The sequence below is a fragment of the Pseudopipra pipra genome, chromosome Z (genome assembly GCF_036250125.1).
Source record: "Pseudopipra pipra isolate bDixPip1 chromosome Z, bDixPip1.hap1, whole genome shotgun sequence".
NCBI classification, from domain to species: Eukaryota; Metazoa; Chordata; class Aves; order Passeriformes; family Pipridae; genus Pseudopipra; species Pseudopipra pipra.
Genome location: NC_087581.1, coordinates 15,675,148 through 15,747,236, shown reverse-complemented (window position 1 = coordinate 15,747,236; position 72,089 = coordinate 15,675,148). Strand labels below are relative to the sequence as shown.

General features: G+C 40.9%; 1 protein-coding gene across 1 annotated transcript; it reads left to right on the top strand.

Moving 5' to 3' along the window:
- Positions 1–13,093: 13,093 nt before the first annotated feature.
- Positions 13,094–66,760, top strand: ANKRD55 (ankyrin repeat domain 55). The gene is given in 17 exon segments (XM_064641036.1): positions 13,094–13,608; positions 20,653–20,747; positions 20,749–20,776; positions 22,599–22,691; positions 22,694–22,728; positions 24,793–24,902; positions 28,209–28,269; positions 31,892–32,020; positions 51,702–51,883; positions 53,552–53,611; positions 53,613–53,659; positions 53,662–53,697; positions 55,004–55,513; positions 55,516–55,683; positions 61,091–61,192; positions 65,997–66,074; positions 66,077–66,760. Coding segments are annotated over 17 exon segments (1,947 nt in total). The 5' UTR covers positions 13,094–13,568; the 3' UTR covers positions 66,250–66,760.
- Positions 66,761–72,089: the final 5,329 nt, after the last annotated feature.

Genomic DNA, 72,089 nt, shown 5'->3' with positions numbered 1-72,089 from the left:
AGGGAAGTTAGAGCCCTTTTAGTAGAACAAGACAGCTCTAGTGAGGAAAATGAAGGGGTGCACTCCACACGAGAATTATACCCACTTAGAGAAGTGCCCTTGCGAGGAGTACAAGGGGGAATTGAGTTTGTAAATGCTCCCTTAAGCTCAAGTGAAGTTCGGGCATTTAAGAAAGAGATGGGGAGATTATTAGAAGACCCCTTAGGGGTAGCTGAACAACTAGATCAATTCCTAGGACAAAACACATTTACTTGGGGAGAAATGCAATCCATTCTGGGAATACTGTTCAACCCAGAAGAGAGACAGATGATACACTCATTGTAATTTTTTTAACTGCAGTCTGCCCACATCATCTATCCAAATTCAATAAATACGTTTGAACAGCAATTGAATAGCAGTTGAACAGACATTATTACTCCTATAGAAGTATGTCTGTCATGCATTTTTCCTACTAGTATCTTTTAATAGACTGGTTTAAAAAGCACTTCTATGCTAACACTCATGTTTGCACTGTCATATATCCTGCACTATCCTGCCTCTGATCTTGGTCTCACACAGTCACTTGTCCTCCAAAGTATTCTGTTTCATGAACCTACATGCTGTTCAGAAAAAGTCTAGTAGACAACCACCCTAATTAACAAGTGCTATGTAATTAATCTTATTATAGAGCATAATCCTGACTAAAACATCCAGGTGATGAATATTTAATGGGATGAGTAAAAACATGGATCCAAAGAAAATCTTCATTTTCAATTGTCCTCAAATAATAAAATACTGTGTTCTACTTCTGAAAGCTTTTTACCAATAGGATTACCTAAAAAGAAACAGGAGACTCCACAATAATTTTGAGGGAACGGCACCATCATAGCATTCCAAATAAGCATATCACAACAAACATCAATTGTACATATATATTGGGCCACTATATATATGTGTGTAAATGTCTACAGGGATGGGGGTATATACATATATTCAAAAATACATATATGTACACTGGTTGCTGTGTTTATGGGACATTTAGCATCCAATAGAGAGAAATACAGATATGAAGACCAAATCAGTTGCATCTTTTGTATAAGTAGAAGAACCAAAGAGTGGAATGCCGAATCCCACAAAACAACTGCTATACCCTGTCCCCTTCTCCTCCTGTCACTCTTACTTTTTTTGGCATTCTGAACATACACTTTCTACTGCACAGTGTATGGCCCAGAGACTCCTGGAGCCACCTCTGATAACAGCTCTGTGAAATACTGTCTTCCCTGCTCAAAGTAAACCACAGCAGCAGACTGCAATAGAGATGGCCTTACTATAAGCCAGGTTTGCCAGTGTTTGCTAAGCACTTTTAAGCTTTCTAGTCTCTTTACAGTCTAAGAACATTATTGTCTCTCCTCTCTTGAGTACCCTACTACTAGAAGAAAAGCAAACCTGCTGTAAGATACTTCAGAAGCCTTTCTGGCATCATGACAAATACTACTGGCAGGTATTTTGTACTATAACCTCTGTCTGCTATATTTAATCTGGTTTAGTAATTACTGGTCTGAATTCACTGTTGCTGGAACTCCTAGAGAAATTTATCCTCCAAGTTTAAGTGGCTGCTGTACGTGCTCTGGATCAGCTCTATATTGACAATGTTGTCCTTAGAAAATGACCACAGAAATATCTGCATCCTATTAGCTCTGATACATGGGCATTTGTTCCAGGAAAGTTTTTCATAATTTCATTCCGTTTATTTCATTTCATGGTGCTCAGCTGCAAAAATCTGAGCAAGTAAATGCATTTTTTTCCTACTGGAAGAAATCGCCATTTTGCTGGTCTTCACCATAGCAGATATCCACCAAACGCAAAATATCTGCACTACTTACTGGCTTAAGCAACATCTGCATAAAAGGAACTAGACCTAGAACCTCAGAGAAATGTAGATCCCTATGCACCACTGATAGAGTTCCTACACTTGAAAGCACCTGCTGCTCATGGTTTTTGCAGAAGACACTTGAGCAGATGCCTACTCATCTCATAAACATTAGAGATCCTGTAGTATCTTTGAAGATAAAGGTCCACAGTGCCTTTGGTATCATGTAACTTCGTTGTAGAATTTTGATGGAGTCATTCCACATGGCCCCACCTCGGGTGAGTTATAAATCTGCCATGGATTATACAGAGCTCACTACAGCCGGGAGGTGGATTGGACAGGCTGCACAGCTGCTCCCCATGCATGTGACATGAAATATATGCCTCTAGGAGGAGCAGGGACAGTCTCCTGACCCCTTCCCACCATCCATTAGCAAATCCCCTCCTGGATTAAGCAAGTTCAGTAAAAGGTTGTCTGTTATCTGGTTTTATTTTGTACAGATTTCCTTTTTTTTTCCCCTATGTCTGAGCCCTCTGCAATATCTTTTTGGTGAATTTCTATAACCTCTTTCAGCTTCCAGCTAAAGACTGGTAAAGGCCCTAGAGTATGTTTGTGTGAAAATACAATGTGTTGTGAGTGTCTGTGTCTGCATGTGTATGGTTTTGCAAATCTCAGTAGGCAAATGACTGTAAACTGTTTAGTGTTCTTTTCGTTCGAATGGTCATCTATGAGTATTATGTATAACATAATATCCTAAAATGGTTTCTGGAGATTATAAAGCTCCAGCCTTGCTTGCATAGATTTAAATCCCTGCAGTGTCAGAATTGTCCTAAAAGATTTATGCATACTTATCACTTTTGGGGGGAAAACAAAAACATAAAACCCTCAGAAGAGTAGCTAATGACTGATATTTTATAAAAGCAGAATAACAAAAGCCAGATAAAATTTCTCACTCATCTATAGAGAGAGTCATGACATCTTCATAATTTGCAGACACAACAATTTCATATTCATGCAGCTGCCCAGACAGTTGTGGATTATAACCTCACAAGTCACCAGTTATGAAATAGAAAAAATAATTGCAAAGGACTTTCTTTACTATTAAGTCAACTTGAATGTTAGCACAAACAACTCAGCATACATTTTCACATACTTAAAAATATCTTGGCCTATTCCATAAGACTCACATTTTCAAAAAATGAAAGTACTTTTTATATTTACTTGCATGCAGCCCTATCAACTCCTGATAATGTTATACTAAATAGCTTAGGACTTACAAACTGCCAAAGTGACTCCAGATACTTTGAAAAAGAAAGAACTATACAACAGGTGAAAGTGCTATAATTTCAAAATATTTCAAGAACAAAAATTTGCTCAAAGAACTTTAAAATGCTTCTTCCTTAACTCAGTCATACAGCAAATCACAAAACCATTTTTGGAGTCTCGCATGTTTTTTTCAATGTTATTCGAGTTGTTTTGCAAAGTGCCCAGAAGGGATGAAGGGATGGGTCTGCAGGCTGTTAATTTTAAATGCCAAGGTTAGTGGAAAAACAGCTGTCACCACCCCCGTGCACTTCCCACCACACATTGCCTTCCTGCTGCCAGGCACTGCAGGGCTGCCTGAAGGCTGTCTAGGTGAGTCCTGCCTGCACCAGCAGCTGCTCCAAGGAGGCAGGGCAGCATATGGTATGGAGCCCAGGGGCAGGATAGGGATGTGCTCTCGTCCCACCCACCAGCCACCGGCAAGTACAGCAAGCCTGAGGAGGAGTGAGTAAGGAACGAAATCAAAAGGCACACAGTCAGATAGTGAGAAAAAACAGAATTCATGAGGGCACGGGCAACTCTTGCTTCCCTGTGTATTCTCCCCTGCTGTCCTGAATCTGCTGTAGACACCTCATCTAGGCAAAAGAGCTTGGGCAGGCACAAAAACACAGCTGATTCTATGGCCCCATCACAAAAATCACACTTCAACACACCCCCAGGCTTACACTCAGGATGAGGGTAAGCCCAGAGGCATGGAAGCTTGCTGGGAGCTTGCTGGGAGACCTGGCCAACTAAGGAGCTATACGGGCCTCAGGGTGCTGCACAGCCATGCAGCTGCCACAGGCACAGACCCTCCCTGCCACCTGACAGCTGCCAGTCCACCTGCAGCCACTGGGGTGCCCAGGCCAGGCTGGACCTGCAAACATGGCATTGCCACAGCTTTCTGCCATGAAAGCTGTCTTCTAAACCAGCTGAGATGAAGCAAAGTCATTTCCCCACAAGCTATGTCTCCCAAGAAGATGTGCATGTTCCCTCAGCTAATGCCTGCTTTCACTATATTCTAGGATTTTATTTTTTTTTTACTGTAATCCTGACTAACCAGACTGAAAAACATTTCCCTCTCTATGAGAAACATCTGAAGTAGGACAATTTCACCAGGAAGAACTGCGCTCATTTAACCTTTGGGGAGATGCACTTAGAACGGGTTCCACAGATCAGGGACAAAGCCATGGGGTTTTGTGCCATGGAAAACCTGGCATGAGACATAGCTCTGCACTGCATTCCAGGCCATGTGTCACAACACCCTGTGTGAGTGCTGCATCCCTTTCAGCTGCAGCACCTCATCTCGTCCGCTCTCGTGTTTCTGTTCCGGCACCACATCTTCATGTGTAATCCATTAATCATTCATGACCAACATATCTGGAGGTTTCAGTTACATTTGTAGAGGAAGAGTTCCTCTTTGTACTTACTTCTCCCATGCATATATGTGGGATATATCGGACAGACAGATTAAGCACACACAGTTTTCAAGTGGTTCCAAAGAGCTTCCAGTTTCTCTTGCCAGTTAAAGTATACACATAATTTAAGGTCATGTTTTGACCCACTTGGATGGTTTTGTGATCTCAAGAAAGGTCCTGTGAAGTTCAAAAATTACTTCACATAAAAGCCACTACTCAGCAGCAAAATAGGTTTTCTAAATTTCTGTTGCACACTCATTCTAGAGATCACAGTGAGAAATGAGCAAACTTTACAACAGCCCTCCTGCAAACATCCACTCCAGTATTTAAAACTATATCAGTGCTGTGTATAAACCTTTTGTTTTCTATGAATAATATTTCTATGAATATTATTTTTTTTAGTAAACTGAAACAGCAGAGCCTGTGCGGGCAGACTGCAGCAGGACACACTTTTCCAATTTAGTATTTAATCAATAAGGCCATCCTTGCTCCAAAACTAGGGTATCAAGTGACCCAGCACTCACCTGCCATGGCCATTTGGAAGCTCTTTGGTAGTCCTAGAACTGCCAGCCAGGTGTGTGACCCTGCTATGGCATTCCAAGTGTTCTCTACAATGTACTTGACCTCAGTGACTTTTTCTAACCTTTTTATGTCTTCTCTAGGCAGACTGAAAAATCTTGGGACCTCAAATGAGTTTCAGGTTGGGTTTCAGTCCTGCATGACACCATGGGAGCACAGTGCCTGCTTAGCCCTCCCAATACCACCATAATTTCACCATAATTATAGTAGTAATTGTGCAGGTGAAGGAGGCATCCATAAATAGGTCTTCTAAGTCTGGGAACTATTCTGGCTACATGAAAGCAATGATATATGCCGCTGCAATCCAAAGACCTGATGGACTGCAAATCTGATGTGCCTTGGGCTGTCAGAGTAGTGTAAGTCTTCTAAAGGATCATGTTGTTTGGCTTTCTTCTGAACCTGCCCCTAGTACTATGGCCTACTCAGCTGCTTAACTTCAAATTCTGACAGTGAGTGCACTACATATGGTGAGATACCAGTTAAATGTTTGCGGTTTTGTTTGAGTTTCATTGGCACATGATTAAATTGCCACTTCTGTGTAAGTGTAACAATCCCAAACCACAGACTTATGTGCTCCATCACTACTAATGCACTTGTCACCTTGCAAACCTGAAGTAAAGCTCATAATCTTGGATAAGATATCAAGAGGGGTCCCTGGTATGCCAGGAATGCAGGATTAAATCCTTTGTGCCATAATTTATAGTTTGCATGTTACTGACACCTTTTTTGTTTGTTTCTCATATCTGGGACTTTGACATAGTTTGGCAATGAAATGTAAAATATTGCTAATCAAAGACTTTAATACCTTCAACTATCCCAAATACAAAAAAGAATTCATCAGCTCATTCACTCCATATTACACACCTCACTATAATCACACTAAAGAGAGTCAGAGGAGTAGTTTTTGATGCAATATTATGCAGCTACATTACTTATCTGTTTACATCTGGACTAATCTGGTCATTGCTGAAGCTGCACAAGTAACATTCTGTCACATGTCATTGCATTGTACTTACTTTTGCCTGCATGAGATGGAGTTAATATGCAGTCAAAAAATGGTCAGCAGTTGAAAAAGTAAACTGCTTCCAGGTTGTAGTTGTAAACAGAAAAATTACGTAAGTCAGTAACAAGAAATGAATGGAGGAAGCAAAAAGTTATTCTTCTGGCACTGTGTAAATTCTGATGGTCAACTTCATAATAACATCTGTCATTGCAATGTGACCATGCCAAAACGCTTTTGTTGATGTTACTACTTTTTCCAGCAACCACTTTTCTTATGTGTAAATCTGATTTGTCACCAACTGTAGCCATGCCTTGACCACTTCCTCACTGTGCCAGTCAGCTTCCCTACACCATGCTACCTCCCCAGCCAAGTGGTAAGTTGTCAGGATAAGGGCTGTAAGCTATGTTGGGATTTTTTACAGGTCAGACAGGAGGGGCCAGCAGCCCAAAGACATGCACTTACCCTGGTACAGAAACATCCATTATTATATGAAGATGAAATCATTAAAAAGAACACAACATAAAGACACAGGTGCGCAATTTAGTCTTGTTATTGTCCTCTGATTTCTGCATGAAGAGGCAGAGAAATAAATTCAGAGAAACAGGACTGGAAAGAAGGCATGTGGTTCCATGGCCTGCTACAGAAAAAAAATACAAAGTGTGGCTGACTGGTATCAGTATATTGTAAGCATTAATGAGGAACAGAGGAGATCTGTGTGATATAATAATCCTACAACACCATAAATAGATTCCTGTTGTTTCTACAACCCCAGCTAATTGGACTGGATGCTTCATATTTGGCTTTCATATAATATAAAAGTGCTCAGAAGCAGGTGACGAAGTAGGAATTTTTTTAAGCTGTTCCTCTAAGAATTTATTTCTCACTTAGATTTCCTGTTCCCTGTCTAGTTGTGCCTGTTTGGATTTGTTACACTGCCAGTGTCATCCACATGTCCCATTGTAGAGTCTGAACACAGCCATTGGTATGGCAGGTAGTGCTCCCAGAGCAGCTAATACTCCCTCACCAGCCAGTCTTGTGCATACTCTAGGAAAACTGGTACAGCAACCACACAAAAGCAGAATGGCGCAAATAGGCTTGCAAATACATTCGGACATCCACTGGGTTTTATTACTCTGGATCCAGTACAAAGATGAGTTGACTTTGCTGTCCCAGCAAGACCTCAGTTTCTGCTGCATCCTCATCCTCATCCACTGGGAACAAGCCCTTCTCCTGAGGCAATGCTGCAATGGATGATTTTCTCCCTTTGCCTTTTAACTTACACCAGTCACTCTGTTTTGTCTTTTTGATCCATTCTTCTCAATACTGTTTCCAATCCACCTGTAATTTGCTATCTATCTTTAAATTCCTAGCTTTCCTTGTTTAAGATAGAGCATTTGAGAGTCAAAGGGGTAAAAACATACATTAAGCTTTTCCTGTATTTTACCAGTGAAAACTACTATCACAAAGGTTTACATCAAGGCTCTCAGAGCTTACCATTCATAGATGATTAGTCATGCTCTGTACTGTTATTTGATATGTGGAATGGGACTTGATTAATTTTCAGGCATTCTTAATGCACTACATAATGTCAGAGATTACTGGTTCCCCACAGACAAACTTTTCTTCCAGTGCTTAAAAGGATTTAATGGAAAGCAATGTAAGTGCTCTCTACTCTGCTCAAGAGTTACTCCTGCTGGTTCATGGAGCCAAGTGCTGATCCTAGCCCACCACCTTCTGGAACCCAGCAGCATCACAGCACTGCCTTGGAGACCATTCTGCGGGAGTATTAAAAGGATTGGAGACCAGGGGAGTGCTCAGATGAAATGTCACTCACTGCACATAGGTCCTGTAGGTCACCAGACAGCTGCTGGTGAGTGCTATTCAGACACTCTGGTGACCAGGCCAGGTGAACCTTTGATCTGACCTGGAACAGATACTTGCTTTTTTTTTCATTATATTATCCTGTAGAACAATAACAGATTTTTTTAAAAATAAATTTTAAAATGAGGGTTTGCCCAGAAATTTCTCTTTAACAGTGTAACACCACAAAAGTGACATGCCCCATCTCTGGCTCCTTTGTGTCTCAGACAGAGTGTGTACCCAGGACAGACACACCTGCACCTTGACTGTCCTGACTCAGCAGTTCTCCACACCCACCCCATCTGCTCCACCACAGGGACATCTGGCTCACACACTGCGACAGGCTCATCAAACCAGCCTTACACCACGCCAGAGGCACTGAATGCAGTTTTAGACCTGGAATATCATAGGGAAGTTTTTGGAAGTTAACAAGAGAAAGCATGCTCAGGGTGATAAACTCAGTGAGAGACTCCCCACTCCTTCTGAAGTGGGCACAACAATCACACAGAAGAAAATTTAAGTTTAGGTTCGTTACTTACAAACAGATTATCATTTGGAAAAACAATACCCATAAACCCAGTAACTGTTTAACAGCCCTACTCTAGTTAGAGAACAGACTTTAAGGCATATTGACTTCTCACTAAATTTGTTTCACAGGTTTCTACTGATATCCCAATAAATCATACCATAAGTGATGCTCTGATCCCATTGAAGTCAAGAGCAAAAGGTTATACTGACTGAGCAGAGGATGTATTTGTTTTTATAAAGCAGGGAGCAAAGTAGAGTAGGTCCTCACTCTGTCTTATATTCCATGTGGGAATCTCTAACATGTGTTGTGACTTTATCCTCCTTTCTCCACTCACTGTTTATCTGCTGACATTTCAAGGGAGGTTTTGTTCATTTGGGTGGATTCCAAATCAGTCCCAACCAGTGAGCAGAGCTGACTCCTTCTGCCTGGCTAGTGGTCTGACTTCTTCACACGTCTGAGCTTGGTGCTAACATTCCAAACATTGCAGATGGAGCTCCAAATCCAATGAAGAGTTAGTTTATATATAGCACGGTACTTCAAATACTTTACAATCAAATTATTACTAATAAAATTCATTAGAAACTGGAAGTGAAGGCTGATGGTATCCCTCTGTTAATTATGGCTCCAATTCCCTAGACTGCATGCTTACCAAGGAATGCTGAGGGTGCGAACAGTCAGGCTTGTGAAGAAAGCAGGGAAGCGCTTCACTGCTGGAGCTGCTGCCTCTGCAATGGTGGCTGCTGGCAGTGCTCCTTACAGACGAGGGCACTGCTGCTCCAGGCACTGTGCAAGGGAAGAGGCTCATCCTTCCTCCAACGCACTGACTGCGTCATTGCATCGAATGAATGCAAAACCCTTGCCCACTTGCCAGTGTTCTCTGCAGGGGCAGCAGAAGAGAATATCTGTAAGCTGAGTCTCTGGTCGTGATGGCAATGTGGCACAGAGCAGGAGCTGTCAGCAGCAAGCACCAAAGAGCTCCCAGTCTCTGCATTGCCAGTCTTCAGCCCTGCTCTGCAGCCGAGTAAATAACATTTACATAGCATTTGAATTTATGTTTCACTCACTCCCCGTGAATGCAACTTTTGCATTCACCCGATGAACAGTAATTAGAAGGAGAAGGAGAGTTTACTACCCTGTATACAGTGAAATGCAGATACACTGATACACAGCAAATGTGGGCAAAAAAAAATTAAAAAAAAAAAAAACCAAAAAACAACTCTGTGTTTCTTCTACTCTCTCTTCTTCACTTTTCAGTACCAGGGCTTTCTTCCCCTCTCTCCCCCAAAATAAATCCCCCAAAAAAACAACTACTGCTGACAGTATAAAAAGTCAAGAACAATTTGCTTAAATTGAAGAATAATGTAAATTAACAATATTAAAGCTACCATCTTTATTTACTGCCTATACTAACTTCTAATACTTCTGTTGCTTTGTTGACCTTAGCCAGGGTTGCTTTCATAGCCACTGAGCCCAGGATGTCCTGAGGAATTTGGAGGTATTTCCTTCTTCTAAAGAAGCAATATAGGGAAGTCAGTGACTTAAGCCCAGCTCCCAAATCTCAGGTTTTCTGGCAGCCTCTGAGTTGTGGTATGTCTATCACAGCCGAGGCACAGAATTGTATTCACCTGGTGCTTGCATCTACATGGAAGAAGGTGTTTTGCTAAAGCATTGGCCTTACTTCTCTTCTGATGGATGTAGAGGAAAGAAGTTGCCAACTCTTAAACGTAAGTCTGTATCTGTGGGCTGTGGACACCTGTCTCAGAGGAGGTATGTGGCACTAAAGCTGCATTATATGGGAAAACTGTTGTTTAAACATGTCTTAAAATGGCTCTTTGTGGTCTCTTTGCAAACACATGTTTCTTCTTCCCAACACCCCCCACGACAAGTGTTATCTCAGGAACGTCCTGGGAAGGTGTCCTGAGGTGTTTCCCATTGGTCCTTGTTAACCCCTTCCTGTGACTGAGTGTTCCTGTAAGCCCCTTGAGACTTCTAATTGGTTAACCTGTGATTCTCCCTAACCCTATAAATGTAACAACCCCCAACAACAAACTCTCTCTTACCTCCTCTCCACGCAGGTGTGCTGTCTCTGTACCAGCCATGGGACCACGTGGGTGCTGGGGGGAGGGGAAGGCACCTCCCCCCTCCAGGCTCGGGGCCTGAGAAACCCCTGAAGAAACCCCTGGAGTTCCCTTTCCCCATCCCTCAAGACGTCAGAATGGTTCTTCAGATGGAGATGGAACTAGAACTGGGCTCCCCCACGTTGTGGGTGGGGAAAGGGATCCAGAGAGGTGCCTCACTTTCCTGTAGCTGAAGGCCATCTGAGCCCCTGGCAAACGTAAACAGTGCTGTAGCCAATGTTGTCCACATGTGGGATGCACAAGCCATCAGCTGCCAGGTGTTCCTCCCCAGTTTCCCTGGCTGCATACCTGCAATGCACCTCATCCCGAGGCTAATGCACTGCAAGAGTGAGTAGTATTCCCCAAGGTCCATTGCCTTCATTTCAGGAGCAGAATAAAAAGACAAGGACCCAGTAAGGGCAAATGGGCAGGTAAAACTGTGAGCATTTAATTGACTGGCTTAAGTAGAGGACAGTGGAACACCTGTGTAACCTGCACTGTAGCAGTGCCCAGGGTCAGAAATCCTGTGTACACAGGGCCTCTTGTCACATGCAGAAAGCAAAAGCCACTTTTGTGGTCTTTCAAAGAGTACCAGGGGTGATGAATCGCAGTTCAAAATTTCTGACCAGAGATACTGGTCAGAAGACACTGTTGTCTCCAGTGTCTCCTCCATGAAGTCAGCAGCCATGGCAGCTCTTTGAACAGAGTCAGGGTTTTAGACTGGACGGACTGGACTTCATCTGCCAGCACCACAGCCGGAGCCACCCTCCCGGCAAGTAGACGCCAGTTAGGAGCTGACAATCTGCATAACCAAGACTCTGCTCCCAGATGGCACAGACAGCACTTGCCACACAGTGGGTGCCTCCTCAATGTAAAAAAGTTTGCCTGAGCCAAGACAAACCACAAACCAGTCAGCAGTAGGGAAAAGAACAGCCAGTCTCTGGCTCCACAGTCCTGCCACATGCTTCTCCACAGTTAAAGACCTTTGAGTAGATCATACTGTCACATTTGAGAAAATTTCATCTCTGGTGTTCATTTCAAGCTGTTGAGGCTGTGTTGCTTCCTGGACCATACTATCTTTTCTCAAACATGTAGTTTGGATTTATGTTCAGGAACAGGTGCTTGGTTGTGAATGAGTTCCAGACACAACTCCTACAGTGTCCGCATGTATGTTGTCACTAGCATCTGCAGTAGTCACGGGAATTAGTCAAAACACCAGAACAGAATAAATACAATCAATAAAGTGTAGGGGCTTCCTAGGCTGACCAAACATAGGCATAGCTTTAGTGTAGGTCCTGCCTGCACTTTTGGGCCAAAAGTATATTGCCTTTCCTAATTTTCATATATTACTTTGCCTTATTTAGCAGTAATGATGTGTCTCTTTCAGTGCACCAGTGCTAAGTGAACTTGTTATATTCCTCCCATCCACCAGTCACTAGGCACTGCTGGTCATCTACTCCCCCAGGTAAATTCCAAGTTAGTCCATTTATTTTATTTCCACAGAAATAAACTAGCAAAAAGCAAAGCTCACCAGGGTGCCATCCCCTTTACAGTACAGAGTCTGAGTTCTCAACTTGGGAAGGCAGAAGCCCAGTCAAAAAAAAGCATAAGGACATGGATCTACTGTCAGTTTGGCAGACACTGGGTTTGAAGCATTCCCTGCTGTTTAACCCCAGCTGACAACTCAGCACCACGCAGCCACTCACTCACTCCCCCCCAGTGGGACAGGAGAGAGGATTGGAGGAGTAAGAGTGAGTGAACTCATGGGTTGAGATAGAAATAGTTTAATAGGGAAAGCAAAAGCTGTGTGCACAAGGAAAGTAAAAAAAGGGATTCTTTCACCACCTTCCCTGAGCAGGCAGGTGTTCAGCCATTCCTCTGGACAGTAGGACTCCATCACATGTAATGGTGACTTAGGAAGACAAACACAATCACTCTGAACATACCCACCTTCCTCCTTCTTCCCCCAGCTTTACATCCTGAGAATGTCACCATATGGGATGGGATATCCCTGTGGCTAGCTAGGATCAGATGTCTTGGCCGTGTCCCCTCCCAGTTACTTGTGCTCTCAAGCCTCCTCCCTGGTGGGCTGAGGTGAGGAGCAGAAAAGGCCCTGCCCTGTGTGAGCACTACTCAGTGATAGCTAAAACATGTCTGTGTTATCAACACTGTTTCCAGCAAACCCAAAACGCAGCCATACACGTACCAGCTGCTTTGAAGAAAATTAATGCTACTCCAGCTAAAACTAGCACAGCTGTGCACAGTTGTACATGTTGTCCTGTGCAGTTATATAGCTAAGACTGTTCACTCTAGCCACAGTAATATGCTGTTTGTTATTATCCCTTCATTGTACTTTAACTAACTCTAAATTTGCTAATTTGTGTTCTGTGTGAAGGTGCTAAATCGGGTGATGTCTGAAAGCATCATTTCAAAAACCATCCTCAGCCACATGCTGAGAGTGAGTGCAAGACAGGCCGCCCCAGGGCTGTCCATCCGTGGAGCACGTGGAGCCAGGAGAGATGTCTGCCCCCGACCTGCGCTGGAGCTCCGCACATGCTCTGTCTGCCAGCCCGGTCCCACTCACCCAGCCCTCGGCTGCTGGAGCTTGGGGAGCTGCAGCATCTCTCGGCTGCTCGTAGGCAGTGCCACTCGCTGAAGACCTGACATTTTTCAGAATCTCACTTAGGCTTCCAGGGACGTTCTTTTAGGAAGGTCTATGACAGCATACGGTGTTTCCATCAGACTCTTGCCTTGTCTACAACCTGCAGCCGTAAAAGTGAGTTTAATTCTCTGACAAGAAGACTGGCAACAGCTGTCGTTGCACCGTGTACTGTAATACATGAGATTCTTCCCACAAAACCCTGGAGATGGCATTTGTCTGGTCTGGTTGTAAATAATGAGATAGATCACAATGGATTTCAGTTCATCATCACTGTTTGATCAGCACAAAGGTAAGTCATCTGCTACTAATTTCAGAATCCTTTGGTCCTCCCATGTGTCCCATGCAAATGTACTAAGATTACTTGACAGAATGAATAACGTAAATTTTTGGAGAAGAGTTTTATTTTGTTTGCACATAAAGGAATTTTTCCATCAGTTTCAGACAGATATTTCAGTCTATTGCCTACAGTGTTTTTAAAAATAAAATTTTCAGCAGAATAGCAACAGCATCTAATTACTCTTATGCTTAGCATTGAGAGATGGATGTATATATTTTTATATTGTATATTAATCCTCTTATGGATATATATTAAAAGTTATTGCAGTACTTGCTAACAGCAGTTTAAAATGGAGTAAAAATTTAACAATAGCTGATATTCGTAAGTCTACACTAAAAGGATTAGGTGCTGACAAGTGATCGACTTTGTTTTGGCAAATCTAAGCTGTATAGGTGAGTATTACCATAATTGTGCATTTTGTATATCATTAAGCTCCCTAACGTGAAGATTTTCTACATTGTAAGGTTGCTATGGAAATACAGATGTATCTTTGTTGTCTGTTTTGAAGTTAAGTGTTGTGTCTATTTGCCAGTATAAGCTTTTGTGTTTTACAGCTTGATGTATTACAAGTGTAGTGGCATCCTTTTTATGTTCTTAAAGCATGAGACTGTCACTGTTTGATCATCCATGTTGCCACAAATTCTTTTTTAAGTCAACTTGCCAAATATTGTGTGTGTAGTGGGCACAGTTTCCAGTGCGCACCTGCAAAATGTCCAAGCTGACATGGCCACACTGGCCCCACAGTGAGGGTGCTGGCTGTGGAACAAAGATGCAGGGCAGGAGGAAGACAGACACTGTGGTGCCCTCTGGGCAGCCAGGTCCCACAGGTTGTACTTTTGTGCTTGCCTGCACTTCCTTTGAGAACCCAAAGTAAGTATAGCCCTTGGAAAGTGGTGGTTTTGTGGCTACCTTTCAGCCACAGCAGCACTTAAAGCCTGAGCAAATCTTGGGAGTACTGGTTTACACCAATCCAGCTGGGACCCACCCCCATGTAGTGGGGGGGAGGGTGGGAAGCAAAACTGAGTGACAAGAGATAACGTACTATCAGCAAGTATAAAGGAGACAGGGAAGTGCAGTGGTGGAAGGGCTACTGCAGGAATAGAGACAGGTGCTCCTAAGCTTATGAATGACATAAGGAGCATTTTCCCCAGCAGGACATAGGTGTGGAGCTGACTGAGCTTCTGCAGCTCCAAACAGCCATTCTCAACCTCTACTTGTGCAGCACTAGGAGTATTCCCTGTGCCACATGCTGACCCAGCAGGGCTCAGGCTGGGGAGGCAGAGAGGAAACCCTGCATGCTCAGTGCCATGGAGATGGCTGCCAGGGAGCTATGGAAGTCGTGCGAGGAATAAGGCTGGAATATCACCAGGCCTGGGGAAGGAGAAGTCAAGTCTCCAGATTGTTAGGGGGAAGAGAGCAATGCAGGAGACTACTGACCCTAACCAGCTTATCCAGATAGAAGTGAGAGAGCTGGAAGGCAACATCTACCTAGGCCTACTAGGCCTTTGGTCCTAGTCCTCAACCCCTCCTCCTGCCAGGCCACTCTCCACACTGACCCATTCTAATTCCTGTCCAGCATCATCCCCAGTCCATGTCACACTCTACTCATAGCAAATCCTCCAGATAAATTCACCATATCCCCTTCACCGCCACTGCAGGAATGCTGGCTCATTAGGTGATTGGTGGCTTACTGCTTGCCTTCCCAGCTAGCTGCATGGGAGGTGGATGGGGAGCAGGAGCATAAAACACACAGCAGTGGGACATTGAACTCATTGGTTATCATGCAAATAGTGTTCTGTTCAAAATTAACAGTGTATGGTGGATTTTATCTAAATACCATCTTAATTTTGTGGCACAATACTGATTTAAGCAGACATAATTTTTTTAGCAGGGGGAAGGGGAATGTCTTTCATTGGAGCAATTTATAACAATGGAATAATACAAACTAGCTTTCAAACAGACTAGATTGATATCTGTTGGTCCAAAAAAATAATTCAACCCTCCCCACAAACCTTTTTTTCTCCACCACGCACATCAGAAAAATCTCCTTGCTACAGTTTCAAAAAACCCCAGCATTCCAGGCTTGAAAATCATACTGTCTCTTTGCAACACATCCTATAGTACTGCTCATTAATATCTTATAATACTTAACAATAATAACAGCAACATGGGACTTACAGTAGGCAAGCAGTACCCAAACCAGAAACCCCTTCCCTCTTAATACTGCTCAGTGCATTTAAGTAAATGTGTGCTGTTCCTGGCTTCAAGTGTTTACCAGTTAAACAGAGAAGCTAGACAAAGGCCTGCACTGGTACATGCACAGCCAGGCACAGACAGGGATTATTACTTTGTTAAAAATTCCATAAATCCATAATATTAAAGAATGAGTTACAGTTTCCAAAAACTGCCCTCATCCACCCCCCAGTGACCCTTGGCACTGATGGCTGAAACCAAACAAACTGCCCAGTGTTGTGTCCTGACAACAAAGTGTAGGAAATCACATAAGGCTAGTGGTGGAGACAAGGGTTTATGAGAGAGAGAGGGGAGTAAATTACATGCATAAATATTTCTTCTTCACAAGGAACGTAAAATATCCTATTATCCCGTCTTTGGTTTTCTGTACTTTGTGTTTTAGAAAGTTCTAAATCAGCCATTGTCAAGCTCTGGCAAGTTTATTTAGACCTTAAAAATCCAATGCACCACAAAGCATGCACTTATATACATCTAACATGCACTTTGTAAAACAACACATCAGCTGACATCAGAAATTGTGTAACCCATGCCTTCTTCATAGGACAGTCAGAGAAGAATTAATATCACAAACAGCATAATTTCATTGTTCTGAATCCTGTGATCATTGTGTCTCTCTTTGTATACCCCCTTTTCTGATCAAAAGATAGCTGCTTTGTCTTGAAGAAATGACACACTTTTAAAACACTGCAGCTTATTTCAGATAGATTGGCTTTTAACTTTGATTCTTTCTCAGGATTTTAGCTACAAAAGATGCCACAACCCCATATGTCATTTGGTCTTTCCTTCCAGACCTTTCTACACTGCTGTTGTGTCAGCCTGCAGTTTCTCCCTTTCTCTATATCCAGGCTCTTAGTTGGACATTCTGCTTTCCTGAAGCTGACTGACAGCTCCTTTCACCAGTAGCACAGCAATTTTCCAAAATACAATGTAAAATGTATCTGAAATGGGACTGTCATTTATAGAATTGCAAGATAGTAATGGAGTAACTCTAGCATATTTGAAGATGGAGGATCAGGCATTTGGCGTTCACAGTCCCTTTATGCCACATGGTGCTGGTGCCCCAGCCACAGCCAAGCCCCCCGGCAGGGTAAGCTCACAGAGGGGGCGAGGGACGCAAGCACTCAGTACCTGACTGTTGCCTTCTGCAAAACACCCGCTTTCCGAACCACTCCTCTTCTGTCCAGGGAGATGTCTTCTAAAAGAAATGGCCCGTGAGCTTTGTGCCTATGTTCTTTCCTTCCTTGACAAGGTGAGCTGGAGGAAGGTGAAATGGTAGGTGTTGTGTCACCTGGAACCAAGTGCATCCAGCATAAATGACATTCAAGTCCTCCTGGCATTTTCCGCTCCCTATCATGTGAAGCATCAGAAGACTATATATGTCTTCCTCCTCACCCACCATGCAAAGCCATATGGGTCATGTTAAAGACACCCATTGAAAATTGTGGAATTAGTGAAATTAGGAATCAGTCTACTTTATATCAGATGCATAATATGGGCACTCATCAATTCCTCCTGGCCCAGGCTCCCTTGCCAGCAGGGTGGCAGCCTAGTCCACCTGACTCTCCTTGCTCTGACAGCTAGGACTTGGGGGGGAAATGTGAATCCTTGTGGCTTCATGCCCCCATCCCTTAACAGGAATGGAGCCTGTGTTCTGCAAGATCAGGCATGGGGAAAACTGTACTCATTCATTCATCCATCCATTCGTTTAGCGTTTTGCTTCCTCTCCTCATACAGAAGGATAATTGCTCTGGGGGAAACAGATTCAACCTAACATAAGCAAAGGCACAGGGGAGGTGTTTTTGGTTTTACCTAGATGATAAAGGGCAGAGGCAGTCAGAGACCCACGTGAAGGTGTGCATCCATGTCCTCATCTTCCTGCCATACCACCCTCCAGGTAAGCAACTGCTATGCTCAGGAGATAGAGATTTTCATTTTGTGGTTGGATTTCTCTGCTCCTGACACACAACAGGAAGATATAACAGTACTTACAAGGCAAAAAAAAGTACAAAATGTGTAATGCATCAAAGGAGGTGAGTGCCGCTTTGATTCACTGTCTCAGTACATCTGATGGTTTCTTTCCCAATGCCAGCAGCATCTTTTCTGTACCATACCCGGACAGTAACCATGCACAGCTGTACACGACATGCAACTGTGGGAGGGCCTGTGTTGGTGCTTATGGCTGGCACCCCCCGTGTACCTCCAGAGACTAGTCAAGAGGAACAACACAAGCAGTCAACCTCTGTCCTGTTTCCTTGCCTCCTGCCCAGCCCAAATTACACCTCTCTTCGAGTAAGGGACTAGTTCAGACCTGAGCTTGTTACTAACATGTTTTTGCTGAGTTTACCATTTGTGAGAGGTGTCTGCAGGTCTGATGTGATAAGGAAATATTAACTGGTCCTGTGGTAAAGTTACTTCTTTTTTTCATATACTGGTCACTGATGATGACTCTCCAGAGGCAATGACTCTTAGTCTCTCCTGATCTCCCAGGCACAAAGGACAAATCTTCTGAGCCAAATGAATGCTTCCTCAAGCAATAGACTCCTCAGTAGAATAAAAAAATCAAGTTAACATTTTTATTCACAAATTTTATGAAATCTGTAATTTAAAATTCCAGTTAGAAGAAAGAAAAGAATTAGGTTCTCTTTAGTTGAGGAGCAATGGAAAGGGAATCTGTGGCAAAGGCAGAATTAACATCAGCTTTCTAATTTTCCAAAGCCCACAACCAGAGCTCCAGCTTTGACAGACTAACCTATTCCAGAGTAAGAGCAGATTGTGTTTCCATGGCAGCCAAATTTTGAAGTCCAGAGTGCTGATTGCACCACAGGGAGAGAAGGTCACAAGTGGGAATTAAGCTGTAAATCCCAAAACAGATCTCATGCAGGTTCATCTGAGGCAACGTCTGATCACAATGTGACTAGTGTGGCTAATGCTTTACAATAATATTTAAAGATCACTCAAAAATATGTATGACAATGTTTAAAATATTATATCAATGCGTTAAGAATAATGTATTATTTGATTATGATAAAGACTTTATACAAACTTTTCAAATTCTGTTTAAACTGTCTCCATTTTTTCTGCACAGCTTACATAGTCATGCTATCTCCAGAAGATAGAACAGTACAGATAAGTCACCAGTCACTTTATCTGTCTTTCCTTTGATCAACTCTCTAGTGTGATTTAGGTGTCAGTTTTACTTTCTCCTGTTAACAAGGTAGTGCAGCGACTGGACAAATTATATGTTCTGTAGCTCTGACCCTGGCCTGGTTTCACCTGGGATAGAGTTAATTTTCTTCTTAAAAGCTGGTACAGTGCTGTATTTTGTTTTTAGTAAAAGAGTAATGTTGGTGACACAGCAACTTTAGTTGTTGCTCAGTACTGCTCATCCTAAATCAAGGACTTTTCAGTGTCAGCAAGCAGGAGTACAAGAGGTGGAGGGATCATGGCCAGGAGATCAGACCCAAACTGGCCAAAGGGATTTTCCATACCACAGGCCAACATGCCCAGTATATAAAGTGGGGGGATGGCTGGGCATCAGTCAGCAAGTGGTGAGCGGTTGTATTGTGCATCACTTGCCTTTCTTTGTTTTTATTATTCTTTCTTTGTTATTATTTCTCTCTCTCATTCTCTCTCTTCCTCCTTTTCATTACAATTACTTAATATTATTGTTGTTGTTGTCGTTAGTATATGTTACTTTATTTCAATTATTAAACTGTTCTTATCTCAACCCACCAATTTACCTTTTTCTGATTCTCCTTCCCACCCCAGCGGGGTCAGGGCAAGGACTGACTGAACAAGGGCTCCAGACAGAGTTCCTGTCTGAGGTTAAACCACAACAGACCCTCAGCCACTGTGAACAGCTGAGCTCGCTGCAGCTGTACTTCTTTTTGAAATAATAGAGATCAGAAACATGAGATTGTGTCTGACCTAGATATACATATCTAGAGCATTTTACCAGTATGTCTGATTTGATCCAGCACCAAAAAATTAAATCTTTTGACTCCTAGAGTTAACAGCTTAATAGTCCACTTGAAGCCAAAGGAGATGTAGGCATGTGGAACATAGGATGACCAGTCTGCAAGCAAAGAAGGAATTATCACATTAATTTCTCTAGAAAGAAAAATCTGAGGAGCGTTTGGGAACAGGTCCTGCAAGGCATTGGTTTAAATATTAACTCACAGTGTAGTTGCCAAACAAAATAAACTTATCCTGGGTTCCAAGCAATATTCCATTTTTCATTTTTGCAGAAATAATCAACACAAACTACTGTTGCCAGAAGTTCACTCTTCTAAGAAGAGGATTCCCTTGGACAGCACAGGGAAGTGAAAAGCCTTGGTCTTCTGACTGGTGCAAGGATAACATTGAAACTGAAAACACTTGGGTCCTGATTTCTTCCTCTGTCATAAGAGTGTAGCCAGCAACATTATAAGCTAGTTCAGTTACTACTTCGTTGTTTCTCACGTCCTGTTACATTAATGTTAGTATAATTTCTTATAAGAGGTGGAAACTTTCCAGAAGTTTTCTTAAGTCCTTTCAGTGTCCATGTCTGAAAGTTTTTGGAAGACATTATGGTGACAATCAAGTTCCAGATGACTAATAAAGTCCACAGTGATGTTTAGATACACTTTGTTCCACCCCAAGTTACATAGTCATTAAAACTCAGTGAGATGTGTCATTATTTTCACTGTTTATCATTTTTGTACTTGCTCTCTGCTTACTCATGGACATGCTCCTTTTCTGCAGCTGATGCAGCAGAAGAGGTTGACTTGACTGTGGTTTACCAAGCAGCAGCCAATGGTGATGTGAACACACTGACTGCAGTGATTCGGGAAGATCCTTTCTATCCTTGAGTGTTGTGACAGAGAGGGTAAATGAAGGCTGGGTTTGTTCTCAGGAGACTTGTTGCTTCAGCTTGCAATTAAATTTTCCAATTTTTCATCCTGATTTTTGTGTGCAGAAGATTATATTTAGTGGTAGAATAAATTTGAGTTATTCCACTGGAAATGCACAGTTTGGAGATTTCTTTCTGCATGTAATTGTAATTGCAATTTTTATATGGATACAAATAAGCTGTTTTGCTATAAATAGATGGTACCATTAGTTTATCTTATTTAGGGAGGTGCTGAGAAATTGTTGTCATTTCAGGGAAGGAAAAAAAATATTTTTATCAAAGCCAAAAGCCATACATTCTACACATTTCTGAAGTAGGAGATTACAGTCTTTGTACTTAAAAAGTATGTGTACAGTCACAGCTTGAATGATTTTGTCAAGTAATTTTTTGCCAAAGGGTTGGTTGTACAGTGTGCAATCATCTGCATAATCTGTTTTATCTGTGAGACTGGTCATTTTGTGTTCAGGTTACTATTTAATGCTTAGTTCTTGTACATTGGCTGAGGTTTATATGCATCTATTTCCCAAGTGAATTAGAGCCACAGATCCCTGGAAGCTGTTCTCAAGAAAGACTTTGTTTATCAAAAGTTTTTTTTAATTGCAGTCTCTTCTATATGAACACTGTCTATTCTAATCTCAAACAGTTTTTACTAAGCTACTGGTTTTTTTTACACTTTAAAGCAAACATTCTAACTGTTATCATTAAAACATTTACTGGTCAGTAGGGAAAAGCTTAATCAAGATAAAATACTCTGAGTCTGGATCTTTAAGGGGAGAGGGACTCGATCCAAAGGGTGGGTGGAGTGGGTGGAGATGGGCTGATCAGCAAATAGAAGTATTTCATCTCTAGAATTAACTTGTTTGCTACACTGAACATACAAATGTAACCAAAGACGAGTTGTGCAATACAAAACACACAGCTCATATCCTGCACGTCTGTCAGAGTCTGTGTGACCTCAGGTTGAGTAGCACATTTCCTCAGCAGTCTCATTGAATCCAGTAAGAATAATTATTCTTCAGTTGTGTCTGAAGTTTCTAATAGTCTTATAATTTCTAATTTTTATGTTAACTTCTATATTCCCAGCTTAGTAATTTTAAATTGGTTTGTTAGATTCTGCAGGAAAATTTCTTGCTGTTTTTCAGCAGTTAACAGACTGGAAGGAAGAGGAAGCAATTAAATGACATCATAATACTTTGTGATGAGAGTCAAGTATTGGGTTTGAATGTGGATTTCAGTTTTTTTACAGCATAGAAATTGTTTGCAGAATAATAAAAAAGTTCTTAAGAAAACAGAAAAGAAAATATCCTAGAACAAATCCAGTGTACAAATTAAGTTGTCTACATAAAGCACCAGCTGGCACACATATACCTTTGCAAGGGACAGGGCTTGGTTTCATAATTGTTTTGAATACACAGGGAAAGAACAAAGCTGGCATTTGAGAAGATTAGCCAAGCACCATATCTGGCTACTAGTCATTCTGAAGACTATCACCGTCCAAAATGGTGTACAAAACCAAAAGCTCATTTTGGGAACTTGTCAACAGAAAAGCGCTTTTTCCTCCAGAGGAAGAGTTAATGAGGCAAAGCTTTTGCTAATGAAGTCACACTCTTTTTAAACTTGGTGGTCAGTAAGTGGCATAGCAGTTACTTCCTGCTTACAAAAAGCTGAGTACAACTGTTGGACAGTTGCCAGAGGAAGAATTTGTTAATTTGCCAGTGTTAACATTAGCAAATAAGAAACTGTGCCTTATGGCTTTGACAAAATTAAAATTGTAAAAAAATTTGGCTTTCTTCCCCAGGTTGCACCCCTTTGATGCATGCTGTGTCAGGATGCCAGGTTGATACAGTGAAGCTTCTGTTGAAGATGGGAGCAAATATTAATAGTCAAGATGCCTAGGACGTATCAGTTTATCTCTGGCAACTTATCTGGTACCAAGACTTGGGGGAGAAGGATGGAGTGAAGAGAGTAAATATGCAGACCAAAAAGAGATTTCTGTTTATACTACAGAAGGAAAAAAAGTGCAAAACATTTGGTTCTAGACAACAGTGGAATTGGTTTTGAAACTTTACTATGATGCAAGGCTGGAGCAATGATTATAAGAAGAGGATCAGGACTCCTGTCAGAGTGTTCTTTCTCTTTCAGGCTGTAAAATCAGTGCGTGGTATGAGGATCTCAGTAGGATCCAGGGTCCTCTGTGTGGTTTCAAGAAAATCACTTATTTTCTGTGCACTGGAAAGTCCCCTCTTGTTCTTAATATGCAGATTAACTTCTTTCCCTCCCACAGTCAGCAGCAGATATTTATGCTCCAGTGAGGGCATTCCTGTCTCAAATTCTGGTGGTCAGCAGGCTGGTGTTCCTGCACACCACATAAGCCAGGGCATTGCTTCTTTTCACTGTAGTGCTGGACTTTGCATGGCCAGGCTGAGAACTGAAGTTCAAGCAAGTTCCAAATATTCAGATCATAAGCAATCCAATCCCCTGATCAGCCTACATGCAAGTGACAGTAGGGGCAGACACCTCACTGAGACATTTGAGAAGGGAGATGTGGCACACCTTTCTGAAGCAATAAGGATGGTCCTCTTCTCCTTGGTCTTTTACTCCTTGCAGAAGGTAATTCAGGTTTCAGAGAGAGAATGGGGACCAAGTTAGCTAAGCAGAGTGGGCTTTCATTATTATTTGGACAGGAAGAAGGAATTTTCACCCATGCTGCATAGTATGAGTTATGGCTGGATGACTGCCAACCCATTTAAGCAGGTCCTGTGGCAGCCTAATTAAATGACATCCCTTGCATCTAGTTTCTTCCTGAAAATTAAGGATAAAAACAATGCTTCTGCTTAGCTTTGCAATGCTTAGCCTGAAAATAAGCATAGAAAATAGCAAAACAGGCAGTCTCATCCAGTGCAAGGAGCATGCCACACTTACTTAAGAAAAAACATTTCCTCTGCAAGATATTTCTAAAAAATTCCATAATTAGTGTCATGCTCCTTTTTTCCTTCCTCCTTTCCTGGAGGAGAAAAAATATTCTTTGGAAAAAAAAGAAATTACTGGAATAGATTTAAACCACCCAGGCTTAGAAGTTTCCATTTCTGTTTCTGTGAGGGATATAACCAGAGATCTAGGGAGCATTTGGCTGTGATGTCTGTCCAGACTGACATGTCAGTCCAGAACTGAATTCAGCAGAGCTGCACAGTCACAATCACATGCAGGATTTGGTGGTCTTGTACTTCCACTAAGAGTTCCAACAGGCATGTACTGATTGCACCATTCCACACCTTTTCCATAAAAATGCTAGTAATGCTAATCCAATATAGCTCATATAGGAGGGAATGGTCTTTACCAACTGCCTGTGGAGATTTTAGCAAAACACTCCAACCGATGCTTGATTTCCCTGGGACTGAAAGATTTATGCAGTTACAACTTACAATCAGACTGTTTACTTGCTTTTATGCTAGGGTGATCAATAGAGGGTTTTAGTCCAAGAACTGATTCATCCCATCTGTTTTGGTGCTGCTTTCAGTCTAACATTGTCACAAATACAAACTTTTGCAACAACGTTCATAAGACCACACTCTGAGGTTTTTACTAGTGATTTGCCATCCCTGCTAAGATCTCACAAAAGAAATGAGATTAAATGTGCATGTTCCTGGTTTAATCTAGCATAATTGTATTCCCATGCAAGAATATGTGTAGCATTTACTAGTGATACAGGAATTAGCAGTGTTTTAATCACTGTTTAGGCAGTCAGTACTTGCCACAGCTGCAGAAAAAAACAAAGTACAGTGTAAATGAAACACCTCACCTTATCAGAGAAATGAATGACCAAGATAGTTTGAGACCTGGGCTCTAAAGGGAACCATTCTCAGTGCTGAGAAACCTCAACTGGGGGAAAAAAAGGCCAGTTCCTCTGCAGTCACACACAAATGCCAGCACCAACAAGAAAAGATTTGGCCCGATGCATTTCCCTTTCCTGTTTACATGCTCTTCCTTTTTAGGGCTGGCTGGAAGGCTGTGTCAGCTTGCTCAGGAACGGTGCTAAGCAGAACATACCTGACAAAAATGGGAGATTGCCACTACACGCTGCAACTGCAGAGCCTGACGTGAGGTATGTCCCAGGGTCTCACAGCTTTTGCTGGATGAATCTCAACAGGTAGTCAGCAACCTAAGGAGAGCCCATGCCAGGAGGAATAGCTGTGACAGCTAAACTTGTGTGTGACTTGCTGCTTTACTCACTGTTACCATGAAGAGGGTAGAGAGGAAGAAAAACATTGTACCACACTTGTGTACCAGAGATTGATGGCCAAGTAAAGTGAGGAGCCTGGTTTAAGATCACAAGAGCTGGAGGGGGGTAAAAATATTATAACAGAGGTTGAAACCCTGAGTTTCCCCTACCCAACTACCTTTCTGCTACCTCCTCATATGAAATAGAAGCTAATTCTCTGGACTTCTCCTCTGAGTAGAATGGCAAACATGAGAAAAATTTTCCACACCACAACTTCTTTGAGAGCCCCTTCTTATAAAGGGGAAGTTGAGGATTAGTGGTCTGGCTCATTTTTAACTACTTTTACTGAAAGTGGAGTAAAAACTATGAAGTGTCTTCACAAGAACTCTTAAAGATTCTCTTTGTCTCATTCCAGCCTGTGACAATAGGAAAGTTTAACAAATTTTGAGTTGTACATCTGAATAAATTCACTCAAAAAACTCTCCTAAGTAAAGAGGGATGGGAAGACATTAGAGACAGGTAAAATATTCAGTAGATGCAAAATGTTCATGTGACTTAATCACTGAGTCTGCAGTTTTGCTGCTGTCACCATATCATACCAGCCCAGACCCTGTGCATTTCTGCTGATCTGCTCTTCAGCCTTTTTTACTAGCTTTATTAATTTTCCACATTATCATTCCTTTTCATGCATCACTTGGAGAGAACAGTTTGAGATTTCTGCAAAAGTACAGATCACTATCATTAAACAAAGCCAACACAGAAAGAAGGCAATGTTTGTACAACATGGCCATGCTGCTACTTGAAAGGGAACAGTAATCTGCTTTCCCAGCAGCACACTGGATTCCTTGAATGTTTTTCACATTCTCCATGGGCACAGGAAGACCTTTCTTTGCTCTACACAGCAGTTTACCAGTTTATAAATTCCTTTTCCTCTGTATTCTCACTGGTTTGCCCCATGCCCAGAACACATACATGGAGCACCAAAGGGTAGGGCTTTTCCATTGTGGTCACTGTCACTCTCTTGAATCCTACATCATTGCCAAAAGGGAACATGCAGTGGTCAGCTATGAAATGCTTTTTCAGCCAAGTCTGAAAGCTGGCAGTCCACTACTACAACCTTATGTGCTGGAGGCAGCATGTGAACTACATGGAAAGATAGAGACAACTTATGTGTTGATTTGATAATTGATTTATGTGCTTCAGTGCATTCCACAGAGCCTAACAGGCAAGGTGGAAAGAGAATCTGTTCCTGATCTATGCCTTTAAGAGCAGATATCAGAGAAATCTCAGCTGCATAGTTGGGTGTCTGTATATTTAAATAGCAGCACTTCTGTTGCCATAATGGTTTTACAACGTAAATGAGCCAAAGTTTGTTGTTGATGAAGGTTCTACATTCGAAGAATTAGATTTCCTTCACATACAGTGGTTTCATTGATCATATCTGGGGTTGGACCATTGAGCCCTGTATCAGATTCTAAAACTATATGATAAATGGGTTTTACAAGCATATTATGGTTATCTCACTTTCTTTCTGCTCAGTAGTCCATTTTTACCAGGGCCTGTTTTCAGGCACTGAATTTCTGAGATTTTGAGTGATTGTGCTAAACAACCACAAAATCTCTCTTCCCTTTTACAAACATTTACCAAACTAATCACAGCAATCCTAAAGTGTTGTCCTTTTCAGAGTTCCTATAGTATGACTCCATTCAGAAAAGGAGGTGTAACATCTCTTTTCTACAAGTATTTGTATCCATATGCAGAAGTATTTGAAGTCAAAGCAAAATCCCTACACCGGGATCTACCCAACAATCACTCTTTAGGTATTTTCTGCATTAAAAAAGCCTGACTTTGGACTTTTGGCACCCAAAGAAGGTGTTAACAATGAAGAATCTTTTCAACTGCAGAATGGCAGCTTATTCTTTTGAATAATTTACATATCTAGTTCTTTCTTACTGGTAGGGGAGAACAAATTTGACGTGCAACATTCTCAACTTGATCTGATCCACGCACCTGAGCACAGTTCAATCCAGAAAATATACTGAAAGTTGTTGAAGATTGACCTGAGGAAAAGCAGCAAAGTTTTTCATTGTGTCTCCTATGCATGGGGATAAATGAAGGGTTGTATACATTAGTCTGCGTGTTCTCTGTACATTTATCAGACTTCTTTCCTTTACACCTCATCATCTTAATTTCCTTGCAAAAGAGCATGCCTTTTTAATGTCCATGTTTTGAAGATTTCTAGCAAATTCACAACCTCCAGATGAGCCACAGAATTGCACAATGATCCCCTAGGATATATCCTTCCTCTTGCTAGAATCATAAGAACTGTACACTCATGTTAGGATGTGTGCTATTTGGCTTTGTTACAGCCTGTAACAGTATGGTGTTTTCCATTTCCATGGTCCAACCATGTACATGACCCAAACACTTAGCCTCCTACTATAAAACACAACCATATTTGCCAAACTTATAATGGTTTCAGAACATCTTCACAGGATACCGAAAGGAAGAGAAAAGTAAAATCCATGAAGTGTTAAAAATATTATTGCACTTGAATAATATTTCATGTAAGTACTTTATTGTTACTGTTCCCTCCACCAGAGGGGAGTGTTTGTAGTTCGATATTCAGTAAAATGTGAGCCCATGCATTGCTCTGTTTTATACCATAATAATGGCCCTATTGCAGAGACATACTGTGAGGCCTTGTAAAATACTAGGGTTTGTGTGTGTAAATATACCATAAGCGTTGTATACACACACACATACATGCAAATGTGTACGCTACATCACATTACTTCAAGAGTTAAATAGAGTGAAAAAATCCTTGCAGAAGCTGGCATTTTTGTTAGTTTAAGACATTATAAAATAGGTTGACAGTAAATTGCTGAGCTACCAAAAACTGCACATGTGTATAGTATTACACACCCTGATTCTAGCCTGGCAATCAGCACAAGAATTATTCCTAGTGGATCTGCTTTTAATTCCCAGCACTAAACTTTCATTGTTACAGTAAGCTACACGGTCCTGTTTGTTTTTCTCACATGACAAAGCTTAGACCAAAGATTCTGACCTGTGCCCATCACTGATACTGATTTTTCACAAAATTGCACATTTTGTTTTTTAAAAATCTGTCAGTTTTTCAAGTTTAGTCAGGAGTACAGCACACTGACTGTGTCGTTGCTTCCACAGGCTTCTGAGCGTGCTTCTGCAGCAGTCAAATCTTAGTGAAATTAATCATCAGGCCAATGAGGTGAGTGAGTTTGTTCTACAAGTCACAGTCCCAGGCTCTGGGGGCTTAGAAGTCATTCTGTCCAGAAAGAGTCCACTGTACAATCACTTTAATGATGAGACTATGCACTAGTCAAAAATATCTATAATGCTTTTGCTGAACTATGCAAAATATTATCTGATTTTTCCTACTACACATCATGCACCTATAGACTAATAAACCATCTCCATATACAAGCAACTATGAAGTACCTTGAATCAGTGTCTTAAATCACTTATCAAGACAGTAATTGCCTTTGATTCTTCTGCAGTTAGACACTGGACTGAATCTCCAGCTTTACCAATCCTAAGTGTTCAAGGCCAGGTTGGATGGAGCTCTGAGTAATCTGTCTAGTGGAAGATGTCTCTGCTCGTGGCAGGGAGGTTGGAACAAGATACTCTCCAAACCATTCTGTGATTCTATGATTCCTTGATCCCATCATTCAACTACTGATCTCAGGAAAAGTATCAAAGAGCTGGTATTACACAGAACAGCCATGGAACTACAAAATGTATGCTGTTCTGTGATCCATACAGAATTATGTCCTGTGTGTATATCTGTAGGGTACATAGGAGACTATTAACTTCCCACGTATATTTTTCTCCAAAGAGAGAAGCCAAGACACAAGAGAGATTCTGAGTGTCTTTTCATGTTTCACTTCATTCTAACAATTGCTCAAGGACATGTCTCTTCTCCACAGTGCCAGAATGGCCAGAGGGCTGTTAGTATTTCCTCTTCCTTATCTACTGGAACGTTTGCACACCCTCCTCACAGCATCCTAAACCAGACATATGCTTTGTCTTGGTGTAGAATTATGTTGCTAATGAATTGCATGAAACAATGGGTCATAATTTCAAGCTGTAATGCTTTGCTGTAATGCATTGCTACATGCAATTTGGAACTTTTAGTCCATCTCACTGTCATTTGGCACTGACAATGTATTTGTTCAAGAGTCAGTACTAAGCCCTGAATACTCATGCTTTCTGAAAAATGTGGGTCCTCATAAAGGATTGCAACTAATAGAGCTGTTCTCTTGGCATAAATAAAACACTTACGTTTTCCTGTCTGACACTTGGAAAAGACACCCTGATGAATGCATGAACACATAAACAGTAAGAAATACATATGGAAGTTTCATAGTTTCCACAACTGTGGCTTTCTATGGGTTTACTTACGAAGCCTGTGAGATGACAATGTGAAGAAACATTCCTTGAAAAAGCCTTGAATCTGGGCAAATCTGTATTTCTCACTTGCCATTTCTTGGCTTTTGTCCTTTTATGTCCCCCATTGCTCCTTATTTTTTGCATCCTTATTGCATCCTTATGTTTGGCTGTCTCACCGTTAAGATTATATTATGCTGGACCTTCAACTTTCACAGTTTTGACATCACTTTCATGCTTCCTCTCACAGTGGTCTACCTACACATCCCACTCAAGGGTGGTAACACTATGCACAAATCTAATGGTGTGGGCTAGACAGCCAGACAGCTGTTGCCTACTGTAGAAGGCCCACTTCTGTGAGCTCCTGCTACAAACAGCTCAATGCACTTTGCTCAGTTGGGTGCTCCAAAAGGACAGAGTACTAGAAAGGATGTAGAGAACGAAACAGGAAGCTCTGTCTGAATCCTTGGTACTGCCACATGGCAAGTGTCAGATGCAAGAGTAGTTTGAAAAAGGATATACAACAAAAGGAACAAAAAAAGGACTACAAAGATGATAATAGTTATAGAGCAGCTTCCTTTCATGAGCAGGCTAACAACTAGAACAAACAAACTACAATAGGACTTTCAACCTGGTAACTGTGTCAAAGGGACAATATAAACCCATGGTAACATAAATTGCATAGAGAAGATGAAAAGAAATTCATTACTAAATGGAAGGTTTTTTCATATAGAATTACAGGAACGCCTACAGAAATTACCAGGTAGTAGTTTCAAAGAAAAATAAACACTTTTTCAGAAAATGCATGACCCTGTGGAGGTCTGTGGAGGTCTGAATGTCATAGGAAATCTTTAGCCTGATTACCAAATATTGGATGGCAGTATACTGTCAAGCCTTATTTCTTATATTTTTGCATCTGCTACTGATCTGTTTGAGCTGTGTCCCTGTACTAGGGAGATCTTTGCACCGTACCCACAGTTTTACACTCTTACGTTACAGCTGATTCTGGTGGTTACCACAGTAGAAACAGAAAGAAAGTTGATTTTTCAAGGATCTTCTTTGTCCATATCAAGAGAGAGAGAGAGAGGATGACAAAAAGCTGGCCTAGTACACTATAGCTTCTCCTTTTTCAGTGATTTTTCCTGCTCTCCAGGACCAGCAATGAGTACCAGTTTCCCACCTGGGAATCATTTAAGTGAAGCCTCATATCACTCATTCATATCATTCAAATACTGAGTGTCCGTCAACAGTACTAACTCCCTTGTGTCAACTACTGACATCATTGGTAGACCTCCCATTAATTTCAGTTAGAGCAGGAGTTTACCCTCAATTTTGGTTTTACAAAACCAAATTAACCCCCATAATTAAGCTTTGCAAACCATAAGGAAAACCAAAACTGCTCTTGTTCAACCGCTCAGTTTCATCATCACACAGACTTAACCACCTGGGGGCTTAGAAGATACCTGATGAATGAGAGAAATTAATGTTAAGGCATTCAAGCTTTTAGTCAGAAAATCACTGCAAACAACCCCCACTATTAGTGCACTGATAAGCTGTCTGTATCAGTGTGTTATAGTTCATAATTTACCTGAGTTATCAATTGGCTTTACAGGGTTCGGTTTCAAGTTTTAATTTCTTTTCCACTTTTTTCATTTTGGAAACCAAACAAGAGCCTTGAAATACATTTTGCCCACTAAGAGAGAGTAAACAATACCTGCCCAAAACAAAATGTAACCACACCTGAAAAACACTAGCAATTCTTAATAAACACAATAAGTGATTAAATTTATCTAGAAAATCTTAATTATTATGGATATAGAGTAAAATATAGGTTTATGTAACAATGCTCATGGTGCAAATACAGGCCAAGACTGACTGGATGCAGCTAAGATGGAATGAAGATGCAGGTGAATAGCTTATCATTCACTTTGTTTTCTCTCAAAACAGTAAATATAAGACATTTATATTGTGACTTTTTTGTTGACATCACTGTGTCAGTTCTTTATCTTGCTGACTAGTGCCAGCTACAGTACTAGCTTACAATGTTTATTTTGGATCAAAGATAAGACCAAACATAAATATCACACTGTATAATGTCAAAGCACCAGTCTAAAGCAGGCTTTTAACACAGGATCCAGGCTGAGCAGTGAGGAACTGTCTGCCAGCCATCGTGGTCCTGACCAAGCACTGTTTATAACATGATATAGTCACATACAGAGGAAGCATTTGTATTTGTATCTATTTTCTGTAATAACTCCAAAAAGCTCATTGCTTGGTTCCCCCTTAACCACTCCCCTAATTCAGAAGCTGCTGCTAATTATTTCAAATCAAGATGGAGAGGGAACCATCCTGGATGGTTTCACAACTGCCTGGCTTATCTATAGAGACTTGAAGGGTGCTCCTGTGAGCAACAGTAATTTCACCTCAGGGCTTGTGGCTTGCAGGGAATGACTTCACTCCACTGGGCTGCTTTCCACAACAGACCCCAGCACACCCAGACTCTGCTGCACAACGGAGCAGACCCAGCTCTGGTGGACAAGGACTTCAAAACAGCTCTGCACTGGGCGGTACAGGTGAGCCACTGGGATGTTTACTGAGCTGAGTTGGCTACTGTAGTGTCCCAAATACTCCTGAGAAAATTTTGGCTCTGAGATGAGGAAAATGGATGCTAGGAATGCCCACTAAGCCCCAGTATTTTGCAAGCGGTTACAAATCAAGGATCTAGCATCTTCTTTGGAGAGCAAGGCATACTTGATTAGGCTAAGCACTGTTGCCCTAAACAAAGTTATTATGTATCTCACTGGGACTATGTGTATGCTTCATGTTGAACGCATGCCTAATTTTTTAAACTAAACCAGGTTTGCAGAAATCATCAGCTTAAATAGTCTTGGCAAAGGCTGTTGGGAATAAAATAATGTAAGCACAAGTTAAAACATATTTGAACAACTACAGCTGTGGAATAATTAGCTGAAGGGCTGAGACCCTACTTCTCTGGGGAGTGGGGAAGACAAGGAGTTAAATGCATTTCCTACTGAGCTGTATGTTTCTATCTCAAGTGCAAAAAAAATTGTCAAATACTCAGGCCATCATTAGAGAAACAAACTGTAGGTTTAATCTGATATGAAACACTGTACTATGTAGTTGGTAGTAAGTGATCTAAAATACAGCGTAATTTGCTAAGTTTTGCCTAGTTTACCGCAGAAAACTTTCCAGATGAAATCGTATGTTTTTACTTGCTGACTTGACGTAGCAAGTTCTGATATCAATGTCCAAAATACCTGCACAACAGATAAGCAGAAATAGAACTTGCACAGAAATCCAGTAACATTTTCATACAGTGAATAAATATGCGTATCCTCACCTTGTGGTCTAAGTTTACTCTTCTTAAAAAAAGTGTCAACAAAGAAATTTAAAGGCTCTGAACTGCCACATGCTGTATTTGTAAAGGGATAAGGACATTTAGAACAAACCATCTGTTTCCTTCAACCACAGCCTCCTACAGATGGTTAACATGCAATAGGCTCAACTTCTGTTTTTCTGAAATAGATGTATATTTTGGCCTCTGCAACAGGTATTGTTTCAATTCTTTAATCCTAATCAATCCTAATCTTCTTTAATCCAATCAATTGGAATTGCTATTTGCCTTAGGAGACTAAAGATATCTACTCTATCCGTTGTGCATTTTTACCAGGCTTATTCCAGTTCCGGCTGCTTCCAGTGGGAAATCTCTGAAACTCGTGTGAGCTCCTGCATGCTAGACAGTGGTCTGTATCACAGTCCTGGGTACGAGCTGTCCCTCCAACAGAAAGACAAAAGGCAATCCCCTTAGAGTTCCCCTCCTTCCTTAAGCTTTCTCTGATTCTGTATTTTGTACATTTTATTATTTAATTCCACCATTAACTCCCATCCCCGTCTTTCTCTCACAGTATGTGCAGAATAACTCTTGAGAAACCGGAAAATGGAAACTGCACAAAATCCACTTGGCCTCAGGTAGAGGCAAATCACAAATCTCTCTTCTTTCTCCCTTTAAGCTGCTCACAGAAATCAAGAGGAAATGTGCAGGATGACCCCCCACTTTTTTTTCTTGAGAGATTCTTGCCGTGAAACCTTATAAATTGCTTCGTCTATCCACATACTTCTCCACATTCTAGGTCCAGAAGGGGCAATTGAAATACCAGAGCATGAAATAGATCTGTTAATATTTCTCTTACTCAGGCTTGGCCAAGAAATAAAAACACTTTCAACCAGCGCGCTCTGCTGCGCTATTAGACTCTAGAGACTTAAATACTGTGGACAGGCACGACTTCTTCTGCTGTGATGGAGAACAGAACAACAGCTCTCCTGGATGGGATCATCATTATGTCTAATAGCCTCCTCTATGGCAGCTGGAAAGGGGATATTTTTCCTTTAAGAATTGTATAAGTATCTTTAGAGAACAAGAGACTCACAGAGCTCAGGCAGTACCATCTGCGGTGGTTATTTTCAGCTGAATAGGGCCCAGTGTTTAATTTCATTTTTTAAAAAATGCAGTAAGGGGAAGACCAGGCACTGCAACGAAACTTATTTCATATATTGCAGGAAAGAGTCAGTTTATGCAAACTGGTTCGAAACATAGAGCAGGGCGACATAAAAACCGTTACCCACCATTCAAAACCAAATTCTTGTACATGGGGCATGTTTCGTATGAAGTCATTGTTCCTTGCTGGCTGTTTCAAAGACCATGTGTTTGTGGCTTTGTCTTCCGTCAGACATCATGGGCTGATCAGTCCCAGCCGTGCAACCAGACAGACCTTGTCTACAGCAAGGTCTGCTCTTTTGAAAAGCTCAAACCTCCTGCCACTCAGATTCACATCTTCAGAGCAAATGTGTCACATCGGTGTCAAAACCACTGATCACGACTGTTTGAAGTGAGAATATCTCATGCTGCATTTTTTACACATGCAATAATGTTAAGAGCTGGTGCAGACATGGCTATTAGAAGTGTCTCGGGAGGTATTTCTCTCCTTTCACTGCAGCCAGCATTAATTACTGTAGTGAAAAGGAAACACACCTTTGTAACAAAAAACTTTTAACTGATACTGGAACAAAGTCTAAAGCCATTCTTACCATTCTAGATAATGGTATAGTTAAAATCCTAGTAAAATATAGTGTGTATTCTACCGCATATACTATCATACTACTTACTATTGTACTATAATAGTATTATTAGTACCTTGGAAAGTCTTAGAAGATCTGGAAGCTTCTTACATTGCCTTGACAGTTGTCATTATTTTTACCAGAATTTTCTTTGTCTCTTTCTCAAAGACTCTGGCTCCCAAAGTCATATGATTATGTAAAAATATCAGTTTTCAGATAAAGAATAAACAAAGATTTCTTCTAAAGTGAAAAATCCAAACCTCTAGGGATAAAAAGAAAGCAACTAAAAAGAAGCCATTAAAAATAATATTCTGCCATGTGGATCTGTGCTTCTGATTTTTTAATAGGCTGCTTTGTAGTACAAAGTTTAAAAAAATTAGGAACCTACATATCTGCTCCATAGCAACAATGCAATTATTTCATTCTCCACCTGAGAACAGAGTGAAATACCTGTGGACTTTAAACACACTGTAAAAGAAAAGCATAGGTAATTATTCATTTGTGTTTGGCTGAGCAAGCATTGCAGCTTCTCTGTAATTACTTGGAAAGTGAGAGCACAAATAAGTGTCAGGGTCTCTAGGAATAAATCTCTCTGTTGCTGGTGGGCATCTCGAAGACACAGCTGGCCACACATCCAGAGCAGAGGAAGGGGCCAGGGAAGGCAGCAGTGGCTCAGGATCTCTCCCAAGGGATCACTGCTCTCCTTCTCTCTGCCCAACACCCCATTCTTTAATGTGGGCTGCATACAGTGGAAGAATTCAGAGAGACTTCCAAAGACCTCTTGAAACTTAGATTGGCCAGAAAAGGTGTGTTTGCTAAGCATTTCTTTCACTGCAAAATCATGCTTGTTTTCTCCTTGTTTCATGCAGTTTTCTAGAGATTTCTTGAAAGAGAGAGTAGTGATTTCCTTGTTCACTAAGCTTTAAAAACAATTTTGAATATTAACAAACAAGTCAAAAAAAGATTCAATTTGCATTTTTTAACCATACCCTTAAGAAACCTCTTTCTTGTGTAAATATTGTCATTCCAGCAATGGTACAGCTGTTGCTGATGGAGGCTGGAACATTGCATAGCAGCAGGGCTCTACAAAGTGAGCTGTCAAGTGCGAAACAAGAAAGAGAGTTTGGAAATAGTTTTGAGTAAGAAATAAACTTGTTTCAATACCGTCAGAAGCTTTTTCCATAAAGTGCCCTAAATATTTGTGTCAGTGTCTGCGATAGTGAATTAAATGTGCCTGAGTGTTGGCTCTGGCACTGAGGCCAACCATCATGGGACCTGTGTCCCTACTCCTAAACTCTTTTTTCTCTAAAACAGGATGGTCATATGCAGACCACCTACTGGAAATGGCCTGTGGCCCATGCTAGCTCCGGGAACTGGTAGGGAAAGTGTTAATTGACCCAAGACAAAACAATGCCAGTGAGAATTTTAAGAATTTTATGGTACAGACAACTGAGTTCCAATGCTGAGGGATGCTCCCTAGTGCTACTTAGCTTTTTATATAGCTGCAACCGATTTCTTCACTTTATGACAGTTTGTAAGCAAAGGTCCTTTTGTGATTTCTACATGGCATAGCAATATTGATATAAAAGCTCACCAGTACAACCAGATCATGGAAAAACTGCCTTTACTGAAATAATTAACTGATGAACAGTAAACTCTTCAAGTATGAACGTGCCACTGATGATGTAATTATACATGCCAATCAGATTTCTGAGGTAATCAATTGAAGAACTCCCACTGAGCTTAGCAGGAGTTTGTCTCAGGCAAAGCCTGTATGTAAGTACAGTATAATTGCAAGACCTCTTCCCAGCACACAGTACATGTGTAACTCCACAAGTGGATGCCAGAATGTGAGTAATGCACATGCACTACACTTTTTGCATATCTACACTGTATATCTGATCTCCTGTGCCTGACAAAAGGCACTGGAAGACAAATGCTTCCATTTCTCTGATAAAATTTATCCTTATTCTACTGCAGAATTTTAAAATTGCGTCTTTTTCAAAGCCTGTAAACATCTCATCCAGAGAAATCAGTCCTCACAACAATGTAATAGCAGGGAAAAGTTGCCAAGTAATTTTAGTCATAGTCTTTTGTGGTGAGTTCACCTTGGCTGAACGCTCAGCTGCTCTATCCCTCTGCCCACTCAGCTGCTCTATCCCTCCCCTTCCCAGCCGGACAGGGGACAGAGTAAGGTGGGAAAAGAAAACAACACAAGTTGTGAGTTGTGATAAGGCAGTTTATATTGATGCAAAAAAAGCAAGCAAAAGCAGCGTGCACACGCACAAAGCAGAAGCCAGCAGTTAATCTCTACGTCCCATAAGCAGCGATGGTTGGCCATTTCTCTGAGACGCAGGGCTCCAGCACACATAAGGGTTGTCAGCAGGCAGCCATCAGAGACAATGAGTGCCTCCGGTCCTGCTCCTTGCCTCAGCTTTTATATCTGGGTTGACGTCATATGGTATGGAATATCCCCTTGGTCAGTGTGGGTCAGCTGGCCTACTTGTGTCCCCTCCCAGGAGCTCACCCGCGATTGAATGTTACAGTGCTGTGCTCAGCAGTAGCCAAAACATGGATGTGTTATCAACACTCCCCTAGCTACCAGTGCAGAGCTACTACAGGGAAATAAATTCCGGCTCAGCCAGACCCACCACATCATTTACATAGTAAATCATTACACACTTACAATAGAAAGAGTCCCCCAGGAGTCCCCCCCCCGGTGCCGCGGGTGAGTGGTGGGGTCCCGGGTTGCTGGGAGCCCCCCCGCGCCGCGTACGAGTGGTGGGTCCCGGGCTGGCTGCGTGTGTGTGGTGGGGTCCTGGGCTGGATGGGAGTCCCCCGGGAGTCCCCCCACGGTGGTTCAGGCCCCAGGCGCGGCCGCGACAGGAGAGTGGAGAGAGAGAGTGGGGGAGCCTTGCCAGCAGTTGCTGCATGCCCGTGGAGGAGAGAGCAGCTTCTGAGCACACAGAGGTTTGCCGTTCCAGGTTTTGGGGGGGGGAAGGGGGAGGGAGGGTACAGGGGAGTGGGGGGGGGGGAAGAGAGGGGAGGGGTATCGTGTGGGCCATGGGGATCCTCTGATTGGCAGGAGGGAGAGCGGGGCACTCCTGTATGAAGCGTCACAGGTGAGCAGTGCTCCTGAAGATACGTGGCAACACAGTGGAGGAAGGATATGGTCAGGGTGGATAGTGGGGTTCCTTTAGAGTGATGGGGGTCCCAGCCAAGCTGGGGCCTTGAAAGGCACCCCAGCCTTGGATTGGTACGGAGGCCAGAATCGTTGGTTTGTTTGTCTGTTTGTTTTTGGCTCACCTGTGGCTACTGCCCAGGTTTGGCATGTTCTGGATATATTTGCTTTGCTCTGTTATGTCCTGAAAGGGTGGGCAGGACAAAGGGTTGTTCCTGGGTATCTCCTTACAATTGTATATAAATAGGTGATAGTAAAGTAGAAAATGTAAGACTTGCCCAAACCGTTCTAACGGGAACATAGCCTGTGTGCCCCTATGTAGTTGCGAGCTATGCTGGTGATGGTACATGCCTTCAGTAGGGTCGCCCATGCCAGACAGGTCAAAACAGCAGGGTCAGACACAATACATCTGTGGGCAGGATGAGCTCGTTAGCCTTCTGGCAGTCATCCTAGGAGAAGGACAACTCTAATCCCAAACCCGGGCAGATGGAGCTCGCTTAGCCCCATAAGGCCATCCATCTAAGAGAAGGTCACTCTAATCAAACCTACGTCCTGAGGACCTCGCTGCCACCGTCCAAGCTCGCTCAGCCCTGGCAGATGAACCTCAGGATTAAAGGGTGGGTTCAGTTCCGCACATACTGCATCTCACCTAAAAATCCATTGCACAGGCTTGAAGGCTTTACCCACATGCAAAAAGTCCTGTAGCGACGGGTGAGGGTCGAAACAGCAGGTGAGAGGTGCACTGGAAGCTGCAGACCCAACCCTGCATGCAGGCGGTTCAGGATATTGGTCATTTGAGACTGATCGGAGATGACAGTCTCTTGGGGCAGCACCCTGAAGGACCAAGCAGCCTTTTCAAGGACAGCACTGCTTGCTCCATATGGAGAGGGGCCTAGAAAAGGTGGCCTAAACAAAGCTCATCTCCACCTTCACCTGGTTGGTTAACCGTGGCTAATGGGCATCTTCTTCCAATGCGGTCGCACAAAGATCAAAAGACAAAGGCATACATCTGCCTTCAAAGATGTACCTAAATTAACTCTAGCATGTTGGAACATCAGAACCACGCTCGATTCTGCAGATAGCGGATGTCCTGAGCAACATTCTGCCCTAATTGCCCATGAACTGGCTCATCTCAACATCAGCATTGCTGCTCTCAGTGAAGTTTGCCTTCACGAGGAAGGCAGCCTCAGAGAACATGGTGCCGGCTACACACTCTTTTGGTCAGGCAAGCCCAGAACCAAAAAACATCTCTCAGGTGTCAGCTTCATGATCAAAAACTCTGTTCTTCCCAAACTCGAAAATCTGCCGACAGGTCACTCTGACTGCATTATCTCCCTATGTCTTCCACTCCACAACAACCAACACGTTGTCCTCTTTAGTATATATGCCCCAACTCTCCAAGCTGACCCTGCCGAAAAAACAAATTTTACACTGACCTGTGCCACCTTACCCAAAAGGTGCCTGCAGATGATAAGATCATTATCCTTGGTGATTTCAACGCCAGAGTAGGTAAGAATTTTGAAGCGTGGAAAGGTATATTAGGCAAGCATGGTGTTGGAAACTGCAACGATAATGGTCAACTCCTGCTAGAATTCTGTGCGGAGCAACAGCTCACCGTCACTAATACTATCTTCCAGCAGAAAAATAGTCTGAAGACAACCTGGATGCATCCCAGACCTAAGCATTGGCACCTCATCGATTATGTCTTGGTGCGACGGAGAGATGTCCGCGATGTCCTCCATACCTGTGTGATGCCCAGTGCAGAATGCCAAACAGACCATTGGCTTGTGCGCTGTAAACTCAACTTCAATCTCACATTCAAACCCAAAAGGCGCATTATCCCAAGGAGAAGACTCCAAGTTAACAATCTCCAATCAGCCACAGGAAGAGAGAAATTCCAGGCTGACCTTCAAACTAGGCTCGAAAACCATTCTACAGATTCTGCAGATTCCTCCCCTGAATCAACTCGGCACCATATTAAAAACAGCATCCTGCAATCCTCTGAAGAATCCTTGGGGTTCTCCCTCAAGAAGAACAAGGACTGGTTTGATAAAAACAATCAAGAAATCCAAGACTTGTTGAGGAAGAAGAGAACCACCCACCAAGAACACCTTGCACTGCCATCCTGTCACGCAAGAAAAACAGCCTTTCGTCTCACATGCAGCAAGCTCCAACAGAAACTCCGTGACATCCAGAACAAGTGGTGGATCGATCTAGCTGAAAAAACTCAATTATGCGCAGATATGGGTGATCACAAAGGATTCTATGAGGCCCTGAAACAGCATACGGGCCTACATACCAGGTCCAAAGCCCTCTGCTCAGCACTGATGGGCAAACGCTTGTAACAGATAAAACCTCCATTCTGAATCATTGGTCTGAACACTTTCAGACTCTTTTCAGTACCAACCGTGTAGTCCAAGACTCAGCAATTCAGTCCATCACGCAACAACCAGTAAAGTACGAATTGGATACTGCCCCAACTTTAGGAGAAACCCTTAAGGCTTCAACCCATACAGCAGGTGAAACCCTCAACCCATACAGCAGGTGAAACCCTCAACCCATACAGCAGGTGAAAATTGGCAAGGCAGCTGGGATTGATGGAATTCCACCTGAAGTCTGGAAGCATGGGGGCCTCGCACTCCATACCAAATTTCACGAGTTTGTGGTGCGCTGTTGGGAACTAGGCGAACTACCATCAGACCTTCGTGATGCAGTCATCATCACTTTGTATAAGAAGAAAGGAATTAAATCAGATTGCTCAAATTACGGTGGTATTACTCTGCTCTCCGTTGCTGGCAAAATCCTGGCAAGAATACTCTTGAACAGACTAATACCCGCTATAGCTGAAGAAATTCTATCTGAAAGTCAGTGTGGTTTCAGAGCCAACAGGAGCACCACAGACATGGTATTTGTTCTCAGACAACTGAAAGAGAAGTGTAGGGAACAGAACAAAGGTCTCTATGTAACCTTTGTCGACCTCACCAAGGCTTTCGATACTGTGAGCAGAAGAGGTCTGTGGCAGATTTTAGAACGTTTAGGTTGTCCCCCCAAGTTCCTCAAAACGATCATCTCACTTCATGAGGATCAGCACGGCCAAGTCAGATATGGCAACACACTTTCTGAACCCTTTCTAATAAAGAATCGTGTGAAACAAGGCTGCGTTCTCGCTCTTACCCTATTCACAGTCTTTATCAGCATGATGCTCCAAAGGGCCATGGCAGACCTCGATGATCAGGACGGTATCTACATTCAATACCGTACTGATGGAAGCCTATTCAACCTAAGGTGACTGAAGGCCCACACTAAGACCTTAAACCATCTTGTCCATGAGCTGCTTTATGCTGATGATGCCACCCTTGTGGCCCACACAGAAGCAGCTCTGCAGCGTTTAACATCCTGCTTTGCAGACACTGCTGAGCTCTTTGGACTGGAAGTCAATCTAAAGAAGACAGAAGTTCTCCATCAACCTGCACCTCAGGAAGTCCCCCATCATCCCCACATCACCATTGGCAAATCAGAACTCAAATCAGTCCAGCAGTTTAATTACCTAGGTACCCTCATCTCCTCGGACGGTAAGATTGATGGAGAGATAGACAACAGGTTAGCAAAGGCATACAGTGCCTTCGGAAAACTCCACAAAAGAGTTTGGCAAAATAAACACCTGAAGAAAAGTACCAAGATCAGTGTTTACAGAGCCATTGTGCTGTCTACTCTCTTATACGGATGTGAATCATGGGTCATCTACCGCCAGCACCTGCGGCTCCTAGAACGCTTCCATCAACGCTGTCTCCGTTCAATCCTAAACATCCACTGGTCAGATTATGTGACCAATACATCTGTTCTAGAACAAGCAGCAGTCACAAGTATTGAGGCCATGTTGATGAGAACACAGCTGCGTTGGGCAGGGCACGTCTCAAGGATGAAGGACCACCGCCTCCCTAAGAACCTGCTTTATGGGGAACTTACCACTGGCTGCCGCAAGAGAGGAGCCCCAAAGAAAAGATACAAGGACTCCCTGAAACAACATCTCAGCCCTGGCCATATTGACCACCATAACTGGTCTACTCTGGCCTCCAGTCGGGAGACACGGAGACACACCATCTATAACGCTGCTGCTTCTTTTGAGAAAGCATGCAGGATCACCCTTGAGGAGAAAAGGCAACGCAGAAAGAATTGTGCCTTGCAGAATATACCACCTAAGGAGTCTTTCTGTTGTGCCTTTTGCAACCGGACATGCCTGTCTCGTATTGGCCTTTTCAGCCACCAACGCACTTGCAACAAACGTGGGTGGAGCCCTTCCCAAATCTTCGTTCATGAAGCCTAGCCATGATGATGACAATAGAAGACTCCAAGTGAAATAAATTCTGAGAGGCTTGGCTAGTATTTCAGGCAGTGATTTTTTTGAGCAAACAGAAGGTAAGAAAGACAGGGACATATGATAGCCGTAGGTAGAGTCATGCCTCCATGACTGCCTTTGTCATTTGGTAGCTTTTTCCAACACCCACTAAGGCTGCTAAGAGGATAAATATTTAAAAAAACACTGTCTTCTATCTGTACCAGAGGCAGCAGTGCTCTGAGAACCACAGGACAAAGTATCCTGTACAACAAAAATAACAACAGATTCTCTTTCCAAGGGTACCACAGAGTCAAGCCAAGCTGTGATACTCTAAGTCTGCAACAGAACCTGTCTTGGTGGGTGTGTAAGACTGGAGCATTAGGGGGAGGAGAAGACAAATGAGCTTCTGTGAGCTGACTGAGTCTCACCAATATAACTACAGTGGCGTCAATAGGGTTGCTAATTTATGTTGGTTTGCCATCAGAAAGACACCCTGGGAAGTACCTGGGCTGCATCCAGGGAACTTTTGGCACAGTTTCCATGGCAGGAGGAAAGATGAAGATGGTATCATGAATTGTTTCTTTCCTCAGCACAGGGCACAGTTGTCTCTGTTCTCTCAGGGTAGAGAAACCATAGGGTGCTCTGAACATTTGCACACTTCTCCACTGCTAATGCAGCCATCCAGCAGCCAGGGAATGACAGCAGTCAAGGGAGAGCGAGTGTGTTTCCATTCCTTAGCTTTCTCTAGTCTGGGGTACAGAGGGGGAGATGCTGGAAGTCCTTGACACATGGGAGAAAGCTCCCATGCGTTCAAAACTCTTCAGCAACACCAGCTGCCAGTTTAAGGACATTTCTCACTGTACTGTTAGCTGCAGACTAAGAGCAACATTATGCCTCTGCTTTTAAGTTTGGCATTCTCCATGTTTAAAACAGTGGATTGCATCTACAGCAAGATAGGGGCATGTTGTTCTGATACAGCCAAAATATCTGATCCCAACCTGACATATCCTCGTGGCTGATGCATTGTTTGTCTTGCTCTGATTCTAAGACAAAATTCTAAATTCATGTTACAATTAAGGTAATAACTGATACAGATAAGGTAATTACATGATACACTGCTTCGGTGTTCTGAAACATGAACATGAGGAAAATGGCACTTCAGTGAAATTAATCACATAAGAGAAAACAATTATTTTGGAGTAATAGTTCAGTTTTGCCAGTGTAGCTGTAACTAAACACATGGTTTCTGCCAGCATACCCTTTAGTCAAAGACCTAGACTTTTCAAGACCCAGCCAACAGATCCACATAATAAAAATGTGGAATGGCTTTTGCTTTAGGTGAATACTGAATTTCAGAAACAAAAAAAAAAAAGGAAAAAAATTACTTTGAAAGGAAATATGTATTTACCAATGTCATAGCCTTAACTGGAGTTATAAAGTAAAAAGTCCACAGACAAGTTATTTGTTCAAATTTTGCTATGCGTTGCTCGAACAATATTTGAAATTGTTACTTTATTTCAGCCAAGGAGAAAAATATCTTCGTTTTGTATGGCTGATTTATTTTCCAATGGCTCTACTGGCATTACAGTCAATTTCATATTAAAATACTCTATGTGTATCTGTCTGTGAAGGATAAGAGGAAAGATAAAAGGGCTTGGATTCTATAATAAAACTCAAACAGCACCCAATGATGCACATAGATGGTTTCCAGGAGGAAGCCAGAAGTACTTATGCAAATGTTAGTAATAAATTACCTGTAGTAATTTATTTTACTTTTTTATAAAAGTGAGTTACCTCCCAGAGTAATACAATGGGAATAGTACTTGTTTGTTGCTGCAGAAAGGAGTGAAATAATGGTTAAAATCTCAAGCCATTCAGGGTCAGAGCAGAGGACCTCAAAGAGAAAGTCAAGCTTCAAATTTGCAGGTGTGCAATTGAAAGAGGAAAGAATGTAGAACAGGAAAAACAGGCAGGCCTGAAGTGCAATGCTAGTGATAAGAAACAACATCAAGAGCTGCTAGTGGGGAATTTCTATCCAGCAAAGCTGGCTATAGATACAGGAAGGCTTTAAACTGCACACTAATACAAGGTGACAGGAAATATGGGAGAACTAATACAACCTAACCACGTAATCTCCAGAGGCATTTTCTTGGAAGAAAAATATTTTGGCCAGGTTTCCTGAAAACAGTTAAGTGGTCCATAGCTTGTCCCTCTTCCCTTCCCACCTCTACATTACTGGTAGCTCGCTTAGCAGACTCCTTTCACATGACTCTCCTCTTTGGTATCAAATTACCTAGTTTACTAGAGTATTCTGAAAACGGGAAAAAATTCACCCTCCATACAGTGCAGGGAGCAAGGAAAACATTGTAATACTTACGACCGAAGACTTGATAGAATGAAATGCAATGTTATGGTAGAATATTACTTAAGTGACAATAAACTTTCCAAGTAAAATTTTTCTTCTGTGTATCAGTTGGACATAGAAAAGGCTGAAGTATAAGAACCGCAGCTGTAGTAACAATGATGATAAATAAATTGAGCAGGCATAGGTGGAAGAAGTGCCAAAACCAGAAAAGCGTCCTCCTCATGGTACTTGAGGCAGTAGATACTTCCTGAGGTATTATTTTCTTATTTAGAAAGCAGTGAGAGATGCAACTGTCCAAAGTTTGACTTTTTATTAACCAACCTATAGAAAATGGAGTTTTAACCAAGTGTGAGGACTAAATACCCTGTTAGTGAATTTGCTGTTTGTCACTGTCTGGAAATGACACAAATCTCAGACAAAAGGTTGCATAAGGCACAAAGAGAGTTTTTCTTACAAAGGCTTGTAGATCAAAGCTTTAGGATATTTCTTCTTCATAAAGTAAGTTTAATTGAGGTAAGTGATCTAAGAAAGAAAAGTTCACTAACCAGAATGAATAATGGGTGGAAGCAGATAAAGGTGTGAAATGGGACAGAAGTTTAACAAAACCTGAGGGGGGTGCCCCTGCAGAACTGTATAGAAATAGGTAGCAGAAAGGACTGATTATCTCTGAGAACATTGTTGAAAACAATTTGAAAGGTTTTGTAAGGTTACAAAAACATGTAATTTTCCTATGGTAAATTTACCACTGAACATCCTGGTCTAACAATAGTACTGTGGTAAATTTACCACTGGAATACCACATTTTTGGTTACCACAACTCAAAGCTATCAATCTAAGAATAAGGGCAGTGTAAGCATTTTAGGAGAATTTTGTGTGCAATTTAAAAGAGCCAAGATGAATGTAAAGATAAGAAGGCATTCCTAAGAAGAGGGAACTGGAAAGCTACAGAGCTGTTGGCCAGAGATTTTGTTTAGCAGAAGGTTCAAAAATTAGCAGATATCCTTTGTTTACTTAGAAAATGGAACTAACAGTTTGACTGAATTGTTAAAATGGGTCAGAAATTTCATAGCCATATTCAAAGCAATTATTGCTTCCTCAGATAAGATGCTATTAGATATAGCATGTTTGAATGTCAGTTTCTCAGTTTAATCCCATGCAGTACAACAAAAAAAATACTGAAAAAGTACCAGCAAGATAAAGTTCATCCCATGGTAGAGAAACCTTGTTAAGCATGTGGCAAGTAGAGTGATCATTAAAAGTCTAATTGTTTGTCCCTTTCCAGTTTGAACAGTACATGCGAGTTTAATCCCAATAAATGACATCAATAGCACAATTTTTATAAGCACAGCCTGCTGTAATGGAACCAGAATTCAGTCCAAAGATAGGTGTGCCAGAAGGGAAGAATAAGGAATAATGCAATCAAAATCAACCAGGGACTTCTGTCACACATCATATACTCTCTATCAGCCAAATTCAGGACAGTTCAAGTAATCTTTGGAGATGAACATCTCATAAAGAGTCCAGATGGGGGAGACGTCCAGGCCTTAAGCTGCTTGCCCCATTACCTGCGAGGTGAATGCCCTTCCCCCCACCCCTGCACGTGGCCCGGTGACCCCGCAAGGAGCACACACAGACCACCTGGGAGGGACGGACGAAAGAGGAAGTTTATTGTGGGGTTGGGGTTTATAAGGCTTTTAGGAGGGTCAAAGGGGGCCAATCACAAGTTCAGGATCACACAAAAGAAACCATCAGGTAAGGGGTCAACAGCCAATAGGAAGGGGTTAACAAAGGACCAATGAGAAACCTCAGGACACCTTCCCAGGACACCTTGTGTGGGAGGCAATAGCTTCACAGGGGGTGTCTGGGAGAGGGAGACAGTGACACTGCAGAAAATACACAAACATGTTGAAACATGTTTAAACTACAGTAAAAACTTCTGTTTCCATAAGGTTAGAGCTGTTTTCCTCACTAGTCCATCTCTGACAGTATTTTTTCCATCCTGCATATGGCAAATCCGTTGCCACAGAGTCCAACAAGGGATTTATCATATGAATATTTTTATTTGTTCCATAACAAGGTGGTGGAATACAGAACACATATATAACCCACAGTTAGAACCAAATTACTGGGACACCAAGCACTTCATGGATCAGGATGAAACTCAAAATTATTTTGATAAATTTTAGGAATTACCTGAAATTAATAAAATAACCCTGTATACAGAACTGTGAAAAATTAAAGCTGTTTGTACAAAATTAAGAGTAATAGATTAGTAGATTACAAAAGTGAGTAGGAGTTTAAGTTATAGTGTTGATATAAATTTAACGTAATTCTGGAACATATTAACAGAAGTACGGTACATGTGGGCTACAGGAAGTAGCAATGTCATTTTCAGTGTCAGGAGAGGAGCCTCAGCTGGATGATTACATTGTTTGGAGTGCCATGATTGAAAAAAGCTGTAGACAAACTGGAAACAGGCCTAAAGTATGGACCAAGTACGATAAGTGGGTTGGAAATATTGACCTGCCCAGAGAGGTTGAAATGGTTTGTTTAGCCTAGAAAATGGAAGATTGGTGGGAGGCAGAACAGTGTGTAAATGTTTAAATTGCAGTAGGAATAGTGAGAATTGTCTTATGTGAATGCTGAGAGTTGTGCAAGAACACTGAGGGACTGAAACTGTAGGTGTAGGATGTGAAATTTGGACTTATCAAGACAGTATAAAACCAGAGGAATAGCAGTGTCACAATAATATGAATACAGATATAGTAAGATGCTAATGTTAACCATTTTTCGTATCAAAACTGACTTAGAGATGGATGGTAATAGATAGATATTTATACTGGTAATGCCTTGTGTGTTGTAAACTTAACTTTCACCTTAAGTTCAAACCTAATAGGGGAGGTATTCCAAGGAGGAGACTCCAAGTTAACAATCTTCAAACAGCTACAGTGAGAGACAGATTCCAGGTAAATCTTCAAACTAGGCTCTAAGATCATTCCATAGTTCCCTCTCCCGAAGCGCTTTGGCAATATATTAAAAATAGCAACCTACAGTCCTCTGAAGAATCCTTAGGGTTCTCCTTCAAGAAAAACAAGAACTGGTTTGATGAAAACAATCAAGAGATCCAGGAATTGTTGGTAAAGAAGAGAACTGCCCAATAAGCACACCTTGCTCAGCTATCTTGTCATGTAGGAAAAGCAGCCTTTTGTCTTGCATGCAGCAAGCTCCACAAAAACTTCGAGACATCCAGAACAAGTGGTAGATCAATCTAGCAGAAAAGATTCAATTATGTGCAGATTTGGGGGATTACAGAGGATTCTATGAGGCTTTGAAAGCAGTGTACGGACCTACATACCAGGTTCAAAGCCCTTTTACTCAGTGCTGATGGTCAAACACTTCTGACAGATAAAATTTCCATTCTGAATTGGTGGTCTGAACAGTTTCAGACTCTTTTCAGTACCAACCATGTAGTTCAAGGCTCAGTAATGCAGTCCATCACACAACAACCGGTGAAAAATGAATTGGATATTGCCCCTACTATGGGAAAAACTCTTAAGGCCATACAGCAGGTGAAAGGTCATACAGCAAGGCAGCTGGGGTTGATGGAATTCCACCTGAAATCTGGAAGCATGGGGGCCAAGCGCTCCATGCTAAATTTCACAAGTTTGTGGTGCACTGTTGGGAACTAGGCAAACTACCATCAGACCTTCGTGATGCAGTCGTCATCACTTTGTACAAGAAGAAAGGAGTTAAATCAGACTGTTCAAATTACCGTGGTATTACTCTGCTCTCCACTGCTGGTAAAATCCTCGCAAGAATACTTTTGAACGGATTTTGAACCTACTATAGCAGAAGAACTTCTACCTGAAAACCAATGTGGCTTCACAGCCAACAGGAGTACCAGAGACATGATATTTGTTCTCAGACAACTGCAAGAGAAGTGTAGGGAACAGAACAAAGGTCTCTGTGTAGCTTTTTTGATTTCACCAAAGCTTTTGATACTGTGAGCAGAAGAGGTCTGTGGCAGATTTTGGAACGATTAGGTTGTCCCATCTTGTCCGGGAGCTGCTTTATGCTGATGATGCCGCCCTCGTTGCCCACACAGAAGCAGCTCTGCAGCATTTAACATCCTGCTTTCCAGACGCTGCTGAGCTTTTTGAGCTGGAAGTCAGCCTGAAGAAGGCAGAAGTTTTCTACCAACCTGCACCTCAGGAAATCTTCCATCATCCCCACATCATCATTGGCCAATCAGAGCTCAAATCAGTCCAGCAGTTTAATTATCTGGGAAGCATCATCTCAGATGGTAAGATTGATGGAGAAATAGACAACAGGTTAGCAAAGGCATATAGTGCTTTTGGAAAACTCCATAAAAGAGTATGGTGTAATAAACACCTGAAGAAAAGTACAAAGATCAGCGTTTACAGAGCCATTGTGCTGTCTATTCTTTTATATGGATCCAAATCATGAGTCATCTACTGCCACCACTTGCAATTCTTAGAACGCTTCCATCAACACTGTCTCCATGCAATCCTACACATCCACCGGACTGATTACGTGACTAAGACATCTGTTCTTGAACAGGCAGCAGTCACAAGTATTGAGGCCATGTTACTGAGAACACAGCTGCGTTGGGCAGGGCACGTCTCCAGGATGAAGGACCACCACCTCCCTAAGAACCTGCTTTATGGGGAACTTACCACTGGCTGCCGCAAGAGAGGAGCCCCAAAGAGAAGATACAAGGACTCCCTGAAACAACATCTCAGCCTTGGCTATATTGATCATAATCACTGGTCTGCTCTGGCCTCCAATCGGGAGACACGGAGACACACAATCCATAACGCTGCTGCTTCTTTTGAGAACACATGCAGAATCATTCTTGAGGAGAAAAGACAACCCAGAAAGAACCGTGTCTTGCCAATACCGCCTAAGGAGACTTTCCACTGTGCCTTTTGCAACCCGATGTGTCTATCTTGCATTGGCCTTTTTAGCCACCAGCGTGCTTGTAGCAAGCGTGGATAGAATCCTTCTCAAATCTTCACTCGTGAAGCCTAGCCATGATGATGATTCTAGTAATACTAGAAGTATGTAATGCACTTCTAAACTCAGTTAGCCCTGACTGTGATTAGAGATTTCTCTGATGCTAATGACCGAAAACTATAACTGGAAATTACACTAGCATGGAGGATATTGGTATTTGGCATAGGGACTGGAGAATAAAAACAACTATTGTTCATAGGATGTCACTGTTCCTGAACACGAAGATCAGGCAGCTATAAATTAAAAACAATTTTAACATGGTTAATGAGGACATTATAAAATGCCTGGTCATAGAAAATAAGCTTGACATGATCAAGAGTAGATTCTTAATTAAACATCTGAGTAAACAAAGTACATACAAAACAAAAATCCTGTTTTTAGAGGGACATGTTTTGGTAAATTAAAGGAAATTCTCAGCTGGACTGTGTAGCTGTGAGATCAGAATGTTCCAGGGACCTGGAATGTATCCCCTCAATGGTGCAAATTTTAGCATACCAAGAGTGGAGAAGAAAAGTGTATAGAAGAGGCTTGAGATAATGGATGTCTATCCATCTTTAAAAGATATGTTTAGAATAAACAGCTATCTTACAAAATAAGATAAAAAAGTACAGAGGGGTGACACGTGTTTTATCTTAAAATCAGTAAGTTAAGAGTTTGATTAAATGTTGAATAGAGACTGGAAGGAAATTACTTTCAGAGATAAAACTTGAAATCATTCTTGCTTAATATTTTCATAATAACTTGGCACAAAATACAGGGCCTTTCTGGCAAAATCTACAAATAATAAAAACCTGGAAGACATTAATAGAATGGGGATATCATACAGGGGAAGCTTTAAGTCTTGAATAATACAAACAGGACAAAATTTAATAGGATAAACTGTTTAAGTCATGCATTTGGGTGCTAGTAACAGAAGGTCCTCTCCAAAACTAGAAACTTTAGGGTAAGAAACAACTACGGAAGACAAGTACTGAGGTGAAAAGGGTTATTCCAAAATGACTAGGAGCTTCTAATGGGACACATCTGTGAATGAGGCAAATGGTGTTCTTTGACATACCAAAAGAGCTATTTCTAACACAAATACCTCCAACACAAATAGGAAAGAGCTAGTGTCACTGTACAAAGATCTGGAAAAAATGTCTGTGTATGACTAGGTACAATTTTAGTAACCCCTCTTCAAGGAAACACAACTAAAACAAAAGGAGAAGGGTTAATAGGTTGATGGGAGAAATAGCACATTTTTCAAAGCAAACTTAAAAGACCTTGATTGATTAGAGCAGCAAAAGAAGAACTCAGAAGAGATATGATGATTGCTTATAAATACATCTGAAGAACAAATACCAGTTAAAGGAAAGAAGTATTTAATCTAAATAATAATTCTGGAACAGAAAAAAAGGGATATAATCAGCCATGAGTATGAATAGAAATTAGAGGTATTAATCAGTAGAACAAAGAAGTTCTTGAACTACATTCCTTTGGGAGTAATGGGGGCAAAAAAACTTAATTGCCTTTAATGGACCCAGGAATTTTATGAAAGGGATGATGTAACATAGCTACAAGTGACTGCAGGGATTGAATTTGATGATAGAGAAAGACCTTTCCAACCCTATGTTTCTGTTGTTATAAAAAAGTCATGAATTTTTTTCTCTATTTCCACCAAGTTGGGATAAAAAGTATTCAATTTCATTTGCAAGTTAGAGAACAATGTCAACTTTCTATTAAGATGCTGAAGCAAATTAGCCAAGAAAGTTTTCAAGAACCACTTGAGCAAATATTTGACATGGCTTTTCTAGGTATACTGCAACAGACTTACAGTTGCGGGTTGGTCTCTTCAGCCCTAAATTTCTTTCTAGCCCTAAATTTCTACAAGAAAATACAAGCTTGTGTCTTTCTGGAGTCTGGCTTAGCAAAACAGCAAAATCCCAAGTAATTCCTGTTGAGTAACTTATACTCTGCAACTTTTGGAGATATTTGCAGTGGTACATTATTTATTATTTTTCCAGTGTTCAGAGTGTTCTAGGAAATTCATAAAGCAAACACAATTCCCAGCAGGAGATTGGAAGCTTTTGACTTCATACCTGGGGAGTCTGGTATACACAAAAAAAAAACATTGTTGTATTTAGCATTCTCTAGAAGAGAAAATACAGCTTGGTGTGAACTCCATTGTAAAATGCTTTTCTTCTCTGAACTTTCTTCCAGAGTGGCAACAGGATTCTGTGTTCCATCATTCTGGACCACTGCCAGGGACCCTCAATAATAAACTATGACGATGAGAATGGCAAAACATGTATGCACATTGCTGCTGCTGCAGGCTACAGTGATATTATCAGTGAGCTGGCCAAAGTCCCAAAGCGCAACCTGCAGGCCCTGGATGTGGATGACAGATAACCATGGAAATTCTGAAATTGAAATTGCTTCTTCCGTTCTGTTAACCTGAGACCAGCTTTGTTTATTATATAATCATGTTCCTGTTTCACAGGCCATGGCCTAGTTAATGAACTGCACTCCACAGAGAACTGCTTGCTCAGAAACACTTCAAACCAGCCCAGCTCACCTGTATCATACCTAGTATAATAACTGACTAGTAGGAATGCTATTAAGCTCTGTATTTCTGGTAGGAAAAGATAAGATAATTTGCGAAAGAACTTTGTCACCACTTGACTTCTTTCAATCGAAAGTGAACATTCTTTTCAAAACAATAGAACAGGATCCTACAACTTGAAGCCGGGATCCTGCTGCTATTTGTATTTAAGAAATGGCAGTGTTCCTTTGTTGCATTTACAATAATAACACAGTATTCCTATGGGACCAGGGGATCTTCACTTTCCATTCTGACAAGGCATTTGATTCCTTTTGGGTTGAAATCTCTGTGTCATAAGTACAGAAGAGTCATCTTTCCTCTTTTTCACCCACACCTACCTCCCTTGGAACTTTGCTCATAAATTTAGTTAATGCAAACAGAACCAACTGGCTGTTCACATTGATTAGCCTGCTCACTGAAGCAAAAGCCAAGGTTTTCTTGGCTTAGGCTTTCAAGTACTTAAAATAATATCATTCTTCATGGAAAAGTACAGTAAAACAGAACAGAAATAAAACAGGGTTCTGGAGAAATTTCTAAACACCAGTAAAATGTAGTTGAGAAGGCTGTGTTTCTATGGAAAGAAGGGCAAAGGGAGGAGATTAATGACACTTCAGGGTTCATTAAGACACGACCACCTGTTACAAGTTCTCAGATATTTCCACAAAACATATTATACTTGAAGAGGGGAAAAGATAAGCTGTTCACTACAAACACACATAATAGATTTCCATTCTGTTGCGTTTCTAACTGCACCCATCTGAAATTGTTGGGATTACAAAGAAACAGACAAAGAAATGTAAATTTTATTTTTTATTCTTAAACTATTTTCTTGTTGTGTTTTTTATGCTTTCCGTTTTTTCACAAGACCAGAATATTATAATTTGGAAACTGGACTAAAGTTTCCAAATACAAGATGCAAATTTTCTGCCAAGCAGAACATCAGTTTAATTCTCCTACACAGGTTCAAAACAATTGTATGTGCTTTGGTCTGTGTCCATCATAGAACACAGAAATTGGCAAAGTGGCAGTGGCAGTCTGGAAGATGTGTTCAGTCCTTCTCATTAGTCTAGGAGAGGATTCTTCTCTTATTACCTTGATGGAAAACCCTGTGCCAACCAAAGCTAATTGTGTTTGGTCTAAAGATGAGAAGAGTTTGTCCCTATGCAGTGGACACTACAAAGTTTTTTTCAAATTCTTCTCTGAAAACTTTAGGCACTCTTCCTACTCTGCAATTCCCGCAGTGGAGGAGATGCTATTACACAGCATATATATCATAGCCCCATACCTACTTATCTAAAGCTAAATAAATGCAGCTACACCAATGTGAAATAGGTTGCTGGAGAATTCCTTAAAATATATATATCATAAATCTGGACAAGGAGCATATCCTATGCACACCTCATTATGTCATTAAGAGTTTTAGCAGTAAATCTATTCAGCTATTTTAATGATACTCTGCTTTTTTCTGTAGGACTCCTTTGCACTGGGCTGCAGCAGCAGGGAAAGTTGACTGTGTGCAGACACTGCTAGGGGATAGACAGCAGTCCTCGAGATATCAATGAAAACACTCCTCTGACAATGCAATGTACCGTGGGCACACAGCATGCATCAAGCTGCAGGTGAAATTCACACCTTGCTCACATGTTGCCAACTGACTTAAAAACAAATGTATTGCTTTTTGTATGCTAGTGAAGAGTTTGAGCCCTGTGTGATGTCTTCTTGATTCCCATTCAATACTCAGTTCAAGCTTTCCACCAATGTAGCAACATCAGAATTAGTCATCTGCTCATTACTCATTACTGAGGTTACAGTACTAGCCTACCAACCAGCAGAGGGTTCTGAAGTAGTGAGTGTAGCTCTGGCCCAGTCATCTTCATGCAAAAAATTTGTCTTACAGAATAGTTTCAGCCCTCAGATATATATCTTCCACTTTTTTGAAATCTCTATGCACTAGCTGTGCGTTTGCATAATAAGACAGACAGATAGACTGAACACAAAGGCAGCTTTGCCAGATAGATAATAAAATAAATCTCAATTTTTCATCCTCAAGGTAAGGGTTTGAAGTTATTTTCATAGCCTTCTTTAGTTCTCTACCTTGATTGTCTCTTCTGAGTTCTTCTTTGTTAAAAAGTATAACAAAAGAGTTATTGCTTATGATCTTCCTCTCTCTTTGTATTTCTCATATTTCAGCAGCTGTTATGTAATTAACTTCCATTCTTCAACTTTGCTAAATGAGGATGCACTTATATTTATCATCACATTTCTTTGTGCTTTCCCCTCCTTTTCAGTCAGTAGTTAGTATTATTTCCTATGCTACAACTTGTGAGACATAGGTATTATTACCTCTCCTCCTTCTCCTGCACTCTGTCTGTTAGAGGACATTCCTCTCAAAACCATTACAGCAGTACCACTATAGATAATTATCTTCATTGGTCCGAAACTGTGCTGGACTCCTTAAACACAGGCAAGGCAAGGGAAAAGGGCAAAGGGGGAAAAGGAAAGGAGAAAAGGAGGGAAGTCATGGTGAACTAGTGCCTTTGCTACAATGTTAGCAACGACTGTACTGTTGTAAATACCATTTTCCAAATCGATCATAATACAAAGACCACTTGTTTTGAACCCAGCATCTTCGTGTTGTCACTGGATCTTTGCAGCTGATACATGCTGAAGCCAGAAAAGTTTGTTCGTTTTTCCCAGATAGTTGCATTGGGTTACGTTAAGATGACTCTAAGGCAATCAACTGATAAGAAAGGAGGAAATAACACAGTGACATTTTCAGTCTTTGTTAATTACAAATTTGGACTCTGAATTTTCTGCACCCTTGAACCACCCCTGCAAATGTATCTGAACAGTATATCTCACATTTCATGGTCTAAAAACAGTTAGTATTTTTAAATTGTTTGGTAATACTGCCATCATATTTTGATTTGTACTTCCAGTAGATCTGAGTCAGTTCATCAGTTTCCCTCTCTGGACAACAGAGGTATAAAGAAAGAAGGACGATTCAGTATGCTGAACCACAACTTCTCTTGCAAAAAGAAGAAAGAAGATCAGAAAACCAGTCAGAAGGAGAGAAGCAGAGAACATCCTAAAGAAGAGACCTCAGAAGTAGATGATATCATCACCTGTTTTGATTGCATTATGAACACAAGTTGCAAAGACATTCCAAATCATTGTATGACCACCCATGACTTTAAAAGAAGGAGCACAGACACAAAGTATCTCATACCAGAAAAGAAGCAACCAGCATGTCAGGGACTTCTGCCCATCAGCATGCAGAGCCTCCCCCCAATCACTGCAGGTAATTCCTTCCTAACTGCTTCCCAGAACACAGTGTCAAGCTTCTCTTTTGGCACCAGTACCCACCATTTTCCACACAAGTCTCAAAAGAGTAGGAGTGAACACAACTTGCTGGACTACAGAAGCAGCTGCCGGCTTTGCTGGATGATCCCTGGAATGCAGACTCTAACCAGCTACTCTCCTACAAAGTCTGTACTAGGACTTCTTCAGACAAACTGATAAATTACTTAAACTCTGATAGATCTCACCATGTGCTTTTGTGCCCTCCCTGCCTTCCCTCACTTCCTAGTTCTCCATCAGGTAGTCTTTTTATCTTCTCTTTATCACAAATCTTATTATATAGACTGATGTGGCAAGCTGAGTCAGAAGAAAATAGGGACCCATAACATTTCTATTTCTTTAATATTTTTTCAGTATCTTCTCCCAGTATGTAGTAGTCATTACAGATAGCATATAGATGGGACATCAGTTGAAAGCTGAAGGTGTGGGAAATAAGAGACTTGAGTAAATCTGTTGAGCAAGCAAAAATGCAGGTATTTAGGAAGCACATAAGGTACTTGAGCAATAAGTGCCTCTCAATAATATACATGCTTTGTGAATTGCACGCTAACACCTACTACCACACCCTCTGCTTTGTGTCTACATCTACTCCTGGAAGTAGATGTGCAAGGGAACAGTACTGCACTCAAATCTGCAAGTGGGCCAAGAGCTGCTTCTGGATCCAGTCACATCCACTGCCATGCTGGACAGCTCTACACCATGCCACTTTCCCTGTATATGAGTATTCTGACTCCAGGCTGCAGTGGCACCCCTTTTCACTTCTCTCACTCTTAATGCCAGCTCTTTGGTCTAACATGCTGTTCTTATGGTTTCTCCAAAGCTGAATTCAGGTTGCTAAATTTACAGAAGTGGAGTAAATGCTTTTATGCAGTGGTCTGGAAATTGTAATGCAACAGTAATGAAGCAGAGCCTGAGAATTCTAAGGTGAATTTGAAACCAGGGTTTGGCTGGATTTGGGATCTGTTATTTTATTTGACTCACATCCATGTTTAAATGAATCTGGCTGACTGGCTTGCGTGCAGGAGTTTATTTCAGCATATTAATGTCTCCAACTTCATCTCCTTTGGGATTAGTCCTATGCCAAAATTAAACACATCTAGCATGCCTTCCAACTATTGCAATATCCAACTGAAAATGAAGCCAGCAACCCCAAACTTACCAGTACACCATTAAAAGGAGTAAACATTATACAATAAGTTAATCTATGCTCACCCCAAGAGACGTGAGCCCTTACCCTCCAGTGAAGAGAGGAGTGAGCAGAAACCATGTCTGAGAAGAACCCCCAATTTGCTGCATGATAGTGCAAACTGTAGTGACATCTAAGTGAACTATAAAAAAGCCAATCTTTGTGCACATGTCTGACGAGAGTAGAGACAGTAACTTCAGAATGACAGGCTGAAATAAAGGCTGAAAATAGCTTTTCCGGGTAAAAAGGACCTATTCAAAAAGTTCCACTTCCCAAACATCAGGCCGTATTCCTGAAAGCTTAATAGAACTGCTCTATAGGTGTCACTACTTTTTTACAATGCACTCCTCCCCTATTCACTCAACCATATGAACCCTACTCTCCACACGCCTACCAAGGATTGCTTCTGCACGACTCATTCTACACTGAATTCTGCAAGGTTCAGCTCACATGTGGAACACGAGAGTACCTGCAGGGCTTCTTTACAGCCTCAGTATAACAGGGCACAGTGAGGTTAATATATTTGAGATACTGGAGTTGACAGCAGTAGGAGGAATGAACTCAAACTGGATAAACCAAACTGGAGGACAACTATTTCTGGGAAATGTTTTGGAATTTGCTAGACTATTAAAACATTTGATGTATTATCAAATGTAGTATACTACAGTCTTAAGAAAATTTTTAAATCCTTGTTTGCTCTGGACAGAAGGATAGGTGGTTTTCCTAGAAAAGATGTTTCTGTGAACATCCTATGATAAAAAGCTGCAATCAGCTGAATCAGGACAGGCTGCATCCACTCAGTGCTCCATGATCTGCACAGTAACTCAGTATAGAACCAGAAGTCTACATGTATGAATAAGGGCAAAATCGTATCAATTATTTGAATTCTTCTAATTGTTGCAATGAGAGCTACCTTTCCATGTCTAAAGGAAAAGTAATTAATTTTATTTCCAAAATTTTATTATCTCCCTCAGAGAATAAAAAGACTAAGTCTGCTTTAAGCCCAGTTCTCTTTGTACCAGCTCCCTTTAGCAAAATTTTCCAACAATAAAAAAGATTCCTGTAGCTGACAAGAAGGACTTCCTCTGAAACATATGAATTAAAAGCCTGTAAAGAGGCAGACAGTGCCTGTCAGGAATACATTGCACAACATCGATATTGTCTAATATTTCTTCATGATAAAAAGTTCTGCTTATCCCTCTTCATGCCTATGTGTGTGGTTTAAATCTGTCTGCCCCTGTAATTAAAGCCACTTGACTTGCCGTGAATTAGAACTGCATTTACTGTATGAGCTCCAGGACTTCCAGGTCTCCAGTGCACCGTGCCTGCAGGACTTAGAGGGATCAGAAGCAAAGAAAGCCTGGCTCCAGTCCAGCCAGCAGTGCTGTGCAGGCAGCTTTCTCTGAGGAAAAGTATCTTTTGTCGGTTTTTGTTGGAGTTTTTCAGTTGGTTTGTTTTGGGGTTTTTTTCTGCAGAAGACTTAGCTGAGTGGAAAAAACAACATCTGAGTTTTGAAGGCATTGAAGTGTTAATACTTCATTTCTCAATTCATGGCTGTGGGGGCTACATATAATTTCCTAATCACTAAATACTTCGGCCAGGATTATGGGTATCAATAATCTAGAGGAACTCAATTTGAAAATTATTTTCTCTGTTGACACACAGTGTTGATTGTCTTGCATGACCATGTCTATTATTGAAGTCAAAGCTAATTTTTGTGCTCACTGCTACAAAGGGAGCTGGCACATACATGTACCAAACCTTTTAGAGGTTTTTTGTTCTATTTTCTGTGCTCCTGGGAATGAAAGATGAGTCAATTTACTAGCTGAGCATTAGCACTTACACAAAGGGGAGAGGTTGCTATGGGTAGCAGTGAGAATTACCTTACTATTATGTTATTGGTTTCTCTCAGAATAACTGCTTTGTCTTGCCCTCCACTGAGAAGAGCAAAGATAGACTATACCAAAAACTACTGTCAATACTGCAAGAGTGTTTTCCAGCTGCAGTACTGAGCTGGCATCAGCAATCCAAAGCATTTTGTATTTAGGAGCTTTGCAATTCTCTCTTTTTGCAAAACGTACTGCCAACTACATTCCACAGGGAAAAATGTAACTAGAGAAATTCCAAGTGACATGTGAAAAAGGAAGCCTGTCTCAAATATAAAGCAGCTCTGAGACCATATCACCCACTCATCTTTTACATTACTAAACTTCCAGGTCTAAGATGATACTTTATTACAGATTTTATTACAGCAGCCCAGTACCTTCTATTTGCTTCAATAGGTAATGTGAAAAGCAGGCTATTATTAAGTTTATATTGGTATAAGCAGGATGGTGTAGTCCAACAGGAAGTATTTCTTGGCCAAGAAAGAGTAGAGCACAGCTGATCAGTGTGGCTGTTGCTTTCTCAAACTGAAGAACCAATTTAATGTGGGACATTCATCATAATATTAACAATTTTTACCTAAAGCACAGCACAACATGGTTCAAAAAGAACAACCTGTAAAAAAATGTCAGCAAACAAAACCAAATGCAGTCCTGCATTTTATAATAATAAAATTGCTTCCTTTCCATTTCATTCAAAAATAAATGCCATCATAAGTGTGCTCTTGGGGACAGCAAAGATGATGTCTCAAAGAAAGAAAAACTATTTTTTCACATGTTATGTGGAGCAAACAGGAAGGAAGAGTGGAATACTTCCACTTGATGCCAGAATTTTTAAAAAACATATGCTTTTCCAAGCATTCACAGAGCCTTGCAAACATGATTATGCTTTGTACTGTTGTTTTGCTACCAGATATCCCCATTTACGAAATAAACATATCTCTTGATAGCAACAGCAACCTCCCATCATGAAAGCCATAATGGTACATACAGAATAATCCATTAGTTCTCAGCATAAGCATCACTTAAACCAATATAACTCAAATTGCACTAATGAGAGCAACAGATGATTCTCTGCTATATTGAAATTGATATATTTAGTTCTTTGTGCAAAGTGAATGCAATGTCTGTAGAAGAAATTTACCAACTAGACACTGAAGTGTTAAAGACTAAATAAAGAGCAAAACACAGGAAAAGGAAACCAAAGTCTGTTTCTACTAGGCACAGCTCCCTTATACAAGATTCTTCATGCTTTAGCTCAATACACATCATCTTTACTCACAAGATCCAGCAGACTGACCCAATGTCTATAACTGTTGTGGTTTTTGGACCAGAATCTTCTTCCATGCTGAGCTGAAGGCTGCACTATAAGGTGGTGGTTTGTCTGATAAACACCACTTTAGCTCCTTTCACAAAGGATCCATTTAGTGTGGTAGTAAAATAATAAGGTAATTACAGCAGTCTTGACAACTACTTCAGTGCAGCTCTAGTAAACAGCTATACAACTATTTTTCTGTAGCTTTATCTTGCACTGCTCAGCAATACATAGGTGTTTTCAAGTACCAGCTACAGAGCCTCAGAGGAAATGAATATCATTCTGCCTCTTCCTGTTGCTTAGGATATCCTGCTACATTCATCCTGTGTCTCCCCTTGTCCCTGTGTGCTGACAGAGCACATGCTTACTCTGCAGTGAACTATGTTGCAGTGTCCTGATGGATGAGCAGCTGTTTGGTAGGACAACTCATAACAAAGCTCATTGCAAATCTGGTGACAACAAGAAAAATAATTTGAGGGACTCAAACATCACAGAATAAGATCAGCTCAGGAAAAGGATCTGGGAAAAATGCTGATTTGGTGCTGGAGTTTCTACTTTTTCAATATTAGTCATGTCATTTATTTAATGAAATGCCTTACATCTTCTAACATACTGTCTATTTTAATAGTATTAGACCAAAGTTAACCTTTATCTTAACCAGTGACATGCCACAATTAGCCAATCAACCTTTCATTTTTCAGTATCCATTCTTCTTTGTAAAAATGAAATTGCCATAAACATAGTTTAATAAGGATCAGTATCAGTTTATATCAATTCTCATACATTTTCATCTGCAGCAAAACACTCTCAAAGCTCATCTTTATTGCTTCAGCCAGCCTCGTTTCCCAACCAGCAGTTGAACTCCATTTGTGTTCTACTACTTAGAAAGGATGAGACCCTACTAGAGTATTTTGCAAACTAAAGCTTCAATTCTGAAATCAAATCCATCTAGTTGAATAATTCTATGAATTTAGTGTCCAAATATTCTTATGCAGAGCTAGCTACTGGACTGTGCCTGTTTTAAGACCTAATACTATATTATACGAGAGGAAAGAAGTGATAAGGGTATATGTGAAGGTTATATTAAATCAATCACTCCTTTTAATTAATATAAAGCAAACTAAGCAATGGCTTTTCTTCTCAGTCAGTGGTTTCTTGTTATTACACCCTTCTGAGAATTACTAAGTAAGTTTTCTTTTTTTTTCCTAGAAATCCAAAATTTACAGTGCACAGTGTATTATTTAAATTATTTTTCTTTCACAGGTAAACATTTACAACAGATGTCCATAGACCAACACAAAAAAAAAAATCTTATTCGTGTATGTAACAGCTTAGCTCCCATACCCAACCACTGTGCTCACAAAAGTAAGTACAGACAAGTATCAGTTACAATATCACACTGTGTGCCTTCATCACTGGCATCTGAAGGCTTGAGAGAAGTTTCATGTTCCTTTTTCAAAGCATCATAGAATGGCTGAGGTTGGAAGACACCTCTGGAGACTGTCTAAACCCCTCTGCCCACAGAGAAATCTCCTACAGCAGGATCAATCCAGTTATGTTTCAAATATGTCTGTGAATGGAGACTCAGACAACACAATTCCTCTGGGCCAACTGTTCCAGTGTTTGACCACCTTCAGAGTAAAAAGGTTTCTTCTTACTTATTTCTGGCCATTGACTCTTTTCCCTGTGTAAGACACCAGTGAGAGGAATCTGTCTCCTTCTCCATTACTCTCCCCAGTCAAATATCTATACATATTGATAAGATCCCCTGAGCTGCCTTCTTTTCTCAAGCCTGAACAGTCTCAGCTCTTTCGGTCTCCCCTTTGAGGCTGGACACTCCAATCCTTTAATCATCTCCATTGCCCTTCACTGGGCTTGCTTCAGTATGTCCATGTCATTCTTATACTGGGGCCTCAGAACTGGACTCACTACTCCAGATGTCTCACCCAAGCTGAGTAGAGGGGAAGAATCCCCTCCCACAATTTGCTGGTAACGCTTTTCCTGAAGCAGCCTCAGATGCTGTGGGCTCTTGTAGCCTCAAGAGCACATTGCTGGCTCACACTCACCTTGTTGAAATACAGTCTCAAAGAGCAGGAAAGCTTCACCCCACTCCCACAGCCCTGGCAGAGTGTCAAGACTTAGTGATTGTTCCAGGCTGGATCAAGTCAGCAGCTGGGGTGTTCTTCATATACAAACACTAGCCCTACCCCCAGCAGTGTCCTGCCCTCTCATTTTTCTGTTCCACACAGGACAAATTTCCCAGTGTATACTGGATGGGGATTTGCAGTTTATTGTTTGTCATCCTGCAGATCAGCCAGGCCCTAAACCACTCACATTTCAGAGCTAAATTTAAGCCTCTTTTATAATCTGAGTTTCAGAAGCAGTTCTGAAGTTATAACAATACTACTAAAAATGAAACAGCAGAGGTAGCCTTATAGGGAATATCAGATTGAGCAGGGATATACAGAATCCTGCACTGCTGCTTTCTGCAAATAAAAGAGAAAAAAGAAAAGTATGTGAATTACTGAGGGAGTATTCTCTGTCTGCTGTGAGGAAAGAAGATAATCTAAGTGCTTTTAAAATCCCAGCTCCAAGTGTTCAATTTTTTAAGCTTTCTACTAACATTCTCTGTGTCTTCTAGTTATAACATAGTTGTAAAAGAATATTTCAAAATCATTGCTGTTCTTGCAGTAGTTCATATAAATAGTCAAGAATTTAGTTCTAGCCTCATGCCAAAAAATGTCTTTTACAAATAAGATAAAATTACCACAACTAATAATAATTAACTGGCAGAGCACATTCATCCAGGTGCCATTACTGCCTGAATATTAGTTCAAGCCAATAACAGAAAAGCAAAATTATTTGCAAAATAAATTACATTTTTTCTTTCTTAACACAAATGACACATTTGCTCCTGGAGCTTTCCAAATAGCTGTTCCAGAGCCGAGATTTCAGTCATCCTCTATCCAGCCCTAAAAATATTGCCATTCTGGACACAGCTTTTATCCTGGCAAAGTGCTCCAGCAACAAAGATGAATGTCATCATTTGTGTTTCTCTAATATTTTTATTACATAAGATATGTGTTAAAAACATGCAAGGAAAAAAAAAAAAAGAAACCAAAAAGCTAGAACAATAAAATAAGAATAAACTAGAAAGAGAACTGAAACTATTCAGAGATTAACAGAAAGAAGAAACGTGTCCCCAGAAAAAGGAAGGGCAATGAAAAAAAAGAAGAAATACTTAAATCTCTAAGCAAAAACATTCAAAAACACACATTAGAAAATGGAAAATGAAATAGTAACTTAGGAAAAGAGTACTTGAATGACTTTATACCACAGTTTATAAATTCTCACGCTCAAGATATTCCCAAGGTCAAAGAGGTTCCTCACATGGCTTCTTGAGTAGCCTCAGCACGTGTGCTTCACCCCCAGCACACTCTTTCTATTTCATCATGCAACACTCCCAACAAGCCCTGGAAAACAGGCTTATAACTATTACAGACCCCTCACAGAATGCCAGAAGAATTTTCCAATAAAAAAGAGAACTCTTGGCTGCTCTCACTTCTTCATATGGCTTAGAAGGTCTGACACCTCATTGTTTCTGGAGAAAGTGACCTTAGTACTTGTTGAACAAAAAACCAACAACAACAAAAACCACAAACAAACAAACAAACTATTAAAAAAATCTGTTTCTACAGGTCATTTAACAATATTTTTGGGGGATTGGTTGTTAGTTTTGCTGTTAATGGTCATGATTTGAAGTTTCTTCTTTTCCAAGTTAACTGCAAACCATTTCACAAAGCACCCACATCTCTGCAGAAGGCCACCATTGTCCACTGTTTGCAAAGGAAGGGAGCCTAAGAGCCGTTCCTTCTGCTGGACAATATACTCCTTGGGCAATGCCTCTCCGATAGCCTTATTTTTACCTCTGCAGTTTGTAATAGCAGCCTCTCAAATGAGGAGTGATAGTGAGTGGAAAAGGCTCCCCAAATTAGTAGCTCGTACTGTACCACTAGGTCTTCAGCGAGTGACTGTGCCCTTTGCATGTGAATAATTACTGGTGCTTTTGCTGTGTGTAGCTCCTGGATGTATGACAACCCACCTTAAGGGCTTAAGGGCTCTGCCTCTCACAGATCCCATTCAGGGTCCAGGCTCATGGGTTTCAGTACACATACTAATACTAGTCATTATATGTATTGTTTCAAAGTCATCCATGTACCAGTCCTGAATCCTAAATCAAATATTCTAAACTGAGCACAGTATGTGTGACTAGGTGGAAAGCACTGATGTTTGTCATGGCTTTATCACTGGGTTTATCATGGCTACCTGGTCATGGGCGTGAGGTTAAGCTACAATGCTTTTGCCCTACTTAAGCCCTTCATTAAGGGCTTATCTAGTACATAAAGTGTTCTGGATATTTTTCACACAGTTGAGAACTTCGAATACATTAACATTGTGACTATGTTCCAAAAAGGGAAACCAATGAGCCTCACAACATGCATCTGGTTTACTCACCAAAATTTCAGTGAATACAAAGCACTTTGCCATGTGCCAGAAAACAAATGGGCTTGTGTATTGTATTTAGCCCTCTCTGTTTCACACAAATTGAATACCAACTAAAGCATAGTATTAATGATTTGGCTTGGGTTTTTTTCATGGAAGGGAGAACTAAGTGATTTCCTGACTTTCTGAACATGAATTAACCTTGAATATGACTCACAAATTGCAGTACACTGCCAAAGGCCTGGCAGCTCTGTTAAATACCCTCTGCTCAGGTCATAACAGCTTGAATAGTAATTGAAATTAGCTTAAAAAGAAAAAAAAAAATCTACTAGGTTTCTAAATCCTCTCTGTAAAGATTCTGCTTTGCCCTAAATCAATACCTGGTAAATCTTAGAAAAATATATATTAAAATATATATATATATGCAGTCAGGGCCTACTGCAGACATTAGAAGGGTAACATTTGTTTTCAGCAGGGCAAAATAAATAAAACACAAAATTTCAAACTAGAACACCTCAGGAAAATGCTAATAGCCTCTCATATATTCATCACAAATAGGCAGATGAAAGGAAATCACAGATGCAATGAGAATGCAGTCAAGGCAAAATGAATGTGAAAATTTGCAAGGAAGATTCTGTAGCTGAAACAGAGGTGGTGTTAACTCCAATAGGGAACTCTTCATATGCTTGAACTGAAAAACCTGAGCTGTTTGTATACAATGAGCTTGTGAATAAAATGCAGAATAAAATGAAAAGAAGTTAATACAATTCACAATAAACTCCAAGGCAGAGAAAAATAGGTCTTCAATTTTAGGTTTTAAATTCTCCTTTTAAAAAATCAGAAAATTAATGAGTTGTCAAAAAAGGAGCTTAAGGATTTCAGTTTAGAGAGAAGATATAGAACTATATTTTACTTCTATTGTTTGTAAGAGAGAAGATATAGAACTATAAATTTTAGAGAAGATATAGAACTATATTAACATTAAAGCACAAACAATGTTACACTGCTGAGCTTGAGGTGGAAATTAAAGATGATCTAAATCCACAGATTCTTACAAGACTACGATAGAGAGATACAACCTTTGGTCTTTCACTGTGCATTTCACTGTGCCACAGGGTAATGGGCTACTTTTGTGGCCTGTGAATAGCAGAGCATGTGTGGACCTGTATGACTGTGCCTAAATCAACCCAGACACATTCTTCCATTTCATCTTCCTAAGGTTTTTATCAGCATTTATCAGCACTTACCCTAGGTAATAAAGCATTTTTGGTAAAAACAATATATTTCCATGAAACATTTCTGTTTCAGTAACCCTGTTGTTTGTGATGAAAAAAAGTGTTGTGGAAATCTCTCCAAAAGATCAAGTTTCCTCCAGACAAATTATACATTCTCTGCTTATCAAAAGCAAACCTTTGAACTTGTCAAGGCTTATTTTTCACCAAACACAAAATAAATCACTTAACACTGCAGTTGTTTTCTTCAGCTGAAGATTAACCTTGCCAGGCTTATGCGATTTTTTATTAATATTTTGATCACATTTTTCAAATACGGGTTTCAGTACAGACAATAAGAGACAACAGTCCAAAGAAAGTAGCACACTCATTTGTAAAAATGCTATGTTTTTGACTTTGTGGACTCTTTCTCCTTTTTTTTTTTTTATCTCTAGTTCAGCTATCACCTCAGGATGCTAAGAAGTTAAAGTCCCTAAGGACTGGTGCAGTTATTCTCCTACCAGCTCTAATCCCCTTTCCCAGAAAAGGGGACATTCTCAGAGTCATATCCTCTATTCTCTTTTGCCTGGTCTATCAGGAGAGCCTCTCAAACTAGGCCGTGTCCTCCCTGCTATCCCAAGCCAGAAGAAATCTAATCCTGCAGAAGAGCTTGAGAAATCTCTCACCAAACCAGATGCTAAAAATTAACTCATCACACTGGCCTAAATCAGTTGAAATAAGTGCAAATCTAAGTGCTTGTTACAAGATAACTGTACAGCAAAATCTCATTAATTTGCACTAATGATACTCTTATGAACTTGACTGTAAATTACTAAAACCGAAGAAAGCATAGCACATCACAAAAGCTGCACTATATATAGATATACACACACATGTATACGTATATATGTGCATTTTCATTATAGATTTCATTTATTATGAAATTACTAAATATTTAATATGCTGTAAACTTACTTTGTGAATGGAACCCTCAACACATGATTTTGTTGCAGTAATGTGCTGTTAAGCCTTTCAGAGAAAACAGGAACAAAGAGTAAGATTTGCTGCATGATTTAAAAGTCAGAACTAGGAAACATAAATTGACAGGGTTTCTCTGTAGTTTGTAAATACAAAGGTGCTGATTCGGATGCTGTGTACCATCAAAAAAATCTTTTTAAAATTAAAACAATAAGCTGAAAATAAAAGGCAGTTTTAGCAATTGAGGTCTTTTGTCTCTTTGTTTTTCATATATTTTCTAAATTAAGTTTGTGGGTTTTATGAATTCAGCAAGGTAAAAAAGTACAATGAAACACTAATCCCTGTGGGACGGACAGTGCTGCAGCATACACTGTTCAAAACTGTTCATTTCACTGACAGATTTATGTTTCTTTCATTTAATTCTTCATACACTGCAGTGACAAAAATGCAATTGTGTATTATCTTCATAAAATAAGGATTGCACAGACCTGACTTTTTAGGCATTATTTCATCCCTTTGATCACTGAACTGAAGGAAATATAACTAGACTGCTGTTCTATCAAGAACCTTGGCAAGTGCTATAAGCCTTTGACTAAACATTTCACAAGACTATCCTTTTCTAGAGGCCAACAAGGATGCCAGCCTCTGCTTGCTTCAGGATCCTTATCTAAGTCTTGCTGCCATTACTTTAGAGGCTTCCCCACTTCTGATTATAGAAGGGCTGTAGGCATTACTGGGGGTGGGGGGTGGGGGAGGTAGTCCCCTTTTGACACTCTTCTGTATCACCACTGCTAGTAAGACTGTCCAAAATTAGCTCTACATCAGCAGCTCATTCAACCAGAACACAGCACTTCTGTTTATCTCTAGATAAATGTTCTATTAACTGTACAAACAGTTTTTTTGCTGTGTCGCAGTAAAAGACAAACCTGACAGGAAGAAGAAGATAATCATGTCCCAATAGCTGCAGTTTCCAATTTCCTTGTGGTAATGACTGTAAATAGAAGGATGGCTGGTGGCTGCCACAGACAGTCTCAGAAAGAAAAAAGCAGAGCACAACAAGAGCTGCTCTCATGCAACACACTAAAGAGGGAACTTTTGCACATAAATAAAAGATTGTTTTATTTTTAAACATCTAATCTAAATGTCAGGGTATAAAGCTCAAATTCAACAAGTGATGTAAACATCTAGCTTCTTAATGAAAAACATGAGAGTAAAAAGCTCGTGTGCTTGGACCTCACAGGCAGCCTAATCCCTGAGGTTAGGTGGAAAAAAACACTGCATGACAGAAGCATGCTCTGTTACAGGAAAAATCAATTCTGCCATGCTCTCTTTGCACCTGACCAGTCCTGCTCAGTCCAGCCTCACTGAAAAGCCCAGAGTCTCTCCTATAGTGTAGCAGGCTCTCCAGAGCCCCTGAACTTCTCTGCTTGAAACTCCATATATTCCAAGTCCCAAAATCTCTATTCTGACCCATGCCCCTTTGTATCTCTCCCTGTAGCCTCACACAAGGGACAAGTGGTTCATAAGTAATTTCCTAGAAATATTAAAGCTTCAGTGCAGACTTTATGCCACTATCTCTTAGTACAAAGCCAATGGTTTTGGTGCAGACTGAACAGAGGAGAAGGAAAATAGTTCATACAGCTCTGGCTGGCAGCAAATAACCTCTGTGTAAACTCTTAAGTGTCATTGTAGACGTCTCAAGAATGAGGTTTGTCTTCACAGAGTGAAAGCCCAAAGTAACCACTCTGGCAAAGATTAATTATCTTTAGTTCAACACACTGCTTGGGAATGAGTACAGCATATGGAAGGAAGGGAAGACCAAATGGCTTAAGTAAATCCCAGTGAGGACAAACATTCGTGACTCCATTGCCACAAAAGCCCTTTTCAATGGGTAAGGAAACCACACTTTTAGCTATTAAAACAGGCAAGTCACATGTTGCAACTCCATTTTTTCCTGAATAGAAGGGGATCCTCATTGCAACTACCGGCTTTGAGGAAGGAGGTGAATCTCTCCTCTCTCTTGGGTTACCCTGCCTATCCAGGGACCAGGAGAGTCCTGGGCTGCCTAGGCAATCATAAAAGCTGTGGTGGTGCCCATTTGTTTGCCAGCTGCTGTTCCATGCTGGAGACAAATATAGGAGCAGTCTGTGTTGGCTTCCCACAGAGGCTTGAAAAAATTTCAAATGTTTCAGTATTACAGTAGGAGAGAAAGGAAGAGGTTTCCCCATGCCTTAGGCTAGACACTTCCACTCCCAGGAAGGAAGTAATCAGCTGTCTGTTTTTCCTATTTAGCAGTGCTTTGTTAATGCAGCATGGGAGGAAAAACATGAGTAATGAACAATTTTTGATCAAAGATAACACTGTCTTACAAATGAAATTCCTTCCAAAAATGCAGAATTTTGGGTGCAGTCACCTGAAGCTAGAAAAACACATTACCAGTGCCTCCTCTCCATGCAATACATTTGATTGAGAGGACGCAGCTGCTAGATGATTTTTTCCTATCATTTGCCCCTTTTTTCCTCATCTTTTTCTAGGAATGAGTGTTCTCTTCTGTGGGCCTGCAACGAGGAAAGACTTTTTTGGGAAAGGAATGCAAATCCAATTGCCTGTTCAGAGGTAAGCGTAAAATACAGATCTTACACGAACAGAATGAGTCTTAAATGAATGGTAATCTGAACTAAGACCCAGGTCACTGTTCTGATGTGCTTCTTCTGCAGGCTGTCAATAAAGAAGGAGTTCATGTTTTACCAAATATAGATCTTTTAAAATTTAATGCTCATAGAAAGGATTAAAAACTATTCTCAGAAATGAGAAACTATTCATATCACCAGAAACCGTTGTTATTGTTTGGTAGCCAAATTCTACACTAAATAAACAAGGTAAATTAAGCTGAAGTCTTTCACCTTCAGAGGAAAGCACACTGTTGACTGCAGCATACTGCATGAAAGATAACAAATGAACCAATACCTACTTATGCTACTCTGACCTTTTGCTCAGACCTTTCCTGGAAGATAATGGCAGGAGAGACAATAAAAGGCTAACACAGCTGATTACCAATTGCCAAGAAATGCCTGGTCAGTAGGTCATGACACAGACTTTTTTCCCCTCTGTCTAGCGATTAAATATCCCTGGCACATTCTTCTGTGACACTAGTGGAGTGTTTACTCATAGACTGTGCGGTACTCGGGGAGTTTCATGTGGCACAGAGAGCTAAGAAAATACATACACATACAGGATATATTTTATGACCAAAACAAACTGTATTTCCTCACTGGAATACACTCTATATTCCTTATATCATTATTATGAATGTCATTTCAAAATGCTTTTAAAATGGTGTAGTCTTTATTCCAGCGGACCGTTTACTTATACATTGATACTGAATTGAGTAAACAGTAAACTGTGCAGGGGATTAGCATTAGTCCATAAAACGGAGAAAAATGTTCATATGTAAAACAAAGGATCATCCAGTATTAGGATCCTTCACAGGCTTTTCTATTGATGAGCAGAGTATCTGATCAGCAGGTTAATTTTCTTGTATAAATACCCAAAGAGGAAGCTATATCCTCTAAAATTCAGTCCTAATAAAGCATTTTAAATGCCCCTATCACTGCTAAAAGTAGAGATCTCTGTCACTTTACTCCTTAATACACTGCATACTCTTACCATCACTAGAGAAATGTCTGCACAATCCAAATGTTTTGCCAATGCAAAACACTAGAAGCATCATATGTCCCTTTGGGACATAAAAGCATAGCAACTTTTCAAACAATTGTAAGAGGACTATAAGAGCTCATCTGATGATACTGTCATCCTGACTAACACTCCTCCTCTGCACCTGCATTATAATAATGATTTAGAAGAAGTATTGAATGTATACGTTGTTTGCCTTTGTATTTTAAAAGTGGAATTTTTTCTTATTATTTTCATAGTGCTTTCCTATGTTCCTTAGATCCAGAGATTTTTCTGTGCTGGCCCTATTGATGGAAAAGCTCAGCATTATGACAGAGGCACTTTAGACCAGAGGTTGTCAGGTGTCCAGCCTCAAAGCCACCTCTGACCAAGGGCAGAGAGTAGTACTTTACGTGAAGCTCTTGACAAAGAGCCAAAAAATTAATTCCATTCCCGTCAGGATCCTAAAGTCCAACAGTTCTGACCCACACAGTCAATACTGACAAGGGCCTTACCTGATGCAGGTGCTACTGCATCACAGACGGGGTCCAATTGGAAAGGATCACATTGGGTCATCTGGTTCAACCTGCCTGCTCACTTACATGGTACATGCAGCCTCCTGCAGTAACTTTCCATTCCCCATCTCCCTGGTGGTGCTTTATGGTACTTGGCATCATGGTGTGACTTTCTGCTGCTCTGCCTACATGAGGAAGAACCCGCAGAGCCAAGGGCATGTCCATACCTGTCCAAGAGGATTACTTGACTCCATGCACATGTGCCTTCCTGCACCTTTGCACGTGTTTCTGCGCTCAGTGTGTGGCATTCCGTACTCTGGAAGAAGAATATGGTGGACGAATGCATCACACAGGAGCAGGCTGAAACTCCCTGAACACATCAACACACTAAGAAAAGGCTTGATCCAGCCCTCCCAACATGTCTCTGTAGCCACAATCATCACTACCCCACAATCACAGCCTTTTCTAGAAAGATTACATCAGGAAGATTAGTTTGGTAAGATGGGAAGTGAGGGGAAGGGGCAGGAGAAGCAGATCCCCTGCTCAAACAGAGTGCCAAAACCTTCAGCTATATTTTCAGCTTGCCAACTTAGCTGAAAGTAGCTTTGCACATATTCTGGAAACTATGAAGGGAGACCTTCCCACAGTGCACTTAAATAATTGAAAGAAATGGGGCTGTATCTTTCATATAAAACGGATGAGGGTAAATATCACCTGAGGAAGGAAGAAATATAAAGTCTAACCAGAAAGGCTATACTAAATACACAGTTGTAAAGACTACATTTTCAGTTTCTAAAATTTGTCAGTCTTGTCCTGGTTTTGAAGTGACTCTTGGACTCTAGGAAATAAGCAGAGATTTATTAGTAAGAACAGCTAAACCAAATTATTAAATGATTCTGTGATCCCAGGGGGAGGCTCTACCTCCCATTCTGTCCGACTCCTAGCACACAAGAGATGTGATTTTTTTTCTGATCTGGAGGTCTGGAGCTTCCTAAAGGTTCATTCACTCTCCATCTGTTGACCCAAAGAGACATTCTGTGTAGGGAGTTTATCAGAAAGGAGTTGAATGTTTTTGAAAATTCTCATTCTTGAAATTAAAAATATTTTTTGTGCTTTGATGTCTTCTGTTACAGTGTCTAGTGTTTTTTCCATAACTCACTATGTTGACCTTGCAAAGATTTTCCTTCCATCATTGATTCGGGCCACTTTTCCATAATGTCCTAGAAACTACAGACTGAAGCCACTTGAAGTTTGTCATTGTCTCTGTAGTCTTTCTCTCTCAGCTAAACAGTTTGAAAATATTAATTTTCCTGTAAAAAAAATTCCCATCTTATTTTTATTGTGGATTCCAAGACATGGAAGCTGCCTCTGATTTGCCACTGC